This window comes from Suncus etruscus, chromosome 18 (assembly GCF_024139225.1).
Source record: "Suncus etruscus isolate mSunEtr1 chromosome 18, mSunEtr1.pri.cur, whole genome shotgun sequence".
NCBI classification, from domain to species: Eukaryota; Metazoa; Chordata; class Mammalia; order Eulipotyphla; family Soricidae; genus Suncus; species Suncus etruscus.
In genome coordinates, this window is record NC_064865.1 from 46,896,494 (window position 1) to 46,968,582 (window position 72,089).

Consider the following 72,089-nt stretch of genomic DNA (forward strand, 5'->3'; position numbering starts at 1 on the left):
AAGATACTTTCCATAAAATGGCACCAATCTCTCTCTCCAAAATTCAGTATACCTCAGATCAGAATAGAATTAGTTTAATTTTCTGTCTCTTCTCCAAATCGCAAGTTAAATAAAAATATCTGTTTCTGACACATAATTTTATGTTCCATTAAAGTCTCATACTAATTTACGCTTTCCCTTATATAATTTTATATACTCTCAGCCAAGTTTTGATTGGATGTTTGTCTGTTACTCATTTTCTGTAGTCTTCACTGGATTTTGAATTCCTGGGAGTCAGACATTATGTCTGTAAAGTTATCATGATTGTTACTATTGACCCTTATCCGTACTGTTATTCTTCCCAATACACCTGAGCACAGTACCTTGTCCATATGAATTCCATACATCTGCACTAAATGCAGAGCACATATAGGGAAATGAAGCCATTTCACTCATGAGAAGGTTGCACAGTTGTGTGCTGTTTCTGGCAGAGGAGATTCAGGCTTCCCAAGGGGAAGGGTAGTGATGGAGGCTGCTGTAAGTCTAGTCCTCTCTAGAAGCCATCCCCTTTCCCTGCTATCTCTCTTGTTTTTGCCCTGTGCTCTCCAGCCCTATCATCTTTAAAGAGGTGAGTAGCAAAGGGAAATGAAAGTTTCCCCATCATGCTGTCCAACGGTACAGGCCTCGCAGGCTGATTATTACTGTTACTTTAAAAGAGAAACGCAATTAGTGCATTAGTACTTAATTGCATAGTATGTCATTAGGAGCACAAAATCCATTCACCTAAGTTTATTCTCCTAGATGAATTGGACACAGTGAATGCCAAGCTTAGCATTGGCTGCTCTAGCTTCTCTGTGTTGTTATTGCCCCCTGGTGGCGACATTTATTTAGACCTGCAAGGTTTGGAACTGATTTAAGCAAAGAATTAAAGGTTTTCCCTGGAGATTGTGGTAGTTATATCCATCCCAGAGAAACTAGAAATAAAATGGAAAGAACATTTCTTGACCAGCCCCACTTGGGCCTTTTCTTGAAAGATGACAGAACCTTTTATTCTCCATCTCACAGAAGGTGGATTTAGTTCTCTCTTAAATATTGTCCTGAAAGATAATAACCAAAATATCATCTCTTCTCATCCCAGTTGTCCCCGAGGGTCTCCTTTGAGAGAATTTCTGTTCAACGCCTAGTCTGATAGAAGATAGCACTTCGGGGGAGAGGACATAAATGTTCAGGCAGCAAAATGCTATGAATGCACAAAATAATAGAAGCATTGCTGCTCATAGGCAGGCAAGTTTACATTTGTCAATTGCATCCTGAGAAGTGTCACATGTGTACGTTTTCATGTTTCATGTTTCCAAATGCATTTCACTCTATCAATCAGAAAGTTGACCATGCAGTACAATTCAGTGATTCCCAATTGCACAGGAAAGGAATATGGTGGAAGGTGTTTCTAATCTATGGAAAGTGCATGGGCAGAATTGTCATATGTGATGTGTATATCTTTGCTTTTTGTTTCTTCCAAATAATAACTTACTGCATTTATTTGGTGGGGGGATACTCAGCAGATCTTGGGATCTATTCATTGCTTGCTTTGTGCTTGAAAATGGCTCCCAAGATGATCAGAGGATCGATGTGGAAGCAGGAATCACAATGGACTTGATCATATCAATGCCTAACCTCCTGTACTATGTCTCTGGCTTCTATAAATTTAATGGAAGTGATCTAGTAAGATAGGCTATTTGAAGTTATCCAGTAAGATAGACTAGTTGGTTTATAAGTACCAGTTAATCAATAAAACTATTGATGAATGGCCAATAGAAACCAAGTTTCTCCTTCATTTTTTTTTTATGGCACTAAGTTTGAAATAAGACAGCTCTGGTGGGGCCGGGTAGGTGGCGCTGGAGGTAAGGTGTCTGCCTTGCAAGCGCTAGCCAAGGAAGGACTGCGGTTCGATCCCCCGGCGTCCCATATGGTCCCCCCAAGCCAGGGGCGATTTCTGAGCACATAGCCAGGAGTAACCCCTGAGCATCAAAGGGGTGTGGCCCAAAAACCAAAAAAAAAAAAAAAAAAAAAAGACAGCTCTGGTTCTGACTCTTGAATATTGAACCCTTCTTTAATGACTATGCTATTTGAATAGGAATATTTCCAAGCTCAAATCTGTACTCTTAATCCACAAAACAATGGGTCTTATAACACCTATTCATAACACATTGTGAAGATTTCGTGTGGTATTATATGTGAAATGCTTGGCAAAGTACTATATACATATTGAGCAGTATGTTAGATCATTCCTTCTACTGCTAAGATTATTTAAAGCTTTGTGAATGGAATTGAGGAGGAAAGTATCAAAAATTCAAAGACAATTTTTTGCTAGAAATGCATTTATGCACTTAAAAATTACATATAACATAGTTGCCAAGTACTACTTTCTTCCTGATACTCTCTTCTCCCTGAAGTAAGCATTAAGCTTAGATGGTTCCTAGATTCAATAGACCTTATTGTGCACTTTTTGGTCTATTCATTTTAAATACGTGTGGGCAATGTGATTACAAGAGAGTATCCCAGTCATGATGTGATCACAGTCATGACTAGACTATATTTTAAGGTGAAGATGAGGGTATTTTCAGATACATTATGGTTCTATAACTGTGTTAAGCGATGCCCTTTAAATTCTATACTCTTGTAAACCAATGATAAATTTATTAATACACACAAATGTAAGATTACATAAATTAGTTTTTATTTCATAAAATAGGCGATTCCTATGGAGACCTGACCAAATTAGGTAAGGCTCTGAATGGCCTGTGTAGGAGTTAAAGAATGAGGAACATGCAATATCTCCTCATGGAGCCCTTAAGAAATAAGTCCCAGCGCTTTCCACAGTGACAGGAAATGCATTCAACCAACATAAACTTAGAAAAATCTAAAGTCCCAGCTGAAACTCAAGACAATAATTTGAGAACCGTTTGTGAGTTTCCTAAACAAAACTCCCTAAGTTATGCCTGGACTCCGAACCCAGAAATAGTCTGAGATAACAAATACGTGTTTTCTAAATCATTTAATATACAGACATTTTTTATAAAGCTATAGAAACTAATACACTCCCCCTGGGACTCCAGAAATACTAACATGATTGTAACTGAGGTTTTAATTTCTCAAAGAACTGGGAAAATAAAGCAAATATCAAGATTGTTTCAATTATTCATTTGCTTCTTTGACTCAACAGTTTCTAAATATCAGGGAGGCTTATGCCTCCCTAGAAAGTAATTTTTATATTGTTTTCCCAGTATATTTTTATTCCTCCCTTTCTGAGCTCTCTCTTGTTATTATTACTGTACATTAAACATATGTAATTCTATACATATTCTAATGCCCCACACTAAATTGTTATGCTTATCAATCAAGAAACTTCTCAAGAAACGTATTTAGTAACAAATACTCTTAGCTACAAGATGCACAGAACTACCATTTCCTGTATTCTTTTATGGATTCATATCTCCATCAGGAGTGCTTTCTTTACGCCTGCAGGATTTCCATCAAAATTCTATAAATAAGCTTAGTGATGGTGAATACTTTCAATGATTATCTATTTAAAAAAAGTTTTCCTTTGTCTTCGGAAGACATTTTCACAGGGTATAAAAACAATTGGACATATTTTTTCCTCCAGTGTTTGAAGATACTCAAGATGTAACAGTTCTTTGCTTTCAAGAGGTTTTCTTTAAGCACTGTTTTGAAGCAAATAATTATAATGAACTTTGGTGTATTTGCGGGGAAGAGGGAGCAAAAGGGGGTGCAGAGCCTCATGCTCCTGAAGAGTTAAAAGCCAAAGTCTTGAGTTGCAGTGTCTGTGCTCCATGTGTATTTTCTTCAATATTTAGATATGTAGGGTTTTTTTTAGTTTTCATAATTGTCCTAACATTTTTCAAATATTTCTTGCATCCCCTATTTCCTATCATCTTTTCTTCTGCAGTATCTAATTGGTCATTGCAATAAACAAAATGTGAGTGTTCCCATAAAATTCTTGTGTTGAGAAACCAACCCCCACGCAATGGTCTTAGGAAGGGAAAATTAGGAAGGTGATTCAATCATGAAAGTGAGGTTCTCATGAGTGGGATTCATACCCATATAACTCTCTCACTTCTTTCCATGTATTGGGGAGTTTGCAACCCAGAAGAGGACCTTGTGCATACCCCAACCATGACTCATACCTTTCACCTCCAGAGCTGTGAAAGTAAGCATCTTAATGTATGTACTTTTTTTATAGCCACTTGAATACCCTAAAACCATCACTGACCCCATTCACTCTACTTTTTATTTTACATTTTGAGTTTTAAAAAGTCGTTTTTAGGCTAGGCACTACGACTAAAGATTAACAATTAACCTTTATTAAAAGTTAATACACTTAACAATAGGGTTTAATGTCCCAACACCACACCCTCCACCAGAATTTCCACTTCCGTCCACCATTATCTAAGTGTCTCCCTCAACTTCTCCTCCCCTGCATGGTAAGCTCAATTCTCTAGGCCAGTTTGGTTCTGTTGCTTTTGGTGATTGGTGATTTTCTTATTATGTTTCTCTATATCCTATACATGATAAATATCACTCTCTCTATATCCCTTTCCTTCTGACTGAATTTTTTGTGTTTTTATAAAACCTCAGACATCATAGTTTTCCTATCCAAAAGTTCAGTTTGGGTCTTTGAATATCATTCATGTCACTATTTAGCATGCTCCATATTGCCTCTAGCTCTTTGAACATATGGAATACAGCAATAATACATTTTAATGTCCTTATCTGCTAATTTTAACATTTGTGTTGGTTTTTGGATCCGTTTCGGTTGGCTTATTTTTCTTATAATTGTGGATCATATTTTCCTGTTTCTTTGCATGCCTGGTAATATTCTCATTAGCTGACAATACCAGTTTTCTCTTGCTGAGTACTTCATAGTTTTGTGTTCCTATGAATTTTCCTGAACGTTGGAGGAATACTTTCATTACTTGTTAATGATTTGGATCCTATTTTTGTGGCATGTGAAGTGGCCCCTAGTGATGTTTATGAATAGTAATCTTTCCCAACACCTGAGATAGTACTTTGACTTTCTAGAAGCCTTAATCTAACTCTTCTGAAGTTTTCTAGCCTGACTAGTAATATTAGCCACCAAGAGCACTGTGAATACCATCCCCTAGCTTCTCTCTAACAATTTTTTCCAAGACTTTGTATAGTCTTCCATAGGTCCTGTGGCTCCATCTTCTGCTGAGTTACTAAGGGACCCTGCCCTCTCCAGTTCTCTGGCTCTCTCAGCTCTTCTGTGCTACTCAACACTCAACAACTCCTTTCTCTCTGGACACTCAGCATCTTCTTACCGCTGGAGTCCAATGGGGTTCTTCTGAATTCCTCTTCCCTTGTGTCTTGTCTCAAGGTTTCCGAAGGTTATCATGAAGCTCTTCATCTTCATCTTTCAACAGGTGCAGCCTTTCATTAGCTGGTAGTCAGCCGACAAATTAAGAACCATTGTTCTTGAATACAGGCAGGGAGTGGGGGAGGAGAGAGATGGGGGGACATTGGTAGTGGGAATGTTGCGCTAGTAAAGGGGGTTGTTCTTTTTTTATAATTGAAACCAAACTACAAACATGTTTGTAATCATGGTGCTTAAATAAAGATATATAAAGAAAAAAAGAACCATAGTTTTACACCTTTCGTTTGCTTTTGATTCTTTCTGGTGGGAGGTTTGATCTTCAAATGTTACGCCACCGGAACCGGAAGTCTGTTACATCATGTTGTCTGAGGGTAAAGGTGAGAGATGGGAGGCCTTATTTTACTAGCTATTTTCATGCTGTCTGAACAAGTGGAAACCACACATTTGAGATGGTTTTGTTGCTCTTCAACTGTTGTTGTTGTCATTTGTTTTTTCCTTTTTGCAATGCCAGGGATTGAACCAAAGGCTTCACATAGATGCAAGCCAAGCCCATTGCCACTGAATTACCTCGTGATCAGAAATAGGATCATTTTTTTCCTCCCTTTCTTTTTATATAATAGATTGAGAAACGAGGACAGGGAGGTGCCCTTCTCCTCTTCTCAGCAGCTTTGAAGTATTTTGTATATTGTTTTGTTGATGGCAATGGTGGTGGTGGTGGTAGTAGTGGTAAGTAGTGTTGGGTGGGGAGGAGGAGAGGCTGTTTTTTAACAGAATGGAAATAAAAGAATGTATTTCTTTGCTGAATTTATTTCAACACAAGCTAACAGCACAGAGAATAACAAGCTGGATAGTTCCCTCTAGCAGTTCGAGGTGCTATCACATCTGCTCTGAACATCTGAAAGAACACTTTCATTACACTGTGGATAAAGCCCTTTGAAAGTAAAATTCTTTCTCCTAGGTGAATAGCACTGCCAATAGCACAGCCAATATCACTGAGGATATCTGTCACTGTCGCCCCTTCCATGCATTACTGGTAAATAGCTGCCTTAATGAATAGGCAGTCAGGAACAAGAATAAACCCAGCAGGCAAGTGGTAGGTGAGTCAACTATGGATAATTCTTCAATTGATCATATTAAGCCTTCTGATACTGTGCTACAGGAAACAGTGGGCTATTAGTTACAGAAAATTGTCAGGGGAAAAAAACCTTCTCACTGCAGTTGTTCTTGCTAGAGTCCATCACAGGCAGCACCCCCATCTTCATCATCACTACTGCCACTTCTTGTTAGTAAAATAAAATGTGTTCGTGGTAAATAAAGTGTTCTTGTTAAATACAGTATTCACCTAGGGTAAGGTGCTAGGTGCTAGTGCTAGAGAAACTCTGCAAAAGCACTAAGATGCAACTGGGTTCATGCAGGTGAGGTAGACAAGGGCATCAGGTGTCACAATATGGAGGGATATAAACACCTTTTTGATGCTCACACCTCCAAAAAGCTATAGATAAAGCACAGATGACTTAAGCAAGAACTAGATCGTCCTTCTCTCTTAGACTCCTTCACAGACCCTAAGCCTGTATCTGCACCGGGTCTTTTTGCTTCACATCCATTCTGTTTTAAACATACATCTACCATCTCACATCCATCAGAAGCAACATAGTCATTTACCCTCTGCCTCTCCCGATTGCTCAATATGATGCACCCACTTATCCCCACTGCTTCCATTTTCCTCCCAGTTTTATTTCTCTGCGTGGGAGTCTTCAATCTGATGTCCACAGTGACCTGTTTGCTGAATCCTGCACTCCTGATGAATGACTCTAAGCTCCATACAATAGGGACTTAACTGATTTTTTTTGTCTCTCCTGGAGGCTTTGTGCCAGGGACAGAGCCTAGTGCAAAGGAAGTGCTCCCTAAACAGGTGTTACATGAAAAGAAGGGAAGGGAGCAAGCAAGCAGGAGAAACTAATGGCAGGAGAAACAAATAAGGGCTGTTCTTCAGAAGAAAATTGGCTTGCTTGAATGGCAGAAGCAAAGGACGTTGTGTCATGAGGTAGAATTTAACCTGGAATGTGGCACACAGCTGGGGGGGGGGGGGTCTATGAGAGTCTATAGGGATCCCCTCTCTCAGTTGGAATCATTAGTACCCATCATCAGGAAGCTGATGATGAAGGACTCAAATAATAATGATATACAAAGGATCTGAGATAGTCACCTAAGCAAGGATTAGTCCAAAAAGTCCCTGGGAATATACAGCTTCAATCATAATCTTCCCATGGTACCTCATGTTCACTTAGATTAACATGGCCTTTTGGATTGATTTTAAAGGGGTTTTGTTTTGGGGAGGGTGTTAGAAGGCAGGATGAAACCACCCAGAAGTTCTCAAGATTAAGCCCTGGTGGTGCTTGGAAGAATCATAAGTGACTAGAGATCAAAGGTAGGTTAGATGCATGCAAGGCATGCAAGGCAAATGCCTTATTAATTTGGTTTTATTCTTGTTTTTGTTTCCTTTTTTCTCAAAAAAAAAAATGTTCTGATGATATATTTGCTTGTTCAAGTATCCAAAAGCTTGGGAAAGGCACTTAACCTTGATAAAAAAAAAAAAAATCTTACCAACAACAGCTACTGTGGGCTCTCGGCCAAAGGGCTAATATCTGCTTGAACTGATTCCCTTCCTAATTGGCATTTTTAACACAAACTTATTTTTTGTAAAAGAATGAACAACACTGTCCCAGTTAAGCCCCTAACATGACAGGACCCCTTTACCCTTTCAGAGCTTGATTCTCTGAAAAGACAAAAGCCAAACCCCAAAACATAGTTTGCAGGGAGGCCAACCCTGGGCCCTACTGCATCTAATTCTGGAGTCATATTTATACTAGAGGCCCAGTCCTTTCTGCCAGCTTTGACTGGGCCACTGTGGGGTGAGTCAACCTGCTAAGGCACAGGAAACAGAGAGCTGAGTACTCTGAGTACAAGGTAGAGGTACCATGAGCCCTGTTTGTGGGAGGTTTTCCCAACCCTGTTTTGTGTTTGAGCTATTTCAAAGCTGTCTAGTGATTAAAATTGAGGTCATGTTGGTTTACATTGTTGTGTGTGTCTTCATGCCAACTCCCCAACAAAGGGCCTGCCCCCATCATTTGTGGCACCGCCTCTACCATGAATGACCCTATGGTAGTCCCTGTTCTACAGTTCAAATACAAAGTTGAGTCTTAGATAGTCTTAGAGTCTTAGAGACAATCCTTCCCTCTTTCTCAGTCTCTCTCATCTCTTTCTATCACCTCTTTTATATCTTTCCTTCCTTTCTTTTCTTCCTCCTTCTCTTGTTCCCTCTTCCTTGCTTCCTCACTCATTTTTCTCTCTCCCTTTCTCCTTATCTTTCTGCCTTTCTCTCTCCTCTTCTCCATCCTCTCTGACCCTCACTCTCCCCTCCCTTATACCTGCTGGCTGGAGTTCCCTGAGCCTCCCTGTAGGAGAGGAGAACTTGTAGCTTTCCTAAGCCTTGTTTCTCTCAAATTACCTCTGAGGGCCAACACTTTCTGCTACCTGCTCCGACCAAGTTCTTTGGGACCCAATTCACTGTCCAGCCCATTCCCCATAACTGCAGTAAAGGGGTGCAGAACATGAAGTTGGAAGTTGGGCTTAGATGACTCCCCCACTTTAACTTCTTCAGAAGAAAAAATTGTGAAAGGATCCAGGTGTCTGTTCACACTCCTTGTTGGCTTTATTAAAGTTTGGGGGGCTGGTTTATCAAACTAGAGGATTGTTGGCAATTTAAGAGACTAAATCAAGCTCATAATTTTTTTTAATGTCCTTGATGCTATTGAGAGTGTCTAGGGCTTGCTAGACTGATTTGCTCCTCAGTACCACATCGGGTTTCCTGAGCACCACCAGGAGTGACCCCTTAGTACAACTGGATGTAGCATACCCCCAAATAAATAAAAGATAAACTCCTATTAGCTGGTCTGTATGTCATGATTGCTATAAGTAAAGCACTTTTCAGGCCTTTTTATTTCTCCAGTGTAATGCAGTAAGTATTGACACTCATGCTGTTGCCTAGTTTAAAAACGAGTAAACTTGGTGCCAGAGCGATAGCTCAGTGAAAGGACATTTGCCTTGCATGCGGCTGACCCAGGAAGGACCTCGGTTCGATCCCTGGGCATCCCATATGGTCCCCCAAAGCCAGGGGCGATTTCTGAACGCATAGTCAGGAGTCACCCCTGAGCATTACCAGGTGTGGCCCAAAGTCAAACAAAAAAAAAATAAAATAAAAATTAACTAAAACCCAGTAAAATGAGATAGGTTGGTCCAGGTCAAAACAGGAACAGGTCAAGTCAAGCTCCCTTAGAACCTCAGCAAGGCAGAAAGCATTTCCATACATCGGATTGGACAACTCAGGGAGCTTTAGAAACAGAGTGGGGGGGGGGCACACCCCCAAGAGCCTGAGCCCTTATTTGTTCAAGTTGCTGGGGACACATGACAAACATGACACTATATTAGGCCTGCAGAACCATTATCCCAGAGGCTCCTGAATGAGTAGCATCTCCTTCATTTGGAAAGTAAAGTCTCTCCAGGGTCAAGAACTCCCCAGAGGCAAGCCAGGCCAAGAGCAGAACTTGCACTAGGTCCGAGCCAACTGGCTCTGCCTCTGTTCCTTCCACCACATTCCAGTGGAGAAAGGAGCCAAGCCTCAGAAGAGCTTTGTTCCCCCCCCCCCCCACTACTCCTTCAATTCTGCAAGAGCCCAAATTCCCTGGGAGCAGCAAACAATATGTTCAAGGCCAGCGAGGGAAAAAATCACACCCCTAATTCGCAACGTCTCCTCGTTTTGTTGCCCACAGACTGCCAAAACTGGAAGCAGCGAGAATCATTTAAATATTACTTTTCTTTAATTGTGAGAAGAGCAGCGTGTGAAAATTGCCATGTGTAACCCGAAGAATGGCTACAGTTTTCTCAAAAAGCCAGCTCCCCTTTCCAACTGCCATTCAGCGATATTGTTTCTCAGTTACAATCCCCATGAAGCGCTCCCTCTGCTCAGTCTCAGACTCATAGAATAATCTCAACGCGGTTCTTAAGAGGAGATACAAGTGGAGTCTTATCCTTCTATGAGATGATTGCTGCCTCATGGGGTGGTGGGGCTGCCATTCTCAGAGCTCTTATCCCAAGATTGGCTTTTTCTCTCTGTGTGTTTACCCAGCCTGCGTGGAATGAGCAAACATTGAGATGGTTGGCTTAACGCCAAGGTTCTGCAAACAATCGGTCCCCTGTTTCTGGGCTGATTTATTTATTTATTTATTTCTGGTTGTTCTAAGAATCTGTCATCCTGAGTCCCCAAGGGAGGCCTAAATATGCTTCCACTTTGCGTCTCAAGGCGACTCCGTTCATTTGTTGGCGGTTGTGATCACAAACATTTATTTGCACGTGGATGGCAGAAATCTGGGTTCTGCAAATGGGTGACCTGATTGTTTTTTGTTTGTTTGTTTGTTTTCATGATTCTGTATTGCTACAGTGAGTGATTCTCCTCCTGTGATAACTCACTTTTGCACACAGCCCTGTGCATGGGTCTACAGGCACTTGGGACTGTTACTGAGGTGACCTTCCCCTGTGGGCCTCAGACACCCCACAGGCCATTCACATCTGCGCCACACAATGTACGAATGGAGAGGGATTTCTGTTTTCAGAAAGACCATGTAGCTCTTGGAGGGTCTGACAAAAGGGCATGAAGAACAGAAATAAAGTGGGGTTTTAAAAACAAGGCCTTTATGTTCAAGAGGGCACCCGAGTAAGTGCCGCCCACCCCTTACAAGCTGGTCCTCTCTTTTCTTTTCATTTTTTTAAGAGAAACACCAGGAGTTTCTGCATTGGTCTCTGGGTGCAGAATAGAAGAAACCAACACAGTGAGCTTTTGTTCACTAACTCTGTAGCCTTCCTTTTCCACGAAAGGTCCCAGAGCAACATGTGAGGCTGAGTGGCTGAATAAAGCCACTTAACAAACTGCTGCATGGTTGGGAGTTCAGTGAGTTAATGAGATAAATTCCCCCCAGGGGGATGGATATTCTCTAGGAGCATTTTGCCCCGTCTGGAAACCAGACAAACTCTTTCAGACCATTGGGGTTCAGCATAGTTAGATTATACCCCGGTGGGAACTTATCACTTCCAATCAGAGATACGCAAACATTTTTCATAAATGGCCAGATAATAAATGCTTTCGATTTTCCCAGCCATATGCTCTCAGTCACAATCACTCTGTTCTGCCCTGGTGGTGGCAGGAACGCAACCATAAATAGTATATAAACAAGTGGGAATGGCAATATCCCAATAAAACTTTATTTATGGATACTGGAAGCTGAAATTTGCATCATTTTCACAAGTCACGAAAGAATATTCTTTATTTCCTCCATCTTTCTCCCATTATTTAAACAGCCAAGATCCAGTCTTAGCTCACTTGTGGCAAAAAAAGAGGCAAGGGTCTGGATTTGGAGGGTCTCAAATTGAGGCTTAAACTGAAGATGGGTAAAGTAGAAATGCCAATATAGCCATTAAATTTCTTCATTGGCTTACCCCTCAGCGAGCAGTTCACACAATGGAATACTATGCAATCATCAGGAAAAATGAAGTCATAAATTTTCCTATACATGGATGGACATGTAAACTATTATTCTGCGTGAGATCAGTCAGAGGGAGAGAGATAGACACAGAATAGTCTCACTTATCTTTGGGCTTTAAGAAAAATAAAAGATATTATTGTAATAATACCCAGAGACAATAGAGATGAGGGCTGGAGGGACTGGCCCACTATATGAAGCTCACCACAAAGAGTAGGGAGTGCAGTTAGAGAAATAATTACACTAACAACTATCATAAAAATGGTAATGAGTGAGAAAAATAGAATACTTGTCTTGAATACAGGCAAGGGATGGGAGAGGGAGATGGGGAGGGACATTGGTGGTGGGAATGTTGCACTGGTGTTCTTATCTATAACTTAAACCCAATTACAAACATGTTTGTTATCATGGTGCTTAAATAAAGATGTTATTGCAAAAAAAATTTGCCAGCAGCAGCTGTCTCTGCAGTGAGAGTTCATCTGGGATGCACTGAGCATAGAAGTTGAGCTTACAACTAGGATTTAGGGAAAGAATGTTGGGAAAGATGAGAGTTGATGTTGTGTGATTTGAAAGGATTTTGTTAGGTGATTTTCTAGCAAAACTTGGGCTCTCATGAGGTGCTAAGCACCTAAATTTAAAATTGTAATCTTCCCCTGCCAGCCCTCTATGACATGTTTAGTTTCCACATAGGGATACAAGAGAAACTCAAAAAACTCTCAGAAATATAAGAATAAAATGTCCCTAAATTATTAGGAGCTGATAAATTGTTTTTATTGCCTTTCTTTTTAATCTCTAACCAATTTAATTATAAATTCAACTTATACAACTTAATTTTAAATGAGGGCTGGGTTTAGCCACTAGTTACAAATATTCCTGACAACTTGACAATCATGACACAGGAGGAGGGCTTTAAACCTGCCTGGGAATTCAAGAGATTTTTAAATCTATTATACAAGGGGCTGAAGAGTGGCAGCACAGTGGTAGGGCATTTGCCTTGTACACAGCAAATTCAGGACAGCAGTGGTTCGAATCCCAGCATTCCATGGGATCCCCTCTGCTTGCCAGGAATGATTTCTGAGCATAGAGCCAGGAGTAACCCCTGAGCGCAGCCGGGTAGAACCAATAACAACAACAACAACAACAAAAAATCTATTGCACAATCCAGTTGGGTGTCACCTCCATTCTTTCCTGTATGTCTGGACTCCAGAAAACCTCTGTCAAAAAATAACCTTAAGAGAAAAAAAAAAAAAAAGTAGGGTCCGAAGCAGTGGTGCAACAGTAGGGCATTTGCCTTGCTCACGACTGACCTAAGACGAACCACGGTTCAATCCCCCAGCGTCCCATATGGTCCCCCAAGCTAGGAGCAATTTCTGAGTGCAGAGCCAGGAGTAACCCCTGAGCATCACCAGCTGTGACCCAAAAACAAAAACAAAACAAACAACAACAACAACAACAATAATAATCATAATAATGGTAGTCTTGGTAAACCACTCTTGCAAACTCTTTTTACAAACGTTCCTTCAAGTTCCAAGAACAAGACTTTAGAGGTGTCCTCTGTGTTAGATTATTCTGTGGGGATTTCCAGTGTGCCAGCTGGAACATTTCCTGTACCTTATGACCCCCAAGAGGTTGTAATCGAAAGTTCCCGAACATGCTTGGCCGCCTTTCCTCTCCAATTAAGCGTCCTGCATGCTTGATGTTCAATAATAGTAATTCTTGGGGTATCCTCATTTTTTCCTCTTCTTCTCTTTTGGGGCAAGGAAACTGGTGACACCAACCAAGTTGGAGGGAAGTTCATGAAATAAGTTTCAAGGCTCTAAAGAAAATAATCAGCTTCTTGCAACCCAGCTGACCATTAATTTCCTTAGGAGGATCCAAGATTTTTATGTTTCCAAGAATCCTTAGTTGAATTTTCCTGGTGTGCTGAAGACACAGGGAGGGTTGAGTCAAGCCACCTGGGGGTCCTTCTCCCCAGATCCTTCCCCTTCTAGCCCCCAAGCCCCCATCCGCCCAGTTTAAAAACCAAATTTGCTGCCTGTAGCTCAAATCTCCCTGTCAATCCCACTTGTGTCAGTCTCAAAAGCAAAAATTAATTGAAAATAGGAGGGGTTTTTTTTAACTTGTTTGTTGCTCATTTGAACAGCCCTCTGGTCTGCCTGTTTTGCCAGTTTCCACTTTAACCCCCTGAGTGAAATGGGGTTTTAAAAGCATCCTAAAATGTTAAAATAAAATAAAAAGTTCCTAAAAATAATTTGCCCGTCCAGTTCCCCTCTGCTAAGCCTAAAACGATGTTGGTTTTCTTCAAAGTGAGGATTTCTGCTTGAGAGAGGGTACTTACCCTCTGGGAGAGTTGAGATATTGAGGCTGTCTGCCCTGCACCTGGGGGGGGGGGGTGATCTTCCTCTCACCTGGTGCACCCCTGGGCTTCCTCTTCTGGGTCATAGACTGTCCCCCAGCCAGGTCTTCAGCTAAGCATCAGCCGAAGGGTACCCCTCCCTCCCCCCCCCCCCAAACTCCCAACCTCCAACTTCGCCTAGCCCCTAGGGTGAAGGAAGCCTGTCCCCCAAGGGGCCCTTAGAGGAAAAAAAAATCCAGGAGGTTCTACCTACAGGATGCAATTTTAAAACTGCCTTGGGGGCCAGCCAAGAGGGTCTCCCCCTCACTTTGCACGGGATGGGGTACAATGGTCACACTCCCGCACCTTGTCATTTAAGAGCCTCCCAAACTTCCGTTTGCTGTCGTGGACGCTCACGTCCCAGGTCTGTGCGCTGTCCTTTATTGTGACAACAGCCCCAGGCAACTGGCGGCTGCAGAGCTGGGCCAGCAGTGTCTCTTTGTGCAGGAAAGTCGGGTGCAGAGCTCGCTGGAATTCAGGGGTACAACTGGCTCGGGGAGGACTGGTGGGGGTGCAGGGTGGGCGTGAGCCGGGCCAGGCAGAGCCCAAGGCTCACCCGCGGGGACACAACATGGGCTGTGGCTCTTCCAAGCCCTCTGAAGACCACAGACCTGTCTCCGCACCCAAGAAGGTCTGGGAAGAGGGAGTTAAGGTAAAGCAGATCAAAACCCAGGGTTTTGCTCCTTTTAGTCATTCCCCGGGAGCCCCCCAGGTGGGAGATGGGATGGGGGTGACTCGGCTAGGATGTAAGGGTGACCTTCTGGTCAGCTGTCTTAGCTGGAGTTAGAAATTACCAAGGTCGGGAGAGTATTGTCTTTGGCCTCAGCTTGGGGGTGATTCTCAGGGGAAGGAGGGAATTGGGGTTCCTGAAAGTGGGCCCTAGGGGATCACTTAAAGCCAGCCTGGATCTTTGGATCTCTGTTTGGGGGGTTCCTGCTTCCAGCTCTGAACTCTGCAACTCCTAAAAGGCAAGCAATGACCCACCACAGGCTGCAAAGCACTGGCCATGGATCTAAGGGGTCCGGTCTCAGTTCCTATGAGAGTCTGGTCACATTCCTATCCCTGACAGACATCTTGCAACCCCTGCTGTTCTTTAGGGGTGGTAAAGGGGTGTCATTTCCAGGATGAAGTGAGGAGGGTGGATTGGTGGATGCAGAAATAAGTTCTGTGTTTTCTTCTCATCTTTCCCAGCAGCAAAAAAGTAGAATCATTTTTGTTTGTTTGTTTGTTTGTTTCTTGTTTGGGTTTGGTTAAGTTTTGGTTTTTGGTCCACACCTGGTGATGCTCGTGGGTTACTTCTGGCTCTGTGCTCAGTAATCGCTCCTGGCTTGGGATGCCAGGGATCCAACCATGGTTCATCCTAGGTCAGTCACGTGCAAGGCAAATGCCCTACCACTGTGCCACCACTCCGGGCCCCTAGAATCTTTCTTTAACCCCCAAACTGATCTGGATACTTCCCAGAGACCAATAGATAGAGGTATCCAGTGTTAGAGTTACTATACATTGTGTCTCAAAACCAAAATATATTTAATGGCAGGTAGGGAGACATACCTAACAGTGCTGGGAGCAGCACCTAGCTCAGTGCCCAGGGTTACTCCTAGAGGTGTTTGGGGACCAGGTGGTACTAGAGACCCAATTAGGGCTTCTCTCTGCAAAGCAGTTGCTCCAGTCTTTCTGAATTCTCTCTTTGGCTTCAGAGCCGCAGAACTCTCCTGAGAAAGCGATTCCTAAGTTGGCCTGCCTGGAGCAGAGGCTTTCTGCGGCAAATGAGGATTTCTGGGCTTCTTTGCTAAAGGGCATTTCTGGAACTAGCATTTAAAGAAACTCAGAGGCTCAGCTGGCCAAGTGTGGGCTATTCTGGCACTAAGACAGTCTGGCTTTGTGTAGACACATCGGCAAGGCTCTTGAGGAAGCAGAGCCCCAAACAAAACGAAGGCTTGACATGCCTTGACAAGGTCATGCCTTGGGCACTGGAGGAAACATCTGTCCAGATGTCCAGCCTTCTGCTTCTCTCAGCTGCCACCTCGATGCTTTTGGGGCCCTAGAACCGGGTCTGTTTCCTTTGGGCACCCTGTCTCCCCTCCACACTGCCCCCTCTCTTTTTGAAAAAGTGCCCTGGAGGATTCAAATTGGTCCACTCAATTCTGCTAATATTATCCAAATGTACTTTCATGGACACCTGAGACAGTCGGATTTGAAGCCTCAGGGTTCATTTTCCTCAGTATCACACCCCTTGGGCACCTTCCCGGAGCTCCACCCCTGTTCCTCTGATCAGCTTCCACTTCCCCTCTCAAGGGAGCCCCTTTCACTGCTTTGAGGTACCTTCTCATCAGGGGAATGTCTGCTTCAGACTCCTCCTCCCTCACTGGCTTCTTGCACCTGATTTCGGTCTCTGGCCTATTATTATTACTTTGGACTAATACATAGGAATGGACTTTTCCATATCTTTCCTCCCAAATAAACTAAAGTGATTAAAAATATCAGACCAAGGCCAAAGCAAAGGTACAACTAGTAAGGCATTTGCCTTGTATTTAGTTGACCTGGGTTTGAACCCAGGCACCCCATATTGTCCCCTGAATCCTGCCAGGAGCAACCCCTGAGCACAAAGCCCTGAGCACTACAGAGTATGGTCCAAACAAACAAGTAAAAAGTATCTAGGCCATTGTATGTCTCCCTTTTTGGACTAAGACCTTTCTTTTTCTTTTCTTATTTTTCTGATTGATAAGTCAAGATTTCAGTAGAAGAAAATGATAGCTTCTTCGTGCTCTTTTAAAGACAATAATTTTGGTTCTGTTTCCTGGATGTTTGGGTGTTTTGAGATTGATTTGGTTATATAGAGGCCTAAAAAGCCTTGTTTCCAGAATTGTGAAGGTCTGAGATTTCTGGATGTGTTCCTGAATTTCCTGAGTGCCCCTGTCTATAAACATTCATATAATAAATTTCAAAGAATACTTTACAAGTATCCTCTGTATGGGATTATCCTAGAGGATTATATGAGGAACTCCCAGATTCTAGCTGAAAATGGGAATTTATTTTCCTCACTTCCTGTGACTTATGAACTCTAGGACTTCAGACTCAGTTGTTTTGTTTTGTTTTGTTTTCAAAACTTCATGTTAGCACCTCACTCTCTGGTTACACCATCTTAATGCATAGAGTTCAATCACTGGAATGCTTGGACTTCAATTTTGTCTCATTTTTCCTCTTCTTTATTGTGTCTCCGGGTTGTTGTTGTTGTTGTTTTTGTTTTTTGTTGTTGTTGTTGTTGTTAATCTATAAAGTAGGAGCAGTGATGTTCAAGATAATAACAGTTATTTCATGGAGTTACTAGAAGTACCTTCTTTTTATTGACAGTGAGCATACATACCAAGACGTGGCGCAGATTAAGTGCTAAATATTATGATAGTTGTATCAGTGGTGACTATTTGCCTATAAGACCTTCAGAAAGCCTTAATGGCCATTCTGGATACTGCCAGGTGGTCCACTTTTTTTTTCCCTCATAGTCTAGTTAAGTCTGACAGCCATGGAGTTGGAGCAATAGCACAGTGGATAGGGCATTTGCTTGATGCTGCTGACCTGGGAGCAACTCACGACCAACCTGAGTTCGATCCCCAGCATCTCATATAGTCCCTGAGCCTGCCAGGAGCAATTTCTGAGATCAGAGCCAGGAGTAACCCCTGAGCATCACTGGGTGTGGGCCAAAAATAAAAGCAAAACAAAACAAAAAACATGACAGCTAATCTGTCCTCAACCCCGTTCTTAATCTAGCTTCATGTCTTTGCATCCCCTTTTTCTCCACTTTCTTCTCTTGCTTCCCCTCTTCTTGGACCACATTTGCAGATACAAACTCATCATTCCAAACTGCCTTGGACCACTCTGTCCCATCTTCTTTTGCCTTTTCCCAATACGGTGCTGGCCAAGTCAGTATGATGCTCTTTCCTTTCATAATTCAAAACACCAGATTGCACTTCTTTGTTTTCATGTTTGCCTCCAATCTTTAGTCACTACATCCCTGAAGACAGAAACTGGTTTTGCCTTACTGCCTCTCCTACTGGACAAAATGCTACCACAGACCAGGTATTAACAACTAGAGTATTTCTCCAGTGACTGCTCTTTCCCAGGGTTTAGGTGCTGCTTCTCCAAGTCCTTTAACCAGACTTATGGCAGTCAGTTAGAAAGAAATTTAACATGAAAATAATCTGGAAATAGATTCATTGTCAACTCAAGCATATGTCTCTCTTTCCCCACACCAAGCACTTTGAAAATCTGATCTGGGATAGGCTTGATTACTAATTGAATGCTCTGCCTTATTCTGAACAGTTCTGCTGTCTCTGCCTCATTCCACGCACAGGGCTGGTTCAGTACTTTCCTGGCATATTTTTAAAAAAGAGGAACAAGTTTGCATGCATGAAATAGCTAACATTTCTTAGCGTACAACTTATTCTGAATCAAATTTTTGGAGATCTGTCTCCAGATTTTGTCTTGACTTTTTACCTTAGTCTCTGAGTTTTGCTCAGAAGGCACTGTGATTAAATCACACATTCTAAGAAAAGAATGGGCCACCCCATAATTGGAGAAAGCTTTTGCCATGACTAATATTCAGTTTCATGTTTTTGAGGGGAAGTAGCTAGACTGGGACGGATTCTAATACTCTCTGTGGTCATTCACAGTTTTCCCCAATGGCAAGAAAATTGCTTTTTTATTATGTGGGGGTTGGAGTGGTTGAGCCACCACCCAGATTATTGGTCAAGGCTTGCTCCTGGTTTTGTGCTCACAGATCACTTCTGGTGCTCAGGGGACCATAGATGATGCCGGGGGATTAAACCAGGGTCAGAGACATGCAAGGCAAGTGCCCTATGCCCACGATATCTCTTAAGTTTGACAAAAGAAGTATTATATTTTATCAATTACAGAGCATAAATTACCTCTTAAAAGCAAAAACATGTTTGTTTGCTTGGCTGACTGATTTTGAGGCTACACTTAGAGGTGCTCAAGGGTTACTCCTGGCTTAGTGCTCACTCCTAGTAAACTCAGGCTAACATATGGGATGCTGTCATATACAAGGCATATACCCTACCTGCTATGCTATCACTCCAGCCTCATCGAAAACAAAAAGTTGTTTTTCCTTTATTTAAAGAAAATGTAGGGGCTGGAGCGATGGCGCAAGCAGTAGAACATTTGCACTAACCTAGGACAAACTGCGGTTCGATCCCCAGGGACCATATCGTCCCCCAAGCCAGGAGTGATTTATGAGTGCATAGCCAGGAATAACACCTGATCGTCGCTGAGTGTGGCCTAAAAAGCAAAAAAAAAAAAAAAAAGAATAAAAGAAAAAAGAAAATGTATCACATAGTTCATATAGTTGACCATAATATATTTATTTCCAGATAAGAGAGGACAACGTTATTTTAAAAAAGAATAGAAAGAAAAACTTAAAACTAAAAAGGAAGAAAGAACTTTTTAAAAAAAGAAATACAGTAGAAAGCATATTTCTGAAAAATCATTGTATCTCCAATAAAATCATTAATATATTGGCAGAAGGTTTAATAAGCTCTTGTTGTTAGCTATCTATTCTGTTAAATCAGTGTAATCCTGTGGGAATGACAGCATCAAACGAATGAAGATGTCCAGAAATTCAAACCACTATTGCTGATACTATGGCTTTAAGGGGAAATGATCTCAGCTGCCAGGGCTCCTAAAAAAAAGAATTAGGGGGGACGGTGCCCACACTTGTCCCAAAAAGCCATGATGATATCAGCCCCCAAGCCAGCATGCTTGAAGTTTGGTCAGATTGGTATCCCCAAAGAGAATCTTAGAGGGTGCTAAGGCAGGGCCATAGGCAAACAGTGATTTGAGTAATGGATGCAGTAAGCAATGCTTTGACAGGGTGGGAGTTTGGCCTGCCCTTTGTTTTCAAGATGGCCAGCTTTCTGCTCAAAAGCAAAAACTTCTGGGGCTGAAGCAATAGCATAGTGATAGGGCATTTTTGGAGATCTGTCTCCAGATTTTGTCTTGACTTTTTACCTTAGTCTCTGAGTTTTGCTCAGAAGGCACTGTGATTAAATCACACATTCTAAGAAAAGAATGGGCCACCCCATAATTGGAGAAAGCTTTTGCCATGACTAATATTCAGTTTCATGTTTTACACACAGCTGACCCAAGATGGACCTTGGTTTGATCCCCGGCATCCCATATGGTCCTCCAAGCCAGGAGCGATTTCTGAGTGCATAGTCAGGAGTAACCCCTGAGCGTCACCAGGTGTGGCCCAAAAACCAAAAAAAAAAAAAAATCTTAAATGTCTGAGTACTTGAGATATTTGGTATTTATTATTTTATTCATTAGAAGTAAATGAGAAAGTCAAATCTTGAAGAAAAAGCACTTGGTATATGTCAACAGAATATATTTATAAAATGCATCTGCCAGTAATTTGATTTAAGAAGGTTCCAGCTCCAGGGAGCCTTGACAAATCATTCCTTCCAAGCTGTTGGACACATTTGTTTCCCCAAAGCTTTAAAATATGACACATAATACCTCCAGACCTCCCAAAAAAGCAAACAGAAACCTGACTCAAGGTAAAAGTAAGAATTTTTTGAGTGTTCATTGCTCCCATGGGTAACTGTTAGCTTCTGGTTAACAGCTTTTCAATTCTGGCTAAAGTTGATAAAATTGAATATCCAAGATAGTGGAACAAAAAGTAAAATTGGACAAAATTGACATGAAACATTGAAAGACATTGAATCTGTCATTCAGCTACAACTGTATCTCAAGATGAAGAAGAGGTGACCTTTCACCCCTCTCTATCCATCTCCTTCAATTCTATTGCAGATAGATTTCCTGCTGTTGGAAAAATACCAACTCTACAGCCATAGATAGAACCTCAACATTGTTTCCATATCCCCAAGAGACAAAGATCTAATTAATTTGTAAATATATTGATCATTGAACCATGTCTCTACTCATGCTTAGATTATAAAATCAGGTTAAAATATTCAGAATGTGTTTCACATAGATAAGGTATTTGAAAGACATTTTTAGTTTCCAAAAGAGAAAAACCTTACATTTCTGCTCCGGAAACTGAATGTGAAATTTTATTCTTTTATGCCAAAAGATTGTGTTCCATCTGCTATAATGAAAAGTTTTGGTCATTAACACAGCTTGGATGGAGAGGATGTCATTAGGGGCAAAGATCCCTGGGAAATTCTGGGCTGGTGGCTTTCAGGGAACCATTGGAAGGTTTCTCAGTTGTGTGACTCTCTTATCTATCCCAAGGTGTAGTTCTCAGAATGTATTTATGAAAAGCTACTGAAAATATTCACATCTGCTCTCAGCTTCCTATGTAGGCATTTTGTGTGTTAAAGGAGTAAATTTTTCCTGGATCTCCAGTGGGAAAATGACTACATTAACCCTTCTGTCAATCTCTGGTTGAAAGGTTTAAGGAAAAACGATGGATCTGTAAAACAAAATAAGCTAGGGAAAGGCCAAGTAAATGGCTCAAGAGCCAGAAGTACTTGCTTTGCATACAGGAGATCTAAATCTGATCCCCTACACCATGCAATCTCCCCACCACCACTCAGCACAATTCAAGGGACCCCTTGAGTGACTGAGCTAGAAGTAGTCCAGAGCACTGCCTGGTCTGGCCCAAAACACAAACAAGAAAAATAAAGGAACTTGTGAAATTGCTTATCTAATACTATTGCAATGTGATTTTAAATAGTTTATTTGGAAGAGAGGAAAAGACTACCCAACCTAGTCTTTACCTTCAATATAAACTGTGAGCATCTGAAAGAAAGTGTCCAATCTTCTTTTGTTGATCACTTGTATAAGTACATAGGTACAAATGTACTTGCGTGTGAGCCAGAGAGATAGTACGGAAAGTAAGGTGCATGCTTTACATGTGGCTAGCCCGAGTATATTGCCTGGTACTACATAGAGTCCCCCCAAGCCCACAAGGAGTGACTCCTGAGTATAGACCTCAGGAATAACTCCTGAGCATTGTTGAATACGACCTCAAAACCAAAACAAATATTTATGTATTCATATCTGGGTATGTATATCTCTGCCTGGGCATATATAAATATATTCATATATTATATCATTTACAATATAAGTTATAGATATAAATTATTTGTGTTGCATTATGATATTTGTATTAAATATTTCTGTATATTTTCAATTATAATTTCTTATTCCCTTCCCTATTTTTGTTGTTTCTGCAGCAAATAGGCAATGCATACTTGATTGTGGTACTTAACTAAGTTTGCACCTATGGCAGGGAGGAAGGGCTCCAGAACACTAGGAATATTCTGGAGACTGCAGTGCTGGGCATTCCAAAGAGTAGTGCTGCTAGCATGGCAGTCACATGTGGGCCAGTGCTGGGGTCAAACTCAGGGACTCTCATGAGACTTGTGAGACAGGCACTCTTTCACTGAGCTATGCCCAAAGCCCCCAAGCTATTTATCTATTTGGAGTAACTGCAGAAAAGCCTGCATTTATTTATGTACAGATGACAAAGACAAAGTAGGTTCCTGTGATAAAATAATCATATCATGATCATATCATAACATGACAGTGTTATATATAAGTCACGGCCTCTCCTGGGTTGTCTTTCTGGCACTGTGACTTTGAACAAGGATGGACAAACCGAGTGAGAAGGAAACATGCCTTGTTGCTCTCAGGTTTTCTCCCTGGGCTGATTCAGATCTGTCAAGTTCCTGTTTGCTTACTTGTTTGTTTGTTCCTTGGGTTAATTTTTTTCTATTTCTCCATGTAGTCCTGAGCCACAGAACTAATTAGCTGTCAGCACAGTGAGCTTGTGTTGGTTTAGCTGGCGTGATCATGCTCTGCAAACACAGTGATGAGGAGCTGTGTGCCCTCCCCCTACAAAAACAGTTAAATCCCTAATTTCTGAGAGCTTAGGTGTATTAACTCAATGACTGTGATCTCTACTTCCCCTCCCAGGGACTTCTGGCCTTCAGGATATATCTAGAATGTAGTCAAACAAGCTTTTTTGTTTTTGTTTTTGTTTTTGGGTCACCCGGCAGCGCCCAGGGGTTACTCCTGGCTTCATGCTCAGAAATCGCTCCTGGCAGGCTCGGGGGACCATATGGGATGCCGGGATTCGAACCAATGACCTTCTGCATGAAAGGCAAACGCCTTACCCTCCATGCTATCTCTCCGGCCCCGTCAAACAAGCTTTTAATTACAAGTAGGTTTCATGAGCATGCCCAGAGTTTTATTCATACCTATAACTTGGTTTGTCTTCAGTTTTCCTTAAAGAAAGGTTCCTTATTTCTATTTTTTTGTTGTTGCTGTTGTTGTTTTGGGGGTCACACCTGGCAGTGCTCAGGGGTTACTCCTGGCTCTGCACTCAGAAGTCTGCTCCTGGCAGGCTCGGAGGACCATCCTGGGTTGGCCGTGTGTGCAAGGCAAAAGCCCTATCGCTGTGCTATCACTCCAGCCCCTCCTATTTCATTTTTGAAACCTTAATTTAGACCCAAAGCAATCCACGTCTTTCAAACTGAGAGGTCTGTTATCCACGTTTCCAACATTTGTGGGCTAACCTCATGCCAACATTTTCATTGCCTCAGTTCATTCATTTTCATTGATCCTCAGTTCAAGTCTAACCAGTAGTTGAGGAGAGAGCTCAAAGGGCTGACTGCAGCTTTGCATGTGGGAAGGCAGGTAAAAAACCCAACATCCTATGACCTCCCCTTAGCACTGTGCCAGAAGGAGTCCCCAGCCCCCAAGTAAATAAAAAATATAATCAAATCTTATCTTGAGAATTACAGTAAGCATCCATTCAAACTGTGCAACTTGCCACCACAATCAATCAAATCTAACGTTGACGCCCTCTAAAGAAGCCATGACCCCCAGCAGCTAATCCTAATTTCCAAGAAAACTCTAACTGCATATTATTGTTTCTAGTCATTTCCCTTTCACTTCATAGAAATGCAACATATGCCCTTTTAGCTTAAAAGGATTGATGCTTTTGACTACATTTTTCTACTTAGCATGATATTTCCAAGGGCTTCATTTATTTTGCTTGCTGCATAATGTTCAGTTAAAGGAATAGACCACATTTTATTGATTCTGTATCAATTAATGGGCCTCAGTCAATGTTCCCATTTTTCCTTTGCTTGGTGTATTATGACTAGTAACATTGGTAGATTGCAACTATAATTACATATAAAAAAGTTTTGGTGTGGAATGTATGTTGCATTTTACTTATACTGAGGCATGTAATGATGGGTTGGTTATATGATAACTCCATGTTTTACTTTCTGAAGATCATAAACTCTTTTACAATGTGGCAACATCATATTATACTCCAATAGCAATAGATGAAACTTGTAATACTTTTACTGGCCCACACTTCTTCTTCTATGTTCCTTCTGTGAAATGGCAGCTGTTTGTACTTTTAATTCAGGGTCAATCCATACCCATTTCAGCCTGGGTCTTTAATAATCACATCTAAAGATCCCCCCCCCCTTTTTTTGGTTTTTGGGTCACACCCGGCAGTGCTCAGGGGTTGCTCCTGGCTCTATGTTCAGAGATCGCTCCTGGCAGGCTCAGGGGACCATATGGGATGCCAGGATTCCAACCACCAACCTTCTGTATGCAAGGCAAACTCCCTACCTCCATGCTATCTCTCCAGCCCTTAAAGATCCCCCTTGACCATAGAATATAACAGCCACAGCCCACAACAGATACCAGGCATTGCAACACGGTTTTCATTTTCTAAGAAACCTTGGCTCACAAGCTGTTGTCCTTCCTACAGACGGATGAAAGACAATCTAGAGAGAACTGCATACCCTCAATTGAAGGTTCTAATGCCAAGGTCTCAATGAGGGACAACCCTGAAGAACTAGAAGAAGAATTGGGAAGTTTACCCGGAGCCATTCCAGAAAGTTCTCCGTCTCCTGATGAAAGAAAGGGAAGAGAAAATTCAGGTAAAAGCTGCCATTCATATCTCCATAAAGTACTGATTTGTTACCCCTCTCCCAATTCCATATGCTAATCTCACCTGGATGGTCAAACCCACCCATAGCGGACAGGGGTCTTCAGTTGGTAATTAAGGGTTGCCTGAGGAGAGAAACCCGAGAGACATAGGCAGCTAGGATGGATGGAGAGCAGCAGGAAAGAGACTGCTCAGCTCAGAGGTCATGTAGAGAAACGCACATGGTGGTTAGGGCCTTGACATGAAACTGAATTTCTCCTGAAACTTCAACTGACTGCTTGTGATCTCTCTGCCTTTACCCTACAACCTACAGACCCAATGGCTAAAGGGGCTACAGGCCTCTATGCTAAGCCTTTTCCCAACAGCTTTTCCTCTGCTCCCTCCATTTCTTGCTGCAATCTCCAGTCTCCCCTCCCAACAGGCAACGCCTTAACTACCAAACGCAGACCCCTCCCAGCTAGGGGTAGGTCTGGCCATCCAGGTGAGATTAGCATATGGAATTGGGTGAGGGGGTAACTTTACACAGCTTCTCTGCAAGTTCACTTTTTAATATTATTTTATTACTTTATTTTTTATATGTTTTCATATTTTTTTATACTTTGGTTTTGAAGGCCATACCTGGCAGTGCTCAGGGCTTACTCCTGGCTCTGTGCTCAGGGGTGACTGGCAGTTTTTTGGGGGGAATCATATGAGGTGTTTGGGATCAAGCCTGTATCAGTTGCATTTAAAACAAATGCTTTGGGCCAGCAAGGTGGCGCTAGAGGTAAGGTGTCTGCCTTGCAAGCGCTAGCCAAGGAAGGACCACAGTTCGATCCCCTGGCGTCCTATATGGTCCCCACAAGCCAGGGGCAATTTCTGAGCGCTTAGCCAGGAGTAACCCCTGAGCATCAAATGGGTGTGGCCCGAAAAATAAAAACAAAAAAAATTAAAAAAAATGAAAACAAATGCTTTAGTCTCTGAATTATCTCTCTGACCCCTTTACATGCATTTTATAATGAATATTCGATGACTCTTATCAAAACTCAGTGGGCCAGACAGAGCTCTACATAGCAAAACTTTTATCTCTAAGACTGTTGAGATTTATTTTCTTCAGGCCTTCATTATGAGTAAATAATGTTAGCCACTAATCTCTTTTCTTGAGGAAGTAATTCAACATTAAAATAATTACAGAATAAAGAACTATGTCTTACAATGTTATCCCTAGTAAAGTTTTAGACATACAATATTTCAGCACCAATCCTACCACCAGTGGCAACCTCCCTTCCCCTCAATGTTCCCAGAATCCGTCCAATGCCACCACCACCACCCTTTCCCCTCAGCCTGCCAGCATAACGGACACCTTTATATGTTTGGATGTTAACGTTTGGGACTCATGTTTTCATTGATGTTGACTCCGTGATTTGGTTATTTAGTTTTGTCCTTTCTTAGTACCACCAATATGCCTGAGTCCTCTGACCCCATTATTTTACATCTGTCTTTAAATAGCTTTTATAAAACTTAGAACCCTTAATATTGTTTGGGGCTGGGGCCATGGAACTAGGAGCAGATCACACTTTGAATAAACTCCTCTAAATACCTACATATAAACATTTTTTCAAGAGAGAGTTCTATATTCTAATAAATATTTGCAGCAAACTCTTTCTATCTGCTACCATTCAAATATCAGCAAACGGAATAAAAGTCTTTCAAGAAGATAAAATAAAGCAATCAGGACCTGCTTTGCTCTTTAGAAACATACTTTTTTCTTTTTTGCTCATATCCAGTAGTGCTCAGGGATTACTTCCGTGCTCAGGATCACTCCTAGAGATGCTCAAGGGACCATTTGGAATGCTGAGAATTAAATCCAAGTTGGCCTTGTGCAAGGCAAGTGCTCTACCCACTGTGCTATTACTCCAGCCCTCTTTAGAAACTCTTCAATGGTTTTTGTTTTATTGGGGTTCCCCTGATGTTGATTTGAGAAGACTTCTTGATATTTCTCTCAGACTTCTTCACAGTCTCTGAAACAAACTTTTTCTGAACTTGGGTTCAATTCCTAGCATCCCTTCTAATCCCCCGAATACAGCCAGGAGTAATTCCTGAATGCAGAGCCAGGAGTAAACCCTGAACATTGTTGGGTATAGCTTCTGAAACAAAAACAAACTCTGAAACAGACTTCTTCACAATCTCTGAAACAAACTGAACCTAATTTACCTAAAGGAGAAATGTTCCTACCTCCTAGGGGAAGCACTTTTCTCCCAGTCCTCAGCTCAAGAGTTTTCTCCCTCAGACCATGTTAGAATTGGAAAAGAGAAAGGTTCATTAGAAACATGTGGTTACAGGGGCCGGAGAGATAGCATAGAGGTAAGGTGTTTGCCTTTCATGCAGGAGGTCATCGATTCAAATCCCGGTGTCCCATTTGGTCCCCCATGCCTGCCAGGAGCAATTTCTGAGCCTGGAGCCAGGAATAACCCCTGAGCACTGCCGGGTGTGACCCAAAAACCACACACACACACACACACACACACACAAAGAAACATGTGATTACAAACATGTCATACTATTGCCCTGCATCAAGGTTGTGACAGACACAGATGTGATGTCTCAAAATGAAGGGGGCAAGGAGAAGTGGTATGCGCAGTCCCTCTCCTTGTACCTGGCTTGCGCCTGCGCACAGAATGTCCTTCTGTGGGGGGCTCCATGGGTAGAATCCCTTCAAGATAGCACTCCAAATGTTCAGCATCTCTACTCATGTCTGTGCCCTCAGGTAGTGAGTGCAGACCTGTCAGGCTGGTTGGCACTGACAAGTAGGTAGGCAGGAGAGGAAACAGGGCCAGCCTAGTAGGGAGTAAATGACCAAAGATGTTCTCAAAGTATAATTCTGATCCTTGCCAGGTAATATCTTTCCACTGGATGAGTAGGACTGAGTCCCCATTGGCCTTGTATATAACCAATTTGGGTACAATCCCCAGAATCCCTACTGGTCCCCCAAAACACAGCCAGAAGTAATTCCTGAGTGCAGAGCCAGGAGTAACCCCTGAGCATTGTTGGTTATGGCTTTCGAAACAAAACAAAGCAAAACAAAGATTACAAGCCCCAACATCCACTGCTTATGTCTCCGCCCAGATTTCCCTCTTGCTCTTCACTGAGCATGTGAAAATGGGCCTGTTTCAGACTCTGAGACTCTCATTACAAAACTGAGGTTCTTCGGGGAGAAAGGTGTGTGAGGAACTAGGTGTGTTAAGGATCATGGTGGATGGAGCAAGATTGGCACATTGGTGGCAGTGGGGATTGTGGCAGGGTTAGCCCAGTTTGAAAGCCTCATGCCTTCAAACGAAAGTAGAAGCATCTCCATATCTGTAAGCCAATGCTCCCTCAATAAAAAATAAAGTCTTCCAAGTTTCAGGATTCACCATAACATTGTCTAGGACAGTCAGGGGTCTCAAACTCTGGGCCCACGGGCCGTTTGCGGCCCTCCGTACAACATTTTGTTTTGTTTTGTTTTGTTTTGTTTTAGTTGTTTGGGTCACACCCCCCAATGTTCAAGGCTTACTACTGACTTTGCACTCAAGGATCACCCCGACTTTGCCTCCTGTGGCCCCCGGGTAAATTGAGTTTGAGACCCCTGGTAGGTGGTCCTTTGAACACACACACACACACACACACACACACACACACACACACACACACACCTACCTTGGAAACTGGGAAGATCCCTCAAAGGGGTGAAAACTTGGACATGCCTTGCCTGGGTGATGCCTTGAGCTCCATTCCCAGACCTGCATGACTTTCCAAATACAATATGCTCTCCAGTTGACACTCAGTACCTAGAAGGTCATGCTGAGTAGGGACCTTTAGACTTACATAGTGAGCAGGACTAGCCCCAGGGTCTTCAAGCACTGCTGGAGAAACCCCCTCTCAGAAGATTATTTCAAGTAATTTCAAATTTAACAAAAATTGTAGGACAGAAAGAATTCTTTCACCTAGTCTTAACACTGTACCACATATGCATGGTTCGATTCCAGTGTGTGTTTCTCTCCTCTTTCTCTCTTTCTCTCTTTCTCCCTCTGTATCTGCCTGCCTTTCTTTCTTTCTTTCTTCCTTTCTTCCTTCCTTCCTCCCTCCCTCCCTCCCTCCCTCCCTCCCTTCCTTCCTTCCTTCCTTCCTTCCTTCCTTCCTTCCTTCCTTCCTTCCTTCCTTTCTTTCTTTCTTTCCTTTCTTTCTTTCTTTCTTTCTTTCTTTCTTTCTTTCTTTCTTTCTTTCTTTCTTTCTTTCTTTCTTTCTTTCTTTCTTTCTCTCTCTCTCTATCTCTCTGTGTGTGTCTCCCTCCTGCTCATATGCAGGTCTGTTTATTTTAGAGTAAGGTATAGTAATACTAATAGTTCATCTCTCAATACACCAATATGTAATTCCTAGCAATAGGAACACCCTTTGCAAACGAAAAATAAAAGATAAAATCCAGAGGATTACCACTGATAGAGCACATATTATCTTTTCTATAGATCATATTCGAATTTCAACAATTATTAAGCTGGAGAAATAGAACAGCAGGTACGCTGCTTGTCTTGCAAGTGATTGACCCAGGCTTTATCCAAAGTATCCCATATGGTCCCCCATCACTCACCAGGAGTGATCCCTGAGTACTGAGTCAGGAGTAAGTCTTGAGCTCCACCCAGTGAGGGTCAAAAAACAAAACAAAACAAAACAAAATGTCTCAAATATACTTTATAAATAGGCTCTGATTCAAGATCTAATCCAGGAACACGTTTAATTTAGTTGTCAGGTCATCTTAGTCTACCTTAAGAATTCTGGAATAATCCCTTCTCTTTTTTATAAACTTGACATATTTGAGGCTAGAAGTCATTTATTTACTTTGTAGAATGTTTCTCAGTTGCTATGATCTTTCCTCATGATTAGGTTCAAGTTAGCAAGAATACTAAATATGATTGTGCTCCATTAAGCATATCAAATTGGGAGACACATGATATCTTTATTGGCTTATTTCTTTCTTGACAGTTTTCTTAACATAGGAAACTTGATTAGCATTTTTCTCTGTTGAATCTGAATTTTGAACCATAGCTAAAAAGCCTTTCTCTGTACCCCCAGACCCTCTAGTTCTCCTATATAATTTCACTCCTTATACTTATGTTTAAGGACTTTTAATGGCAGGAAAAATGCTCATATCAGACTTAAATACATACAAACAGGAGAATTAATTGCACAGTTGAATTGGGAGGTTTGAAAGGGAGTTTGGGGGGAGGGTACACATAATTCTGGAGTTATGTGCATAAGAAACCATCAATAATGTACTGTAAATCACAGAGTATTAAATAAAATGTTGAGTTAAATCTGTACAAAGCTGAAAGAGTGATCAGCATAATGTCAAAGTTATATAAAAATAAACTTCTAAACTGAATAGTGATCATTGAGAAAGTGGGTATCTGGGCATTTTCATTTTCTTTGTCATTCCATATCTTTCAAGCTTCTGGTAACTAAGACTTTATTTTTTATAATCAAAAAGTACAGTGTAAAATCCATCAGTCTTCCAATATTTTTCAATTATGTTCCAAAAACATCTTGAGGACTGGTTGAAATAACTCACATAGCCCTTGGGACATTGGTCTAGATTGCTTTAGCAAACAAATGCCAATTTGAACACTTCTATGGACTCCAAATAGAATAGGTCACGTGATCAAAATGATTTTATTGTACCAGTGAAAGATGCCAATGATGACATCTTAAAAAACAACCTGAGATTTTGGATCATCTGAGAAGTGGTCAGATGGGCACTGGCTTTGTGGTATATTTGTAAAGGACATGGGTGTTGAACTCAAACTGACTAAAATTCAAACAATTATAGTCACTTCTTTTTGACCTGTGTAGCTTTCAACAAGCTAACCAACACCTCTCACATTGGCTTTAAAATGAAAATAATAATACCTCTCTCACAGAATGTTTGTTTAGGTGTTATAAATTATTTAAAGCACTCCCTAGAGTGCAGGGATGTCTGTATGCAATATAAAGCAATTGCTGTTGTAACCTCTTAGAAAAATCACATTGTTTAATTTTAAAATTGTTTTTAATTCCATGAAGTAGACTCAACTCACCTCTAACTTACATTGAATCTTTCTCATTGTTTCAAGATTCCATCTCACCAATCTGGAGCCATATTTTATTGCTCTGTACCAGAATGTAGAGCCCACTCTGACATGAGATTCAGAATTCTGAAGTCCCTACATACACAGGGATTCCATTCGAGGGAAGATAGAGCTCTGGAAAGGAAATGAATTTACAAAGAGTTTGTTGAAGTCACTTGCAAGGTTGTCAGTTAGAAAAACCTCTCTTAGAAAGAGTGATGCTCTGAAGTGAGGTATCTGGAGTGTGGTGTGTGTGTGTTTGTGTGTGTGTTTGTGTGTGTTTGTGTGTGTGTTTGTGTGTGTTTGTGTGTGTGTGTGTTCCCCACTTCAAATTCTTGAAAACTGTCTCAGTAAGTAGCAAGATTGGAACTTTTCATTAAAAGGCCCCATCTCTCAGAACTTCTTGCTAATTACATACAGAACAGAAGAGTTCATTTCTAAAGATTCTCTCTGACACCTTTGTTCTAGAATAGAAGGTGAAAACAGCAGGGTTTTGTTTTACTTCTGTAATTGGGTGACTGCAATGAGGGATCTTACTCTCACTTTTTTATAATCCCCCAGTAACCACTTCAGCGCTCATTTTTAGAACTACTAATAAAAATTTAGCTGATATCGCTGGCTTCCAATTCCGTCTGGTTCAAAGCCTCTTTTCAAAGAGACATCCTCCGGTATAGAATTAGCAGATGGCGCAATTGTAAACTCAAGGTTGCAGAACCAAGAGTCTCTTGGCAACATCATGCTGTTTATCCTTTGTATACAAAGCCTAGAAACCAAACTTTGCAGCTCGGAAGAGTCACTGAAAGAATATCTCATTCTTAGCTGCGGCTCAGCTTCATAATTAGCACAGAGAGTCCATGTAGTTGCGCCCAAGTGTATAAGTGTTGTTACAACAAAAGCAGAGTACATAGTAGCACAGGAAGACTTTCTGTTGTGTTAACATGTGCTCAGCAGAACAAACAGTACCTTATTTTTATATGCATCCTCTGTAACAATAGTAAAAATGTTGAACTTCAGAGGCAAACAAAAGATGACATAGGAACAGTTGGCAAAGGCTCGGGGGTACTTGGATGCTGGTAGGGCCCAGGAAAAAGGTTAACACTACTGTAACCATTACGTAAAGGATAATAATCCAAAAGAGGAAATTGAACTTCAAAGGCTTGCAAAGATTGATCATTGTTTGGTAAAAAAGGAGTTGAGATTTAATTAAGTAACATGATTTATAAGGTATCCATTTACTATTTGGCTGATAAAAAAAAAAAACTTCATGCTTAAAGTTCCCTTTTTTTTTTCTTTTTTCCTTTCAAAGACTTCTTGATCAATGGATTAACACATAAACCCCAACCCCTCGAGAATCAAGAGCGACAAAAGTCATCAGAGATCCTGGAGGAATTAATAACTCAAGGAATAATACAAAGCCACAGCAAAGTATTTAAAAATGGAGAATCATATGATGTCATGGCAAGTAATTTATAATTAGCATTATCTTGGAGTTAAAAATAGCAATAAACCATGATTGGCCACATGGAGCATTTCAAAATGACAGAAAAGATTAAAGACTGTTTTTCCCCTTACCTCATCCATTCCAGTGGATTCAGAAATTTACCCAGTTGTTAATGATTAATAAATCTCATCAAACATATCTGGAGGTTCACTAAATTGGAGACATAATTAACCCCCATCATACATCATGCCTTCCTTCTTTAAACAATTTTCATTTTGCTTTGCGCATATCCTAAGTATTGTGAACGTGAAACTGAACTTTAACTTATCTAGTAAGAAACTAAGCCAAAATGCTAACAGGGGTCTTCAAATGACGGCCCACGGGCCACATATTGTATTTATTCCCATTTTGTTTCTTCACTTCTAAATAAGATATATGCAGTGTGCATAGAAATTTGTTCAGAATTTTTTTTACTATAATCTGGCCCTCCAACAGTCTGAAGGACAGTGAACTGGCCCCCTGTTTAAAAAGTTTGAGAACCCCTGTCAGCTAAAACATTTATACATATATGTATACCCTAAGGTCAGACCTGGGGAAATCAATGCAATTTCAGGAAGAGTGAAATTTTTGGGGCCAGAGTGATGGTGCAGCAGTTGGGCATTTTCCTTGCACGCAGCTGACCACGGATGAACCGTGGTTTGATCCCCCAGCATCCCATATTGTCCCCCAAGCCAGGAGCAATTTCTAAGAGCATAGCCAGAAGTAACCCCTAAGCATCACCAGGTGTGGCCCCAAAACCAAAAAAAAAACGTAGTATTATTGTTTTTTCTATGCTCACTCATCTTGAATAAGTTATTTTTGTTTTTTTGCTAGTGAGCTTTTTTTTGGGGGGGGGCACATCCAATTACTTCTGGAAGTAAAAAATTACTTCTGGAAGGCTCAGGGGACTGACTATATGGGATGCTGGGAATTGAACTTTATTGGGCCGTATGCAAGGCAAACACCCTACCTGCTGTGCTATCACTCTAGCCAGTGAAAGTCATATTTTTATGGTGATTTTTACTGGTTGTGTACAGGCTTGAATTTGGGGGGAGCTGGGGCAATACCTGTTGGTGCACAAGACATATTCCTGTCTCTGTGTTCAGAAATTACTCTTGGCTCAGTGCTCAAGGAGTTTATGTAATGCCAAGGATGGAACCAGAGACAGGGCAAATGCCTTAACCTAAGTTCTATCTCTCAAGTGCTGTGAGTTTTTGCTTTTAAAACACTTTCTGTACAAATCCATAAAGAAGAAAGAAGGTTTTGCTGTTATTTTGTTATGTTTTCTTATCTGGTTGGTTTTTGAACCAATGTGTCTGGTCAGCATCAATGGTTCCAAGCATAGAAAAAAAAGTGAAAAAGAAAAACAAATCAAAGAAAAGAAACCCATGGAAAAATAAATGGAATAAAAGAAAGAAATAGAAATGGTAGGAATTGTGAACAGAAATTACTCAAAGGCTTATACTTCAGTGATTGTTGATCTCTGTGTAGAAAGAAAGTCACCTGGGGATAAAAATCATTATTTGACTCAAGTTTGTCACCTAATACCAAATCACTTAGTGTTTGACTAAAGGTAATTTTCTTCCCTGTGTGCTGAAAATGTTGAGAACACAGGAATAAAAGCCAAAGTGGCATTTCTTTTGAAGAAGGAAAAATAAGTATTTGGGGGGGAATGAGGTGATTGCCAAACCTGAATGATATTATCAGATTGCCAATAATGAGAAGATGCAAGGGAAAGGGATGATAAAATGGTTCATGACAGAAAATTGTAATGCCAAAAGAAGAGTTCATATTTGTACAATGCTGTTGTGAGATGAGGCATTTGGGAAGACCTCTTACTTGAAAGAACTAAACAGAATTGTTTCTCATAAAGAAGAGAACAGCTTGATTTTTTTTTCTTGTAATTTTTCTGTCTGTGAGTATCTGGCAGTCAGGAAAGAGATATATAAAAAGGAAAAGACAGGAGAGCAAGGCGGATGGGGAAGGATTGTGGACACATTTAGCAGTCAAGTGATGCCTTTTGTTATTCAAGTTTTTATTTCAGACACTGTCATTTACAATACTGATAATAGCAGGGATTCATACATACAACGTTTCAGCATCCAAGTCTCTGCCAGAGTTTCCGCCTCCCTCCACCATGGCCCAGGTGCATGCCACTTCCTATCCAGTCCCCATTCCCCTGCCGTGATGCACTGTGATCAAACTGATTTACAGGTCTGCAAAAATTGCATCGAGGGGCCAGAGCAATAGCACAGTGGTAGGGTGTTTGCCTTGCATGTGGCAAATCCAGGACAGACTTTGGTTTGATCCCCGGCATCCCATATGGTCCCCCAAGCCAGGAGCGATTTCTGAATGCATAGCCAGGAGTAACCCCTGCACATCACTGGGTATGACCCATAAACCAAAAACAAAAACAAAAAAAATTGCATTGAAATAGTTTTCAGTGATTCCCAGGCCAGAGAAGAATGTATTATTACAGACATGATGTTCATTTAGAAGTCATCATATTCTGGTGGCCTCTTGGTATCCAGAGCTTACTTTTTTAAGCTGTCATCTTGGTCTATGGTGCTAAGCTCAGTTCAGGTCCATAGACATCCAGAAAGTTGTTAACTTGATCCCCAAACGAAGAAGAAATGTTGCCCAAATGTAGGCCCAGCTTTAGAAATGAGCTTTGATGGGTGCTGCTGTAGAGCAATCCTCTGGACATCTGGTTGTGTTGGATTAACACATTCTCTCTCTCTTTCTCTTTCTCTCTCTCTTTGTCTCTCTCTCTCTCTCTCTCTCTCTCACACACACACACACACACACACACACACACACACACAATGCCTATTCTCTCATTGGAGCCCAGTCTTGTTCCATTTCTGAGCTCAGGATGATACTCTTGTCTTGTCCCATATACTTCAGAATTTTGCACCCACATAAATTCTTCATCTATGTGCATTGTATTTAAATGTCATCTTCTCTTATTCATCTAGATGGATGGAAGGGATTTCACACTGCATTGCCTAAGTAATGGAAGCATCAGGTTGAATTATTTACTTTCAGTTCCAAATTTGTCACTCCTATGCTACCTTTCCCCCAGCATGCATTTGTTCTCAGTATTTTCTTTCCTCTCACAAGTCTCTTCAAACTCCAGCCAACTTTGTATTCTCACATGTTTGAGTTACTAACCTGTTTATTTTTATTTCTAGATTTCTAAGAGATTTTTATCCTCAAAGCAGTCCTGTCTTATTGATACCAACTTTGACATTGTTGCTTTTTATTTGAGTTTTTTCCAAAAGTTACTTGATGAATTTTTGTTATACTTTCAGTAACATGATTCCGATAGTGCTAAAGTGTATGGTTTTGATGAGCAAAGTTACTGCATCCTACCATACCAAAACATCAGACTCTCCACCAGGTCCTTGTTACTTCTGGTCTAATCTTCATTCCCACTCCACACACCCACATCAATCCTACACTGCTGTTAAGGCAGCTATAGGAAGTTCAGACTTCCAGGATTATCCATTCTCATAGTTGCTTTGGCCTTTTCCTGTTGTCTCTTTTGCTAAAACACAGGTTTGATTCTATTTTGTTTGTGAGGACAATAGTGACAAGAGTTTGGAGAACTGGTCAGGGCCACACTTGACAGTGCTCAGGGATCAGTCCTGGTGATGTGTAGAGAATTATTTGCAGTCCCAAGAGTCCAATCACAATTGGCCACATGTACTATCTCTCTGGCCTCTCTTTTCCTTATTATTTTTTAAAATTCTTCCTCCAGATGAACCTAACTGAGACTCCACTGAGAAAGCCACCAGCCAGACTAAAAAAATTGAAGAAAGAAGAATTCAAAGTGTTGACGATGAAGGATCTAGAGGAGAAGATGCAGGCAGTGGAGGAACGCAGGAAGGTCGGGTTCCAGCCTACCCATTCCGAGGCACTGCTGGCCTGCCCTCCACCAGCAACTTCAAGACTCTATGCATAAATTTCAATACAGTTGTGTTGGTTTTGTGGGGTGTGTGTATGTGTGTGATCTATTTAGGTCTTTTGTTACATATCTAGCTTTTCTTGAAATCTCTTTCAGTAATGAAAGATACAAACAGCATCTTAACACAGGTTGAATCACAGAATCTAAGAAAGCATCAGCCAACCTTGGGTTTACAGCATCTCTTTGAAGAAAGACTAAGTTCAGTTGGAAGCTAGGGAGGGACAAGGTGCCAGGGTGGAAAGGAAGAACTCAATAAACCAAGTAGGGGGCCATGAGATAACTCCCATAAGGTTTACCCATAGGGATTCCTTCTGTCTGGTAGGCACTCAACCAGGAATCAGCCTACAGAGCTTTGATCCCACTGTCCCATTTCTTAGACTTCATTCAGTCTTTTAGAGACCAAGTGGAGTTCTCAGCTCCCCAAAGACCTCATGTGCCTTCCAGGAAAGCAAGTCCTCATCTGATGCTTGTCAAATAACAAACCAGTCAAATAAGCCTCAAATACTCCTCACCACCCATGTGTGTGCTATCCTGGAGGTGTTTGGGGGGGGGGGCTCTTTCTCATTCTTTCCTCCTGCTTTTTAGTCTAAAGAAGAAGAAATCAGGAAAAGGCTCCGGGGCAAGCGCCATCTACCTCCAGCCCATCAAGTCAATTCTACAGCACAAGATCGAGCCAGGGATGAGGCTTCTTTAACCAAAGGATTGGACTCTGCATTGGAATCAACTGGCCAGCAGGAAGGAAAACCACTGAAAAGGAGAAAGAGCCAAAGTGACACCAACTCAGTGGACACACATGATTATTATGCAAGTGCCGGGTTCGTGGTGGAGTCAGATCTCTACTACAACCAGGCTGATGACATCTTCTGACAAGTCTTGTCTGAGGATTTCATGAGTGGCTTTATTCTTCTGAGTTGTGACATTGGTAGCATACCTTCTACTTTGCTTTGCTTCATCTCACCTGCCCCTAAGGTTTCCGCCTTGAATTCGGAAATGACTGTTTGAGCTTCTGGAACCAGGGGTTAATTGAGTAAATGAAATACTTCTGCTTAGACAAAGAGGAAAGATTGGACAAACTTCACTATTAAAGAGTTGGCTTTCTCCTTCCATATGATTCACTCACTGGGAAGATGTCTTTCAATGTAAAGAGACCTTCTAGCTTACAGTCATGTTTTGTGCCAATTGATATCCTTTTTCAATTTGCCCCCTTAGTTGTCTTCTACTCTCTGAGGATTGTTTCAGCCAAATGGTATGGGACCTGAAGGAATAGAGCACCTGCCTATTGTTGTATGGTTGTTTATGGTTGTCATGTATGCTTGGTTATTTAGGTATGATGGTTGGTTAGGAGTTCAAATTTCTGGTGTCTCATATGCCCAAAGCATGAGCTTGGCACCTCAGCTCTCTGCAAATTTGATTTCCAGCCACACTACACCAAGGTGTGTATTCAGCTCTACAAAGAGGGATTTAATCCCTGGAGATTATCAGGCATCATAATAATGTGTATGTGTGACACATACACTAGGAAGTGTATGTGAGAGCACCACAGTGAGAGAAGTGTTTGCCCAAGGAATGTGCAAACACTGCAGCCCAGTGAGTAATTTTATGAGTATTGCCACCAAGCTTGTGAGTGACCGCTGATCATTGCAATAGTATCAGCAGCATGGATAGCAAAACAAGGGAGAAGGACCTTTTCCCAAAATGACTAATTGCTTGGATTTTTATGAAGTCTTTTAATGATCTGTATGCTTCTAGCAGCTTGTGTGTGTGTGTGTGTGTGTGTGTGTGTGTGTGTGTGTGTGTGTGTGTGTGTGTGTTTGAAGAATTAAAACATTTTCTTGAAGTTGCTGGATTTCAGGTTCATCCATGCGAACTTGGCCTAAGGAAGCAATAAGCAACTTTGGTGTAAGAAGAAACTTCAATTAAAATAGGGGAGGGAGACCTGGGAAGTGGGTTAAACTAAAAGGAAGAGGCCCTATGGCCAGTATCTGGCATCCTTGGGTTTCCCTAGTACTGAGGTTTCCTGGATCTCATCTTATTGGAAAACACTTTGGTGCTTCCTTCTTTTTCCTCATCCAATGTCCAACCAGGGATCAGGTCTCCCAAGTCTAGGTTAGAAAGATCTCCTACACCATTTTTATTCTTATCCCTTGTCACTCCTGAGTTTAAATCCTGGTTCCATGTATTATACAACATCTTCCTTTATTTCATACCATACTTCTCTGATGAAAGCATTTCTTCCCCTCTTTCATGGCACCTATAATAGTCCAACCCCTTGACTTTGCATGATCTTCTTTTCCTTCTTTTAGTGGATGGTTTTGGCTGAAGAGTAAAGGGAAGAAAGATTTCTATTTCAAAAACAGCCTGTTGGGATCATTCAATTTGATGTACTGAAATAGCATAATATTTTCTCTCATTCTAAAAACAGAGTTTTAAACAATCAGCAGGGTATTGTAACGCAAATCAAACCACAACCATCAGCAAGCATAAGCCATGAAGTCACGATAAATGTCTTTATGATCCTTTTGGAGTGATGGCAACTAAAAATTACTGCTACCAATTTTCTTATAAAAAAATAACCTGATGTCTAATAACAAGAACTTTGATATTTAATAAACTCTCTAGTATTGTCATTTTTTCTGTTTTTTTTCTGATAAGAAAGACACCAATAGATAACTTTCATTCAAAATAATATTTTAGATGTGTATTCAAACTTATTTCACATATATTTAAAAGGATACACTTGGTACAATTCTTATGCTCATAAAAGTAATTTTGTAATCAAGGGGACAGAAATAGAATTTATCATAGAGTGTTGCTATAGTGACGACCAGTAATTTATGACTGTGCCTATTTCTGTGTTTGTGATTCCATTCTCAGTAAATAACTAATATTTGAAGGAGTAATTATGTGGTAAACTTTGCATTCTGAGCATTTGTAATGTTCTGGATTGCCACTGCCTAGATTTAATGTGCTCTGGCGCAACCTGTCTGTCTCACTGCAATTTTTCGGGGTGCTGGAGTTCACATCTTGGTGGGTCAAAGAGGAATATTACAGGACAGTAATCTGTGGGAGACAGTGGTCATGGCTGTTCTGTGTGTCACATGTTGTTTGCTATGGAAAAATAATAGCAGTCATTTTGTTTACTTTAAAAAATTGCATTAGTAAGTTGTAATTTTTTTAAAAAAAATATCTACTATACTTACCTGGCAGGGGAGATACTCTGATCACAAGGTGGTTTTCCCCAGGGTGAGGCTAGTCCAGTGTACTCTAGATGTACTAATTCCTGCCATTTATTTCCCTGAAACTCAACTGCAGAATTTTTAATAGTGGGGTACTGGTTTGCACCCACCCCTGAAGAGGAAAAAACCTGAAAAACATCAGAAACAAACAAACAAAAAAATTACCTGGAAATTCCAAAAAAATCCCATCATTTTTCCCTTCTTGCAAGATAACTGCTGGGAACATTGTTCTATGTATTACAATACTCTATCCCATTGAGTGTCCAGGTGGGAGAAAGATTCATACTACTTAAGCTGTTTTCCAACTTGTCTCTATTATTCAAATACATAATAACTTCTTTAGGGAAGTCTATATTTTTATAGGAGTTTCCTGAATTAACACTCTTTAATTCTCTGTGGTTTCTAGAAGGGTTCTTCCTTAAAGACAAAGCCTGGGCATGCTTTCATATTTAGTTTTAAAACTTGGTAAGTAACTGTCTTACTTAAAACAATTTTCTCAATTAAAATGTAATAGTCTGGATGAGAAGGCAAGAAGCTCCTATGCATTTTGACCTAGGCAATAGTGGTGTTTGCAAATGGTGTTGGAGAGTTAAATGCAATCAGTGTTGCCAACACACCTCCCCACTCCTCCTGTCCATAAAATTCCACCCCAATTTTTATTTTAGTTTTTGGGTCACACCCGGCGGTGCTCAGGGGTTACTCCTGGCTGTCTGCTCAGAAATAGCTCCTGGTAGGCACGGGGGACCATATGGGACACCGGGATTCGAACCAACCACCTTAGGTCCTGGATCGGCTGCTTGCAAGGCAAATGCCGCTGTGCTATCTCTCCGGGCCCCCACCCCAATTTCTATGCTCATTGAGATGCTAAGTATGTTTCAGAGGCATATTTTGTGATAACGGAGTCTGTATATGTCCATCTTTCCTATATCCTGTATTCATTGATAGGGAATAAAAGGCAGTCATTCTTGCATAGTGCTATTAACAGAAAAAAAAAGTATTTCTAATTAAGGATCTGAAACATTTTCTCTTGTCACTTAGAAACAAGAAATTATAGTCAAAAATAAATAAATAAGATCATAAGCTCTTTTTAGCACAAAAGGAAACCATTCTCCATAGCAGGGTCATGAAAACAGTAATTAAATTGCTCCTAATTTCTAGTAATAAATACATGAGTTTCCTTTATCCCTTTATGTGATACAATTCTGTTCTTCAGCCAACCATCATAAATTATTCCCCAATGTGCAATTCATGCCTAGTTAAAAATAAATAGACGTGCTGATTTATCAAGAAAGAAGACTGGGACGAGTTCATGGCTTTGGCTGCTACTGATGCAAACTCTCAGGCTCAACTTTAAGACCTTCTGTATCAGATGATAGTTTTTTTTATAGACCCAGGGACTGTTCTGATGTTCACTAATGCGCACTAGACACTTATGCATGTGGAAAGCACATTGAGACAGCTCCTCTCCCCAAATCTGCCCACTTGACACTAGGAGGCCACTTTCCAGCTGACCAAGAATCCCTGCCCATAAGGGGTAGTTCACTACTTACCCAAAATCTATAGTTTGTTCTAAAACCTTGTGTACTGGCCATTATGTTTAATTTCATATACCATATTTTTCCGTGTATAAGACGACTTTTGAAATAAAAGAAAGTCAACAGAAAATCGGGGTCGTCTTATACGCCGAGTATATCCCGAAAAATGTTTCTATATGCCGCTAAATGAAACAAACAAACAAAAAAAAATCAGGCAGCAGAGTTTCCAAATCTCTTTCTTGGGGGCTCCCAAACAGTACTCAGGAGATCTGGGGGCCACTTCTGGCAAAACCCAGCTAACCTTGTTGGTGGTTCAGTGCTAGGGTCTGAGGATGGGATGTTGTTTGGTTCATGTAGTGGGGGAGATTAACTGATGCCACCAGGGAATTGCCAGAAAAGGTGCCTATGATAAGGGACCAATCACTGCAAGGCTGCTGGGATGCCTCTTTAACTCAGCCAATCCAAGCAGGCTTTTCATGCATGCACATTAGACAATGTTCTGGATCCGAATCTACACTGTCAAAAGCCTGCTCAGATCGGCCAGAGTCAGAGAGGAAGTCTATGACAGTAGAACCTTTGAACCTTTGCTTGTTGTGATTGGCTCACTGTGGTACATACAGTTGCAGCATAGGAACGTTCTGTCTGATACAGCGGATATAGGCCTAAACCTATGTTTTAACCGTAAAATTAGGGGAGTCGTCTTATAGGCCGAAAATACAGTAGCTTTTTTTTTAAAAAATGTGGTCTCTGTAAAGGAATAAACAAAATTATAAAAAAAAATTTTCAAAAAATTAAATACTCATACTGGGGAACCAGAGTTCATGTTTGCACATGGCTAACCTAGATTCAACCCTGGTTCCCTATATTGTTTTCTGAGATTGCCAGGAGTAAACCCAAGAACCATGAACTATCCCCTCCAAAATAAATAAATACATAAATACATAAATAAAAATAAAAACATTGTTTCAAAATTTGTACAATTTTTTTTGTTTCCAATTTAAAGAAACTACAAAATTGAATACAAGTAATCAGTTATGGAAAAGGTTGATGTAAGAATTTGTAACGTGCCTTAAAAATACATAAAAGTATTTCCATTCATACATCATATATAAAAAAAAACCAATAAAATATATAGAGCATAAATATTTCCTGAGCTTCCCTTTCTCCACAGAAATATTTAGTAAAAAGTGAAAGATTTCTGCAGTCTGAAGAAAAGCAAAATAAGATTCCCCTTCCGACTATTTTACTGACTAATAATCTCTCAGGCCCTATGCATCCATTATATTTTAAAGAAATCATATACCCAGTGGCTGGAGCAGTGGCGCCAAGTGGTAAGGTGTCTGCCTTGCTGATGCTAGCCTAGGACAGAACGATTCCCCAGTGTCCCATATGGTCCCCCAAGCCAGAAGCGATTTCTGAGCTCATAGCCAGGAGTAACCTCTGAGTATCACCAGGTGTGGCCAAAAAAACAAAAGGAAGGAAGGAAGGAAGGAAGGAAGGAAGGAAGGAAGGAAGGAAGGAAGGAAGGAAGGAAGGAAGGAAGGAAGGAAGGAAGGAAGGAAGGAAGGAAGGAAGGAAGGAAGGAAGGAAGGAAGGAGGGAGGGAGGGAGGGAGGGAGGGAGGGAGGGAGGGAGGGAGGGAGGGAGGGAGGGAAGGAAGGGAAAGAAGAAAGAAAGAGAGAAAGAAAAGAAAAAGAAAGAGAGAAAGAAAGAAAGAAAGAAAGAAAGAAAGAAAGAAAGAAAGAAAGAAAGAAAGAAAGAAAGAAAGAAAGAAAGAAAGAAAGAAAGAAAGAAAGAAAGAAAGAAAGAAAGAAAGAAAGAAAGAAAGAAAGAAAGAAAGAAAGAAAGAAAGAAAGAAAAGAAGAAAAGAAGAAAGGAAGAAAAGAAAGAGAAGAAAGAAAGAAAGAAAGAAAGAAAGAAAGAAAGAAAGAAAGAAAGAAAGAAAGAAAGAAAGAAAGAAAGAAAGAAAGAAAGAAAGAAAGAAAGAAAGAAAGAAAGAAAGAAAGAAAGAAAAGAAAGAGAAGAAAGAAAGAAAGAAATTATATACCTAACAAAGTACATTGCAATTACTATCCTGATTTTTAGAAAAGCTTTAAATATTTCTTAATTACAATCCATGTTTTTTTTTTTCTCATGTGCTATTTAATATTGCTGAAATACTTATTTGTGTCTTTGCCCACGATTTAACCCTCACACATGTGCCACATTGCGGGGCCTTAAATATTTATTTAGTTATTTCTTTTATTAAATTGTGCTTCGAAGATCCTTTGCCTGGCACATGCTCAGAATGGGAAGCTATTATACATTTACAGGGGCAAGGTAGGAGACAGAGAACAAGAGAGTATTGATAGCCCTTTGGGCTCTATCATCAGACAACTTCATTCTCTCTATAAAGCGTTCAAGACTCTAAAATATTTTTTCTACTTTATTGAAGTACTCTAATTTACAATGTTATTCTTAGTTGAGTTTTAGACGTCCAATGTTCCTTCCAGCACCAGTATTCAATTCTTTCCACAAATGTCCCCAGGTTCCCTCCCACCCACCCCACTTCCTGCCTTCAGCCTGTCACTTTGATGAGCATTCTGAAGTTTGGTGGTTGGGTTTAAAATCCCCAGTTTTCCCTATAGTTGACTCAGTGATTTGGATAATTTAGTTGTCCCAAGTACCTGACATCCATAATACCAGCCCCTCATTACTTCCCCTTTGCCCTACTTGATTTCTTTAGGTTTCTGTACTCTTCTCTTTACCCTGAGGTCAAAGCAAGGGATATCAGACACGGTGACCCAGAACTGGCTGAGGAAATGCAATGAATTGAAAAGGGAATGCCTAAGCCTGAAATAATTTTAAAAACACTTCCAGAATGTCCAATTCTAAAAAGTTCAAAGATGCTACTCACTATGTAACCTTATCTCTATTGTTGGTGGTTTGAGGTCTTTCAGTGTATCAATAGTAATATTTGTCTTAAATCATTCCATAGCCAACATAGAACTGCTTTTAAAATTAGTTTTATAAACTCTCTCTTAGGTTCTACAAAGTAGACAGTGTCCTTATGGGTCCTTTATCTGCCATTGCAGAATTTGGCTATGCACGGAGCTGTCATTTTTCACAGAAACATTGAGACAATGAGTCCCAACATTTGATTAACCCCAATGACTTGGGAACACCTGCCTAGTCCTCCTCAGAAAAACTGTTTATTTAGTCCTTTGTCCATCCAAGCTTGCCGAAATCTGTGCAATTGTGGAATGCTAGAAAGCCACAGCAGAAAAAGCTCTTCACAGCTGCAGCTGGGGTAGAAAAATGTGTATGGAATCTAGTCTTCAATCCAAGATGAACCAATGCTCCGCTGCAAATCAACTGATAGAAAGATGAACAAAAATGAGGCATGCCTTGGCTACTTGGCTCCTAGGGCTGGTTTGACTAAAAGCATGACGGTTCATTTTCTGCTGTGTAAAAGCAGTGACCCATATACGTTTATTGGCAATTTCAAACTCTGCCTAAGACGAGTTCGGTATTTCACATGATCACATTCAAGGGGCCTTTCACCAACCCACCTCCCAGACTAAGAGACAAGGGTGAGAAGAGAAAGCACAGGTTCTCTGTGAATGGATACCAGGTGCCTCATCACCCCCAGAACTTCCTGAGACCAGCCATGCTGAGCCCTCCCAGAAAAGGCTGCTGATCAAAATTATACCCCAATAAAATCAGTGATGATGTGTCAGTGCTATTTTTTTCCTCCTCTAGGCTTACCTAGAAAACTTGAGAGTAGGGGCCAGAGGGATAGCACAGCGGCGTTTGTCTTGCAAGCAGCCGACCCAGGACCTAAGGTGGTTGGTTCAAATCCTGGGCTCCCATAAGGTTCCCCGTGCCTGCCAGGAGCTATTTCTAAGCAGATAGCTAGGAGTAACCCCTAAGCACCGCCGGGTGTGGCCCAAACACCAAAAAAAAGAAAAGAAAAGAAAAGTTGAACTCTCAAGATCAGACCTGGCAGTGGTCCAGAATCATATTGGATACAGATAAGACACATACTAGGTAAGTGTCTTAACCTGTCTCTCTAGTCCTAAAAGTATTCTTTTATTTATTTTTTTTTGGTTTGGGGGCCACACCCACTGATGCTCAGGGGTTACTCCTGGCTATGCACTCAGCAATCACACCTGGCTTGGGGGGGACCATATGGAATACCGGGGGATCAAACCTCGGTCTGTCCTAGGTCAGACTCATGCGAGGCAAACACCTTACTGCAACGCCACTGCTCCAGCCCCTAAAGTATTCTTAAGTTGAAATTTTTAAATCAAAATTATCCTGTTTAATTGACTTTTTTAAGATGATTTAATACTTTGCATTTTGCATTGCTAAGTTATCCATAAAGTATGCTCTCTTCATTCAGGAGTATATACAGTCTACACTGTAGGTATGTTACTAGTAGTAACATGCCACTTCCAGGCATCTCTGTTTCCTATCATCCCCTTGACCCTATTTTATGTCTTTTTGGGTCTGTGGTTGGTTAGGGCCTTGCCTAGAGAAATGTCTTTATTTCAATGAGTACAAGAGTGTGCTGACTCCTATTTTTCTCTGAATCTGCAGGTCTGATTTTGTTCTTTCCTTCTGGCATTCCATAAGAGAAGTCCATTGCCATTCAGATTCTTTTTTGCTAAGAGATTTGTTCTTTGCTCTTGCCTGAAGGTTCTGTTTTTCTCTTTCTTTTGCAAGTTCAGAAATATCATTGGGATGATCTTTTATGTGTGTTTTTGTCTTTACATACACAGAGTCTGAAAGTCAGACCTCATATCCACCTCCACTGATAGATACTCAATATACAGAGATTTCCTTTAATTATTTTACCAAAGTTACTGGAGTCGTTTTATAGAATGAAGTTTACAGGTTTATTCACCAAATCTCTTATACCTTGTTTAACAAAAAGAAGTTTATAAGGAGGAGAAATATTGAAGCAAAATTGTTTTTATTGAAAAAAATTTAGAGAGATGGGAATGGAAAGAAAACAGACTTTTCCTTCCAGAAAGGAGAATGTCCCCAAGTTGCTTACTTTCTTTTTCTTTACTCATCGAGCTATCTTTAAGATACACTATTCTAAATTTAGTAATTTATGTCTTCACAGTAAATTTCTCACCTATCTCTCTGTGGAATTGATTTGTAAATTCTGTCTTGAATTCACAAACCCTTGTATAATGCCTATGACTTTCCTCTATTGGATCTTATTTTTTTTCCCTAACTTAAAAAAAAAATCTTCACTGAAGTGTTGTATACTCTGGTTTCTTAAAATTTGATCACTCTTCTGCGGTTATATAACTGAATGTAGGGTCTGTGGAAAAGTCTTCATGGGTGTGAAAAAAATTTTTAAATGTATTTTAAGGTAAGTTTCTGTGTTGTTTTCAGTAAATATTTGATTTGTATATCCGTTTTGTTTTATTTTCACACCACAAGATGTGACCAAAGAGAGAAAAGAAAAAGTCTGAGAACTGACAATAATGTTCCCAGAGACAAATTATATAATTTATATACAATTCTTACATCTCATCCTTGTTCTGTGTTCTGATTTTTAAGCTTCCTTGCTTGTACCTTCCTCTTTGCTTTTTTCTTCTGTATCTCCCCTATTCATTCCAGAACTCGAGATCTTTGAAATGTTTTTAACATTAATAAACTCAAAAACAAATAAACTCAAAACAAATATTAAGTTTATCCCAGGACACCTAGAATATTCCTTTTCCATTTGAAAGGTACAAAACTCACCGAGAAGATCGAGTGGTTTCCTCCTTATTTATTTCTGTCTGCATCCAGCAGGTGGTGGTAAAAGATAGTTAATCCATAAGTGACCTGGAGCTCAGACTTAACATCCTTGTGGTTTTTATGCCAGTTTGGATTATGCTTCTTGATTATATAATAATCAGACTGGAGGGGGACTATCTTTTGAATATATAAGTTACTGAATAGGTATGACTACACCCTCCATTACCTCTTCATTCTTGCTGGTTTCAACATTATGTAGATGGTCTTCCTAGCACCTCTTTCTCAGTGCCTTGCTGGAATAGTCCATCACCCTTTCCACAGGAGACCCCCTGACATTTCCTCTAAGTGATTTTTTTCTATCTAACACTCACCTAGGGCATTCTTGCCAATCCAATGGCTCCAAGTACCTTCTCTCTCTGCAGGACAAATTGGTGCAATCCAGGTTCCCATGGGCACCTCAGCTGCTTCTCAGCTTCCCCTTCTCAAGTGCTCTCTGCTTCTCCCCTTCTCTCATCCCAGACCCATGCTCCTGTCCTCCTGACTTCTCTCTCCCCTTGAATTTTCTCTCTAGTCCTTTCGCTGCAGCTCCTGTCAGTTTTCCTTCCAGAATCCACTGAGTTTGACTAAACATGTCTCACCAGCAAGGCTTGTTTGAGCACAACCACTGGCCCCTGATCTGTCTCCCTGCATTCATTTCACCCCCAGTCAGTGTAATCTGAGATCACAATGGCCCAGCCATGTTTAAGAGGACATCCTTCTCCTCTCTGATTGACACAACCAACATGCTTTACCTCACTGCCAGCAAGAGCCAGAATCCTTGCAATGGTCTCCAAGGTCTCTTAAAGAGCCCCTTGGACACTATGACAAGATGCCCTTGAGACACCACATCCCCTCAAGCCAGCCAGGAGCAATTCCCAAACAGTCAAGAGTCACTCATGAGCATAGCAGAGTGTGAGCAAAAAACTAAATAAAACAAAACAAAAATAAATAAAAGTTTGCATTCTGGGGAATGGATCAAGCAATAGTATAACTTCACTGACACTTCATCCCTGCTGCTGAAACACATTCTCCACGCCCAGCCTGGCCTGTCTGGTTCTCTCTGACCCAAAGATCCTCCCCTACAACTTCCAGGAGTTCTCCCCAAACTGTCCAGATTTCCACTGCACTGAGCTCACTTTTCTTCATAGTGATTTTCACACACACACACACACACACACACACACACACACACAAACACACACACACAAAATCAAACATAGATATGCAATCATATACACAGGGATACACATATACACACATACAGGTGGACAAACATTTACGTAGACACAGAGATACATAAACACATGTCTAAATAAATATACAGAACAAATATACATAGAGAGACGCATACATGTATATAGACAAATATACATGCAGAGATACATGCTGGTACACATCTATTTATATAGACAGACATACACATCACACATAGACACACATATATTCAAAGATACACATGTATACTGGCATATGAACAGATACACTCAGACATGGATATACACTCAGGCATGCAGGCACACTTACACTCATAAAAATACTCACATAAACAGACAGACAGAAATTGACTCAGATGCATTTGTATACACATACCTATTTAGAGACACACAGACACACACTTATAAACACATGTAGATACACACAGACACATGACAGGCACACCTATCCACATACTCACAGATTCACACACTAGGCCTGTCCCTTCACAGCCAGGCACCAAGCAGTTCACATCTCTGTATCCAACCAGAGTGCCTGACGCTTTATTCAACCTTCAACACAAACTTATTGACTCAAGGAAGGAGCCAATGGTTATTCTACATAGAAATGACTCCAGAATATTTTATCCCAGAATATATCTGGGCACACAAACCACAGCAGCCACTCCTGACCATCAATACTTTGCCCTAAAATATCAGCACAGGCAGATTTCCAAGTCTCTGGCCAAATTAAAACTCAGAACAATTCAACTCACAGGCTTTTGTAAATCCTTCCCAATCCCTGCACTGCTGACAATTTTCTTCCTTTGAGCCAGGTTTTATCTGAATGTAAAACTCCTACTGGTTTAAATTCTACAAGGGCTGACTACAATATGTTCTCTGAAATGCCAGTCTGTGGAAGAAAAAAAAATTCTCACTCTTAGAATCACCTATATATTTAGACTTTCCCAGGCTTAGCCAATATTTTAGAATCCTGAGAATGGATGACTGTAATTTATTTTTTGGAACCATCCTAAATTTCTCCTGTGACCACTTAAGTGTCTTTAAGTCCTAAAATACTTGCATTAATCTTAATAAAGAAGAAGAAGTATGGGTCTCTAGCCACTGTGTTACATAAGGTTTGTTCTACAGTTTAAAAAAAATGATAGGTCCTTTCTCTAGTACTTTGTCAGGTGAAACAATTGTAATTTATTACTTAGACAAGTGAAACCACACAAATTTTTTTAGACCCATCAGATTTAAAATACAAGTAACATTAATTCCTGTGTGAAGATCTTAAGAGTCTGAAGAAATCCTCCCTAAAAATCTGCATTTTGGTCCTGGTGTCTGTACATACTTGACAACTTTGTCCAGGTCCAGCCTCTTAGCCTGAAATACATTTGTATTTTTAGGAAAGAAAAATCAACCTACTGCTAGCTTACACAGTTTACCCTTGACTTGTCTCATGCAACTGATACTAATGTGGAATGTATTTTATGTTGGGCATTGTGCTCATTTTAGGAAAATATAGAATATGGAGAAGAAGAGGATTAAATTTGGCTTTTATGATGGAGATGTTAATATATACAGAGGTTGTGAGAGAGCTATACAGAGAGACAAATAGACAGACAGAGACAAAGAAAGAGAAAGCAGAAACAGAAACACACAGAGAGAGTGGACGAGAGAAACGGACAGTCAAAAATGCAGTGAGATGCTTTCCAAATTAGAGCAGAGAGAAGAAACTGCATCTCTGAAGGATTCTGTGATGGTTTTGTGGAGAAAGTGACACTGAAGCCTAATCTTGACTAACTGAGTGGGAGTCTACCCAATATAGAAGCAGAAGACAAAGGGCTCCAGGGGAGAACCAACAGGTGAAGAGGGAAGATGAGAGGAGCCTGGAAGAGAGGGTGCTGAACCTTTATGTTGTAGGGGGCTGCAGGTAAAGCTGGTGTATGAGTGTCAACTGTTCTACATCAGCTTGATCCTGAAACATGAAATTTGGGGTAAGAGGTGCCTCCTTAAGGACAGTCCCTTTAACACACGACTTTAATTTTAATTTTTTTCTTTTGGTTTTTTTAGGCCACACCTGGTTATGCTCAGAAATTACTCCTGGCTATGCACTCAGAAATCACTCCTGGCTTGGGGGACCATATAGGAAGCCAAGGGATCGAACTGCTGTCTGTCTTAGGCTAGCTCCAGCAAGGCAGACACCTTACCACTCTGTACCACTGCTCCGACCCCAGCACATGACTTTTAGAAGAGTCCTTCTCGGGACCTCAGCTCAAGTCCAGATTCTTTGTCCTAACCCCAGGAGCAGAGTCAGAAACTTTGGTTATGAGTCTCTACAGCCTATGTTGTGCCCAAGCCCCCCAGTTGATTCTGACACAGGATGAATGGGAGAGACATTTTGGGAGAGGTGGGTTTAGTGCCAGAAAATAGGGAAAAGATGAAATGGAAGCTCTGTCAATGGCTGCAAATAGTTCAATACCTGAACAAAGGAAAAGAACAATGACAAGCCTAGGACTGGAGTAGGGGCAGCAAGATTCTTTGGGGTACCTTCTGAAGCCTGAGACTTGGTAGGATGCAAGCAAAGTCTCCCTGGAACATTTGTTTCTCAAATCTCACTAGTGACCAAAATGATCTGGAAGCCTTAAGAAAAAAAAAGGGGGGGGGGCAGAGCAATAGCATCAGGATAGAGTCTTGCACATGGCCAGCCCTAAACAGACCTGGGTTTGACTCCCAGCATCCTATATGGTCCCCCATACTGCCAGGAGCAAATTCTGAGCACAGAGCCAGGAGTAAGCTCTGAGAACAGTGGGGTGTGACCCCAAAACAAAAAAATAAAACCCAACTTCTGAATTCCCATCTCTCTCTTTTTTTCTTTTTGTTTTTTTGGGTCACACCTGGCAGCGCTCAAGAGTTACTCCTGGCTCTACACTCAGAAATCGCTCCTGGCAGGCTCAGGGGACCATATGGGATGCCAGAATTCGAACCACTGACCTTCTGCATGCAAGGCAAACACCTTACCTCCATGCTGTCTCTTCGACCCCTGAATTCCCATCTCAACTAAGCAGAATCAGATGCGTTCCTGGGACCCCTCATCTGTGCTCACTGCATCTTCTGTGTGCTGCAGGGTTGGTCTGCTGACTTTTTCCCTTGATAAAGCTATATAATCCCCCTTGTCCTTGGGGATGGCTGTACTAGCATTTGCCTTCTGGACAGAGATCAGCTTTCCTTCCAGCTGGGCACTGAATCCATTGAATCCCAGATGCATTGGTTGTTTTGTTTTAAGTACTTTATTAAATGCTGATGTTATGCCCCAATTCCAAGCTGCACTTAAATTCCTAGCAATACCTTAGGTGATTCTCAGATGCCACAAGTGCTGAGCTCCATAAAGGCATCCAATAGGTTTGTTTCAGTGTAAAGCCACAATAGAGCCTAGAACCAAGGAGGAAGATGCCCATCCTGTCACCAAGGTCAAACAGGGCAGAGTTAACTGTATCGTAACATATAAAAAAGGAAGGCAGGGCTGAGTTCTGAGATGTCATTGCCTTTAGACAAGAGACCCTTGAATCAGACTTCCCAGTACCTATGAGAGAATAAAGTCAACTGGAAAAAGCTCTTCCCCAACAGCTAACGCAACACACAAGAAAGGCAAAATAGGGGTGATGCCAGAGCGATGGCACAGCGGTAGGGCATTTGCCTTGCATGTGGCTGATCCAGGATGAACATTGGTTCGATCCCCCTGCATCCCATATGGTCCCCCAAGCCAGGAGCGACTTCTGAGAACATAGCCAGAAGTAACCCCTGAGTGTCACCAAGTGTAGTTCAAAAACAAAAAACAACCAAAAAAATAAAGCAAAAAAAAAAAAAAATAAGCAAAAGAGAACATCATGTCATACACTGGGGAGGGGGCATGGGACCAGATGGAAAACAAGATGCTGAGGTGAGTCAGTCTGGTGGTCTCCTCCTCAGTGCACAGAGGAAGAGAGGTAGTGAAGCACCCACAGAGACTCCAGCCTTGTCACAAATGCCTGAGACTGGGGAGACAGAGCCAGAAAGATTAGTAGGTTCCCAGCCCACTAGCCCCCATGTGGCATATGGGAGAGATTCTAAACTGCCCAGGATTGTGAAGTGCACAAAATCTGAAATCATTCACTGCCAAAGGATTTGCCTTCTGTCTTGCACTGTAATCTGTGCAGGCTACAGCAATGTGAAAGGAAAGCACCCTTTGCTCTAAAACTGCAAAGGCATAAGGACATGCTAAGTTCTTCTTATATGGGGCTAGAGCGGTGGCACAAGCAGTAGGGCATCTGCCTTGCACACGCTGACCCAGGAAGAACGTTGATTCGATCCCCCGGCATCCCATATGGTCCCCCAAGCCAAGAGCAATTTCTAAGCACACAGCCATGAGTAACCCCTGAGCATCACCGGGTGTGGCGAAAAAAAAAAAAAGTAAATAGAAGAAAATTAAGAGGGCAATTAAAAAGAACTTGAAAAAATAAACAGTGGGGAGGAGAGTTAAGAACTCTCTCTAGAAAGATATATGAACTAAGAAATATAAGTTGATTTCCTAGAAATAAAGCATACTCTAGTAAGTTATTTGGTTGATTTGGTTTGGTTTGGTTTTGGTTTTCAGTCCATACTCAGTGGTGCTCAGGTTTTATTCCTGGCTCTGCACTCGGGGATCACACCTGACCATTCACAAGGGACCATTGATGGTAGCCTGGTTCTAATTAGGTCTGCTCTGTGCAAGGCAAGCGCCTTAACCTCTGGAATATCCCTCCAGCACCAGTAGAACCTTATATTTTAAATGGAAGACATTGCTAATCCTCCTAGAGGAAATAGTTTTAGGAGAGCGATGAAGTGGAAAATAAATTCTCAGGAATAAAAGGCTGAGTTGTGTGTAGGCCTTATTATGGTAATGATACAAAAGAGGAATAACAAATGTTGGAAGGTTCATCCTGAGAAAAGAGAGGGACTGAATTATCCTTTGTTAGTTTTATTAATATTAGATAAAACTGTTGAGCATCGTTATAAAGTTTTAATGTTGAAAAGAAAACAAGCAATCAAAAATGCAGTCTTAATCAGTTTTTATAAAGAAAGGAAATTCTGACATACTATGGTGGCATATGAGCGTGCCATGAAGACATAGACTAAAATAATTGTTAGATGCAAACACCAAGCAATGCCACTAACAGCAAGAATCTATAGTCAAATTCATTAATTCATTAACTTGAGAAAAAAGAATGGTGCTTGCCAGGGGCTAGGACAGTGGAGAAAACTGAGAATTGTTTAATAGGCTTCAGTCTTGCAAAAAAATGGAAAAGCTCTGAGTTCTGGGCACCACAATGTCTCTAGAGTGAACACTAATGAACCACTCAATGCAAATAGTTAAGATGTTTATTTGATGTCACCTATTTAATGGTACTTATCGAGGAATTAATGAATGAGACTTAAGGTCCAAATGACCTCTTTCATGCCTTACTCTCTCTCACTCTGAGGGGGTCGCTGTTCATAGGTTTGGATTGACTTCTGTCCTCTGATGGGAAGGAATCTGACTCAACAAAGAGGAAATATATTTCAAAGACAGAGAAGGACTGAAATGGAGTATTTGAGCCTCTCTCTGATCAACATGTACCTGAAGCAGTAACCTTGGGAATGTTTAGTTAAGAGGAACAATAAAACTTTTTCTAAAGAGAAAAAGAAAGCACAAAAGGGCATTGTGACTGAGTAATAGTCTATGTTTGAGACCAAAATGCAGAAAATAACTTAGATTCAATTCTTTTTAATGATAGTAGGTTAATAACGTTTCATAATGAGTGACTAATAGATGCCGAGGGCTCTACCACAATTAATTCCGCATTTATCTCAGTAAGTATTCATTAATTGGCTGTGGATTGGCTGACACTCATTTTCCTCGACAATCTAAAAGTGCTGGTTGACTTTATGAGCAGAATAGCATGGTTTTTTGAGATGAATGCCAGATAATTTTGCATCCAACTTTAGTGGTTCAATATTAATTTGCACAGTTCTGGGGAAATGCATAATGTTATTAGATTTTAATAGTTCTCAGCTATCCTACTGAATGTTTCCCAATTGCTCTCATGTCTGATTGTGTATATTCTATAGCAGCTTATTCTCAAAATTATGTTGGCAAATATGTTCTAATGTTTATGTCCCCAGAAATCGATGGAAAGGCACTTGGATACTAGTATAGACTCTTATTACAGTGCTCATTATAAGAATGTTTTAGCAAATTTATGATCTTATAACCTAGGGTTTTTTATTTTACACTTTATTAAAGACCTCATGATGAACTTTTCCTTCATGTCTATGTCCCTGTATTATGAAATGATTGCTAATAACATACTCTCAGAAAAGCAATCATGGGGTCATGGGGTGAAAACATCTTGATCCACGCTGTCCACGTGATTTATAAATAGACCTAATCATCTAAAAATCAATGGTGTGATCCATGTTGACCCTAAAACGTGTCACAATAATTTTCATCATTATTATGAAGTAGGAAATATTCTGTCACAATTGAAATAAAATATTTCTGCCTATTCTTTATTAATTCATCTTTGCTTGACTTGTTTCTGTAATGGTTTTTCAGCCAATGACAGAGGTAATGTTTAACCCAGAGCTTTTGAATGCCCTCAAACTCTTTCTTTCACTCATTTTAATCATTTCTAGATGACACCATTCCCATAACGCTCCACTTTCACTCTTAGTAGTGTAGTTTTAGGCAAATCTCTACTAGCGATGTCTTTCCCACTTCTTTCTCCTTGCTGATTAGCCATGACCTTGACTGAAAGACCCTTCCATTTATTTCTGCACTTCCACAATTTATCCTTGAATTTTCTGCATCTCACAGTTCGCTGCACAACAGAATCATCTGGGGAACTTTTAAACTCTCAATACCCAGAACATTATACACAATTAAATCAAAATCTCTGGAGGTAGCAACTAACCCAAAGTCAGGCATTGGGGTGCAAGGACCCAGATCCACTCAGGAATTTCATGTACCTGTGATTTGTGCCCCAAAACACACTAGAATGTTTTCCAAATGTGACTCACACACACACACACACACACACACACACACACTACTTTATAAACTATGATGTGATGACAGGTGGCATCAACATTAATGGAATTTTCCTGCACTTCATTTTTGTGAAGAAGTAAATTGTATGCAAATAAAGGTTTGTTAAAACACAAACTACAAAGGTTAAGGCCGTTCATTACAATCTCTCAACTTTCTACTTCTAAGCTACAAGATGGAGTCTCCTCCAGGACCTTTCTTTTCAAAAGAATGACAGAAAGCACCATCTGACTCAGCTTTGCCTAAGAAATTGTTGGTTATGTTCATGATGCAATATTTGCTTACACTGGAACATCTTTTCTCATCAAAATTCGATTAGATCTTCTAATCTAAGAGGTAATTAAGATCGTCCAAAAATTAGCGGTAAGGAGGGTTAGCACTTACCATATGGTCCAAGAAATACCATTTCCAGGCAGTTATGTAAAAAAAATGTGGCAACAGTCATTTGAAAGGATGTTCATAGCAGCATTAACACAACAGCCAAAAACACGAGATCAACACATATGTCGTCAGAATGGGACTGGATACAGAAGCTCTGACAGGATACAAAAAGTACGAAATTCTATTACCTGAAGAAAAGTCAGGGAGTTAAAGAACATTGCCAGATGGTCCCACTCATTAGTGAAACATAAATAAGTGAAAGGGGGAATCTCACACACACACACACACACACACACACACACACACACACACACACACACAAACTTCCATAAAACTAATCCTTGGAGGTTTCTGCAACATTACATGTTCTCACTAGGTGGCACTCTGGACAAAGTCATTAACTACAGACTGCCTCAGTTTCAGGTCCCTAAAGACATGCGCTCTAGACAAGAATTCAAATCCCATTCTGGGGCAGAAATAACTATTTATTCATTCTCGGGATAAAGCACAACGAGATCAGGATTTATCACCTTTGTGCTAACAGAGAAATAAAGGAATACCCATTTTCATTTATGTGTATGCATTGCAGCCTTGTTTGGGGATTATAAAACACTGGTTTGTCTCTTCATTGATTTTTATTGCCTCTCTCCTCCCACATCAACAATGATGCATTTTCAAGAACACGAATCCTTACAGGTTTCATCCAACAGGCATGTAGTGTCTGCATTTTCTCTTAAGGCCAAGAATAAATCTACCTTCATCCTCTGCACAAGAAGACCCATCTTAGACCTTCAAGAACTGGGTTTGTGTTGATGGGTTGAAGCATCTGAACATGATCTGAGAGAGAATTCAACAGTAGCATCAATTGATCTGCTCAACAGAAATAGGACTGGGCTGTCTCTGGCCTCAGGTGGCCAAGAGTTGAGTCTACTGCTGGAACAATATACCTTTAGCAAAAGCAAAACAAAAAAACTAGATTGGGTTCAGAAATGTCGCCTGGACAGAGTTGTTGGCCCAGAAGGGTCTGAGAATGCTGTCAGGAAGCTTTGTAAGAATTTTCCAGAGCAGCAGGTCACTTGTTCTGCCTTCTTAATTGTCAAGGTAGCCCAAACTTCACATTGTGCCCTGTGTCCATCCTCATTCGTTGCACACAGGCTTTGCTGTAGGGATTTGTCTCTGGCATTTGTAATTCCCTCTGGGGATAGCTTGGACCCTTTTTGCTGTCAACTTGGTACCAGCTTCCTTCAAAATATAGAGCTGTATCTCTTCAAAAAATTCCATGTGACAAGCAGGGTCCAGTGCTTGGTGGGCTCCTGGTGTCTTTGACATTGTCATACACTGACGTTGTTTTAAATTAATAAATGTTTTAATTGAATCACTATGAGATCCAGTTACAAAGCTGCTCATGATTGAGTTTCAGTTCTACAGTGTTCCAACACCTGCCCCTTCACTAGTACACATTTCCTGCCACAAATGTTCCCAGTTACCCTTTCCAAAGGTTCTTGAGAGAGAGACTCACACTGTGACTGAAGATTTGCACATCTGGTCTACTGGAGATTCTCCTTCCTGTCACCGTCCCCCCACCAGGGTTCAGCTAGACTCATCTTTGTTGGGGTAAATCAGCTCCCCTCATTTCAAGAGGCAGATTCTTCAGTGTGGTTCTTTTTAATAAGCTCTGTCCCCTCCTCCAGGGCCCAGATCTTTTCAGGAAGTGTTCTTTGCAGCAAACAGGGCAAAAGAGAGAAAGACTCAACAAATGCCAAGAGACAGCTTTCAGCAGAGATTGATGTCACAAGCATCTCGTAAGGATCCTGGAACCATAAAGAGGATGGAACTTCTAATCTCTCTGGGGGAGGCCAGCCCTTCCTCAAGCACATGATTTTCAGGGGAAAAAAACACAGGGGGCTGGAGAAATAGAATAGCATACAGGGCTTTTGTCTAGCATGTGGCTGGTCTGAGTTCAAGTCCCACATATAGTTCCCTGAATCTTGTCAGGATTGATTTCTAAGCACAGCTCTAAGAATAAGCCCTGAGCACCGTTGGTTGTGGCTCTTACACCCCAAAACTTCTAAAAACCCACAGAAGTAAAGGAAGTTTGCAGATTCAGTAAAAAGTTAGCATTAAGACAAAGCTGGAGAAAAGTGGACCTGATTCTCCCCTTTCTCTCTTCCCTGATCTCAGAGAAGAAAGAGTTTGGAGTCTGCTGGGGACCAGTGGAAACCTCTTCCACTAGTCATGCACTGCATGTTTGACTACACTGCCCTTGTGTTCTCTGTGTGAGCACATGGTCCAGTTTCACAGAGCAAAGCAGAGCAGTACACCTCTTTTTTAAATTTTTTTATTTAAACAAGTTTATTACATACGTGATTGTGTTTGGGTTTCAGTCATGTAAAGAACACCACCCATCACCAGTGCAACATTCCCATCACCAATGTCCCAAATCTCCCTCCTCCCCACCCAACCCCTGCCTGTACTTTAGACAGGCTTTCTATTTCCCTCGTACATTCTCATTATTAGGATAGTTCAAAAACATAGTTATTTCTCTAACTAAACTCATCCCTGTTTGTGGGGAGCTTCATGAGGTGAGCTGGAACTTCCAGCTCTTTTCTCTTTTGTGTCTGAAAGTTATTGTTGCAAGAATGTTTTTCATTTTTATTAAAACCCATAGATGAGTGAGACCATTCTGCGTCTTTCTCTCTCTGACTTATTTCACTCAGCATAATAGATTCCATGTACATCCATGTATAGGAAAATTTCATGACTTCATCTCTGCTGACAGCTGCATAATATTCCATTATGTATATGTACCACAGTTTCTTTAGCCATTCATCTGTTGAAGGGTATCTTGACTATTTCCAGAGTCTTGCTATGGTAAATAGTGCTGCGATGAATATAGGTGTAAGGAAGGGATTTTTGTATTGTATTTTTGTGTTCCTATGGTATATTCCTAGGAGTGGTATAGACCTCTTAAGAGCCGCACATCCCATATAGACTCCATGTATGTGCCTTGTGGCCATTTGAGTTTGGTCCAGTCAGCATTCTCCTCTGCCTCTGACACTTGATGTGCTTCTCTACATCATCTTTGGGCATTTTCCTCATTCTTCTGAAACCTATTTCAAAGTGAAGCTTCAGCTATCCAAGAAAACAGGAACAAGCAAAGGACAGGATAAGGGAAAACATTTGTTCCATTCAGTCAGGGACAAGTAAGGTGGGCTTTGCATGCTTCCAAACCAGATTGGTTCCCCTGCACCACAGAATGCCCCAAATATCACTGGAACATTGTGGGTGTTTTAGAGAAATAATTCCAGCACCACAGGGTCTGAGGGTCTGAGCCTCCCCATTTCCTCAGTCATTACATTAAACTGTAGATTCAGTGAATTGATTATTGCCAGGAGTGGACCCCCAGTATTCCTGAGAAGTACTTGGGAGATCAGTTCCCCCCAAATAGAAATACACACACACATACATATACTTATTAAGGGCCAGTGGTATGGCTTAGAGCCGGAGAGTAGATTCTTTACTTGGTCAAAGGCCTGAGTAGAACCTCTAGCAGTACTAGCATCACTGAGAATGCCCACCCCAACCCCACGTACCTCCTGATACAGCCCCTATAAAAATAAAGCAGCACAGATGATGATTAAGTGCCACGACCTCTCAGGAGAAGCTTTCCTCTTGCAACCAACACTTGCCTCTCTGATGCGTGTTGACATTCATACTGATGTTGTTCTAATTTTTCAAATACAAAGACGTTGCTCCTAGCCACTCCTACTAGCTTTCCCCTCTACGTCTCATCTTTAATTCTTCAACAAATAAAAGGTAGATTTAAAATCAAATGGGCTTTCACTTGCTAAACATGACTTTGTCTTACTTCTTAAATCTGTAGATTAGCCATACCACTTAATGTCTTTACATAGCAGCTCTTACTGCAGGATTTCAGGGAAAAGAGCTGCTTCATTTTCAGAAATTTACGGTGACAAAATTTTGTTGCTGTCAAAATGGATACTTTTGTTTTGTTTTGTTTTTTGGGTCACACCTGGCAGCGCTCAGGGGTTACTCCTGACTCTACGCTCAGAAATCTCTCCTGGCAGGCTCGGGGGACCATATGGGGTGCCGGAATTTGAAACCACAGTCCTTCAGCATCTAAGGCCCTACCGCTGTGCTATCTCTCTGGCCCTAGGATATTATTTGTAACTCATCCGAAAAACTCCATTGAAGGAACTTGACACCATAGACTCAAAGCATCAATTTCTTTTTCTGTTTTTTTTTTTTTGGGGGGGGGAGGCATGGGAATTTCCAGGGGTACATACTCAGAGACCAGTTCTGGCTCTTTGTTCAGGAGTGAACCCCTAGTTGTGCTCAGGAGATCATATGAAGTGCTGGGGATTGAACCAAGGTTAGCATTACACAAGCAAGAATGCTAAAGTTTCTGTATCTATATCTCCAATCTGAAGCATCAAATTCTTTAGGGAGAGACATATGTATAACTTTTCATACAGTCACCACGGTTTACAGATATGACTCCAAGGGTAGAGCACATGCTTATCTTGGGTTCCATTCCTGGCATCTCTTTACCCCCATAAAAAGCAACACCAGGTATGGTGGCCTGCACTCCCTGACCACTAAACCATCAGCCCCTATTACCAGAAAGAGCTCCTATTAAAAACAGGAACAAGTAGATAACTTAGAGCCAAAGACTATGATACAAACAGATAAACTGTGTGAAGGAAGCAACAGATTTTGATAATGAAAGGTTCTTGATTCCAGGAGACTTGGCCTTGCATGCATCCAACCTATCACAGCCCTTCCCTAATCTAATCTTATAGCAGAAGGCCAGAGAGTGAGTTCCTTTTGTCTGGGAATACTAAGAAATCAAATCTGAACCAGTATGTGGTAGAATGGATGAGGCCATCAGGTAGAGAAAAGCCACCAGACAAAGCAGAGTTCTCTATCCAGATCTTGTCTGATTGCTCCTTCCAGGAAAGACACATTTTTTTTGTCCTTCTTGCCGTTTGCCGCTTGGTTTACTGTGATTATATAAGAAACCCCAGGATCCTCTTCAATCCCTCTTTGAACTTCAGCTAGTTTGAGTTATTCTTCCATCACATTGAAAAGAAAAAGAAAAAAAAAAAAAAGAACACATGACTAAACGTACCATCAAACCAAAAATATACGAACTATTTGACTTCAGAAATGTCAGGGCTGTGTCAGAATTTTCACTTCTTGGTAGAAAGAGGCACACTTCTGGGATAGAGCCACCAAAGGATCCCTACCTTAAAAGGGCTCTGTGAGATCTGAGCAGGATGGAAGCGGCAGAGGATGGCCTGGTGGCCAACCAGACATTTACTTAAAAGGAAAGCACTGGCACTTCTGCATAGGCTCACAGCTTGGTCCTGGAAAATGCTAATAGAAATCCAGACTCCATCCTGAGCTGAGTTATTGGGTGACCCCAGAAAAAGCTATGCTAATGCACTTGTGAGATTCCACCCAGACTTTGGAAGGAACAGGATATACATACATACATACATACATACATACATACATACATACATACATACATTTTTTTTTTTTTTTTCAAAATAATGGGACATGGGTCATGGGAAACCTGATTATATTCCAACTTGTCAATAACAATCAAACTCTCTTGGACAAGAAGGAATGGTGACAAAGTAAATAGCTCTGTCCTTTTTACTTTTTCTTCTTCCTGGCTATAAATCTTAAAATTCCAGTCATGACATTCAAAATACTCTACAATTCAATTCCTCCAAAGGGATCCCAGCTTCTTAGAATCAGGTTCTTCTGTAGCCAGAAGAAAGCAGGCAGGGGAGAGGAGGCAGGGAAATGAAGAGGCAAGCTGGGAGATAATGTTCTCCTGTTAGAAAGCAGATCTAAGAATGGGGGTTGCTTGACTCCCTAAGGTAGCGGGAGCAAGAACAATCTCCAGACGAGGTGGACCTGATTTTCCGGACAGAGAAGTCATGTTTTCTCCACTAGCAAGAGAAGCAGAGAAAGGACTGATGAGAGAAAACAGTCAACATTACAGCTTGTCCTCTCTCCTGTCAAACATCCTTATAAAGGAAGGGAACATTCCCTCTCTTGCAATGCCATTGTGGTGGCTGAATTGTGTTTCACCCCAAAGTCCTGTCCAAACTGGATTGCAGAATAGAAGCCTGTTTAGAAATTAATTGGTCTTCACAGAAGTCATTCTGGAAACATCTTAAGATGCTTGGGTTTATGGAGGACTCTGCATCCACTGATCAGCATGCTTGTGAGAGGAAGATAAGACACAGAGACACCGATGGGAATGAAGATCTGTGAAGAGAGAAGCAGAGATGGGCATCAAAGTACTATAGGCAGAAAATGCTCAGAAACCTCCCACCAAATAGGAAACATTAGGCAAAGTGCCCTTCCTAGAGCTCTCAGGAGGAATATAGCCCAGGTGAACCTTGAACAGTGTCAATGTAAGTCTATAGTTTCAAGCCACTCATTTTGAGGTTATTTGCTACAGCAGCCATCAGGTCATGTAGCTGGCCCACATTTAATACCTAGCAACACATCTGGTTTCCCAGCTTGCCAAGATTAATACCTGAACACCAAGTCAGGAGTAAATCCTATGCATTACTGTATGTGCTTCCTTCCCGGCAAATAAAAAAAAAAAAACCAAACAAAAAGAACGAGAATTCCTAGTAAGAATTCATTACTAAAACAAGAATACACAATAAGAATCCATTATTAAAATTAGCAAAAAAAAAAAAAAAAGCAAGAGGGTGGTGCAATATATGTTTTTACCTACTGATAACCACTCAACACAGAAAAATTTCTCAATCTGAGAACTCCACCTTCTGGTTTCTTTTTCCTACTCTCTTTCGAATCTGCTTTGTACTATCTAACCCTGACTCTTTCCCAGAGGTTGGTGGACATCTGGGTGGTGGAAAGCACTGTGAAATCCACAGTGTTTTGTTCATCATTCTACTTGGAATGGAAAGAGCTTGCAAGACCCCTGTTCCTGCTCATGAGCATTTGTTCACAGCAATAGGTCTAGACCATGTAGTCCACACCCATTGTTTTCTTGTTTTTTTTGTTTTTTTTTTTTTACCTATGGCTTGGACTCAAATAGTACCTAGTTTTGGGATGATAAAGAAGAGGAGAAGCAAAGGAAAACTTCACTTTGATGCTAACAGACCCTCTCATTATGCCCTCACTTATAGAAAGGAAGCTAAAACTGAGAGCACTGAGGATGGAGAACTAAGTAGTGAAGAAGCCAAGATGCATCCCACACTGATTTGTATCTCATTCATTCTCCTGAGAGTTGAACAGGAACTTTCCAGAGACTGTGGCCTGGATCCTCCTTTGTCTTCTATGAACCCTGGAAGCAGTCTCAGTCCCTGCCTTAATCATGGAGTAGGAGGATACACTGGAGAGTTGGCAGAGTCTATGTCGCCAATGGCCCCTCTAGAGTTCTCTGAATGGACAGTCTATTATGGGTGACTCAGATGTTCAGTAAAGGATTGAGATTTCCCTAGTTCAGTATGGCTTGGGACTAACACAAGGCCTTGAGAACATGCAAAGATATTTCTCTGACTCTGCAGTTCCTTCTTACCCAGACTGCTTGCCACCTTTAGTCTCTCTTCTGTGCATTTTTTTCATGGTTATTCAAAAACCACACACACACACAAAATCCCCAGTTACACCAACCCTATATCACTTCAGATCAACACCCAACCTGTGCACCACAGTGTGGGGACCAGAAAAGTGAGGTGTTGTCCCTTTTTTGGGTATTGGGTAAATTCCTTTACATGAACATGTTATTTAGGTTTATTTTTCTGTAGCTTATTAATGCCTTTATTTCTTTTTATTTCTCATTATTTATCGTATTCTGTTGTGATAATATTTATTTTATTATTTGTTGATTGTTTGGTGGTCACACTAAGCTGTTATTTAGGCTTAACCCTGACTCTGAGCTCAAGGATTACTCCTGCTGGTGGTTGGAAATTCAATCTGGGATCTGGGATCAAACCCTTATTGACATTACCTGCTATACTATCTCCTAGGCCCTAATTATTTTTAAATTGTTTTGTCTTTTAATTGAAGTAATAATGGTTTATGGGTTTCAGGTATGCATCATTATATATATATAATTATATATTATATGGATGAATAGTACAATAAGTTAGTTCACTACCAAATATCCAATTCTGTCCTTCACTAAAAAATCGATCCCTTTTACCTGATTTACCCCAACTAGTAAATGTTAGTATTATCTTATAGTCTAATTGTTTTATTTCTTGGTGTTTCATATATAAATAAAACCATACATTAACTATCATTTCTGGAGGATTTGGATCTAAATCACGTGCTTCTGGCTCCCTTATACCCTCTTTAATCCTTCTTGCTGGTTGACAAAGAAACATGGTAGCTGGTACTGGAGCGACCAACACCAACAGTAAGGAGAATGTGGGAAAAAGGCACTATACATTTTTGATCAACAAGCCAGAATGATCAAAATTTTCTACCATAGACCATCACACCACCTAGACTGTCTGCTTCCATATTCTTCTATAAGTGAGGATGACTTTTTTTTTTTTTTTTTTTGGTCTTTTGGGCCACACGCGTTTGATGCTCAGGGGTTACTCCTGGCTAAGCGCTTAGAAATTGCCCCTGGCTTGGGGGGACCATATGGGACGCCGGGGGATCGAACCGCTGTCCTTTCTTGGCTAGCGCTTGCAAGGAGGACACCTTACCTCTAGCGCCACCTAGCCGGCCCCCAAGGATGACATCTTATTCTTTGAATTATTGCTATGTGGGAGTTGTATCACAGAACTGAGCCAACTCTTATTAATGTCCTTTAGCTTTTTTTTTTTTTTGAAATTACAACAAAGAGCTTGACTGTAGAAGCAATGAAGAATAGCAGGGCTGTCAATTCTCAAGCCATCTTTTATTGTCTTCTATTATGAGTCTCAAGAGAGGGAGTTTAGGATCCATAGGAAGCGCTTCTGTGATAACCATAGACTTTCACTCCTCATCACACTCTGGCCACTACAACTCATTCTCACCAACCGCAGCTAGAGCGGGGATGAATTGACTCCTTGATCTACTTAAGTCTTTCCCATAGGCTCTCTTCCTTCACTTTTGGTCCAATTACTCTAGTGGAGAGAAGGATGGCCCCAAATGACATGGTTGTAGCTATTGATTTCTTTGCAGTAGGGCACATCATCATCCAGACAAATTTATTATTCCACTTGCAGTGCAAGGACCACGGCTCTTGGAGAGCCAACCAACCAATGTCTGCCTTACTAATGAAAAAGCTGATGCGGGGAATAAAGACATCCTGGATTTGATTTCATTCTACACTTGTGTTGACATAAGGCTAAAACTATATTTCATTCACTTGAGACCTGTAAGTTTTTCATGTCAATTAGATTCACCCCATGACTTCAAGCTAAAGAGCTAAGTGTGAACAATCTTAACAAAGCTTAAAATTAGAAGATTATGATTTAATATGTGGTTCTCCCAACTCAAACCAGCTTGGGATAGAAATAAAGGTTTTAAAGACTAAATCAATTAAAATCTCTTGGGCTCTGAGGTTAACTCTTTTTCTTTCCTCTTTAGATCAGTAGTTCTTTTTTTTTTTTGAGGGGGGGCCACACCTGGTGACACTCGGGGGTTACCCCTGGCTATGCGCTCAGAAATCGTTCCTGGCAGGCTTGGGGGACCATATAAGATGCTGGGGATTGAATCAGGTTTATGCTGCATCTGCTGTGTACAAGGCAACGCCCTACCACTGTACTATTTCTCTGGCCCCTGGATCAGTAGTTCTTATCTGAATACTGTTTGCTTTTCTCCTTCCTCATCTCTTTTCTCCCTCCTCTGCCACACTTGTCCTAGGATTTCTCTTTTGTGATGGTCCTTTTTCTCTTGATTTCTACTGTCTTTTTTGTTTCTTTCTCCTCTTCCTCAGTTTTCAATGACTGCTAATAATTACATATTCCTGGAAGAAACTGTTGTTCCATCAGATTTGTTGTATAATGAACATTATTTTCACTTTTAAAATCAGGTGAGTTAAATGCTTGTGCATGATTCTTGAATGGAAAAAAAAAAAAGAAAGGCTTCCCAAAAATCAGAAGAAACTAAAACAAAGTAAAGAAGAAGAAAAAAAAATGACCCCAGCAACCTTTGCCATTTCTAGCACATGACTGATTAATTATACTCAGTATTTGGTCTTATGAGGGAAAGAAGGAGCAAAAAGCAATATCCTATTAGGCTCTTTTCTTTGATTTGATCTAATTAATTCAGCCAAGCTCTGGCAGGCAGTGCAAAGCCATATGGGCTGTTATGAAGCCCAGAAAATATTCATGTAGCTGGATCCTCTCAGGTACTTGGCTACCAACACAGAGATCTGGCTCCAACCCAGAGCTGAGTAGGAAAGTTCTGCATGGAGGAGTTGTGGACTGAAATTTCTCCCCCTCCCCACCAAATTTACATATAAAAGTCCTAGATCCTACTGTAACTATAGCTGGAGGTAGGACTGTTAGGAGGCAATTAATGTTACATGAGGTCATATGGCTGGGATGCTAACCCAATACAACTATGGCATAATGAGAAGACTCTAAAAACTCTAATTTTCCTTTTTCTCCTTTCCATGGGAGGACATCAAGAAGATAAGAAGATAGTTATTTGCAAGCCAAAAAGTTCTCTCAGCTGAAATCAAATCAGTTGGTACCTTGATCTTGGACTTTCTGGGCTCCAAGACTGTGAGAAAAATAAATGTCTGCTGTTTCTATGGTTTGTTGCTATGGCAATCTAACCTAACTAATACAAGGGCCACAGTGTCAGAGTCTAGTGATGACGGACAAGATTAACACAACATGGAACCACTTACCATCCAGCCTCTTTCCAGTTCTTGTCACAGAAATTCTATCTTCCTAGAGTGGTTCCTCTGCTCATCCATAAACTAACAGAATAAAGTCTGTATTTCAGAAGAGTGAAGGGTGAGAAGGTGATAAACCTTGCCCAAAATAAATTATATCTCTGGTGATTTCTCTATTATTTCTAGGGTGATATTTTATGTGCCTATCAATATTTGTTGTAGAAGAAATTTATGGTTGACAAAATAGGTGTAAAAGAGGGAAACTAGAAATGAAGTTGATTTAAAAAATAGGTTGACATTTTTTATTGATGTCTTTCACAAAAACTCAATATATAACCCTAAAAGATAATTCATGTAAAATTACCATAACGATCAATCCCCCTAAAATTTAACAGTAATTTCTCAATTTCATCAACTTGTGGTATTCATTGTTCACATCCCCAAATGTGTTATAAATACATTCATCTGGAAAAATTTTTATTTTTTTGATTATTACTTCAAATCCAGATCCTACTAAATCTAATTAATAATAATGGCTAGTTGTCATAATTCCAATTATAATTCACTGGATAATCTTCATCATTTTCTTAAATTTTGTTACATACATAAAGGAAATTGGGGGGGGGCTTGTCTGAGAAATTACTCCTGTTTAAATATACTTGTTAGATCTCTATAGTATTTTCACACGGTACTTTCTGCTTTGTAATTTCCATTGTCTATTTGGATCTAAAGATTTAATAGTCATGGTGAATATTTAAGGACCAGTTCATCGTGGTAGTTTGATCTTTCATGCGAAGGAATATAATAGCTAATATTTTGTATGTGTTATTGACACATAGGCACAAAGGATTAAAAAGTAACAGTCTCCTATCCATCCTTGTTCATAAACTACCTGGAATAACTTCATAAATAGCCTGTTCCCTTTAATAGTTATTTATCCACTGATCACATTCACATAGAAACATCAGATTAATGTTTGACTATTTCCCATTGTTTACTGATTTCAAATTAATGTTTCATTTCACTAGCATTCTCTAAAGACAACCAAGGGCAATTAGTCTGAATTGCTTTTGTGTGATTGGCTCTTTATCATTATGAATTTGTGGATTTTTAACATACTGTATGTCTTTCAAGCCAGTATACTTATTATCCTTATTAATGTAAAATTCCTTCCATGTTTAGCCAAGAGTGTAGGTTAGCTCCTAAGGCCTTTGACATGTCTTAGCAAGTTCCCTTCACATCACCTTTTTTTCCTTTATTTCTAGATCCAAAAAGATATTCCAGGCTTTTCATGTACATTTTTGTGACTCAGGCATAGAATTTCATTTCTTCAAGAAGTTCTATTTTTTTTCTTATGATGAAATCATATTTCTTATCACAATTTGGTGTTGGACTATTCAGTGTTTTGAGAATGATCATTCTTACCTTGACTATATATTTCTACAGCAAGAACCAGGAAAAAAAATGAAAAAAAAATTCAAAGTATTTTTAAGGTAGCATGCTATAATAACATACTGACACTTCAAAATATAAACTAAACATTCTATATTTATTTTTTATTTTGTGAGGCCACATCAGAGGTGTTCAGGACTAACCTAGCTCTGTACTCAGGAATTACTCCTGGTGATGCTTGGTGACTGCTTGGGATATCAGGGATCAAATTCAGGTTGGCCTCATGGAAGGCAAATGCCTATTACTCTGGCCCCCATGTTTTCTATTTTAGTTATGTCCTTCCTCCCAATAAAAATTTATAATAAAAGTGGTGCAAATCCAAAAAAAAAAGAGTACCAAAACTATATGCCAGAACCTGGCATTGTGTGACTTCCTCAGGACCACTGGATGTAAAACATGAACACTGTGGAATTTGACCTTGGAAACCCCTGAGTATGCTGGTCCCAGAATACCAAGACCTGAGCAGCACAGACAGCAACCTTGGGTTCTAATATTGAACCAAAGCTGAATATTAAACCCTAGTCTTGTTAGCTAAGTATCACCTGGAATGGCCATGGGGTATACTGAGGAAAGTTTTTCAGCCACACTAGAAATGATAAAATTAGAATGTCACACTTTTTTCATTTGCTTTAGTCTACATAATTAGAATAAATTTGAGAACATTGTAGATAATACTATTACTGGTGAATAGAACTTGATTTCTCGAAGACTGTATAGTATAATAAATTACAGAATATATAATAGAATATTTGAAAATATTATAATACAGTCAGAAAAATCATATCCTAGTTACTAATGATATTTTTACTGTAATCAGTGTTGAGATTTTTTTCCTATTACATTTGTCATTATCGAAATCCCACTGGGTTGTAGTGACATTATGATGTTTTACATCTTGTGTAATCATTCTCCTTTGGATGAATGTAGATTCTTTCAGAAAGTAGATCTGAGAAGTGTCAGGAGGACTGAGCCAGAGCTGAGACCAACTCCCATCCCTGATAACCATCGTTATCCCCCCAGGAGAATCAATTACTCTCATATCCTGTTTCATTTGGGGCTTCTGTTTCCTTTATTTGGTCTTCCTAATTTTGTCATCTGTCATGTCTCTTCATACTACCCTAGCAGAAATTTCTAACATCTGGAAGGTCAGTTCTCTACAACAGAATTCTCTTTGTCCAATGTGTGGGGTCTGAATAAAGAGATATTATATATATATATATGTTTATAGATATATTATTTATATTTATATATTAAATCTTTGAAAAATAGTCTTGGTGTTTTAAGAGAAATTTTAGGCTCACAGCAATATTGGGCAGAAGATACATATGTTTTTGACATGCTTTCCAGCTCCTCCATTTATGCATTACCCAGTTCTATCAACACCAGCCACTGTGGTGATCTATTTGTTATACCCAGCAGTCTACATGGACAATACATCCTGGTATATTTGAACAAATGCTTATGGCTTGCATCATTTGTCATAGTATTAGTTGGACTAGTTTCATATCTCTAAAATGATTTGTCTCAGCCTTGTCATCCTGAAAAGTCATTGGTTTTGCTTGTTTCCTCTTAATATGCCAAATAAAATTAACACCCCACAGTATGTAGCCTTTTCAGATGACCTGTTTTCATGTAGCAACACACATTTAATGTTCCTTCATATTTTTCATTACTTGGCAATGTATTTCTTTTTTACTACTAAAAATATGGAATCAACCACATTCTTCAAGTACCACAGTTGTTTTTTTTTTTAATTAAGGTAACAGTGATTTAAAAGGGGCCAGAGGGATTATACAAGGATTAAGGCTCATGACTTGAATGTGGTTGACCCCAGTTTGATCCCAGGCACCACATGGTTCTCTGACTATTGCTGAGTATAGCCCTGGACTACCCCAAGTACTGCTGGGATGAACTAAGTAATTATTGCACTACATGGCCCAAGTATGCTATTCTCAGGCTCTTACACTGAGCCAACTGCAAGTTAGTTAATAATTGCCTAGAGGGTCCCTTGATTCCCTGAAAAATGCTTGAGAGGCTTCCCCAAAGCACTGATTTACAATAGTGTAAATGTTTGTGTGTTTTAGGGTTCTAGTTTTAACACACCATCTCAACGACTCAAGTCTCAATATCCTTTCACTAGTGTCCACTGAACTGCTTTATTCCATTTCCTCAACCTTGATCACTTCTATTCTGTGGTCAGAGTCCAAGGATTTGATTGGACATTATTTTCTTGCTTTGTTTTTAATATATCACATATAAATTAGGTCATGTAGTATTGTCTTGCTCTGATTTATTTTGCTTAACCTGATCTCCTTCAGTTCCCTAGTTTACTTATTCATTAACCTATTGAAGAAAATCTTGATTGTTTCCAAATTTTGGGCATTATGAACATAACTTCTATAAATATCCATGTGAAAGTTTTTGTGTGAATTAAATTTGTATCCTTTTGGTAAAATATCAAGGAATTTAATTGCTGGCTTATATGGTAAGCACTTGTTTAGTTTTGAAATGTGCTGTCTCTTTCTCCCAAAGTGACTGTGTCATTTGCATTTTCACCAGTAATGAATGAGACTTCCTGTTACCCCACACTTTTGACAAGATTTATGTCTTCAACTCTTTGGATTTTGGCCATTCTAATAGTTCTTATTGTTTTAATTTACATTTCCCAGATGAATGGAGAATATTTTAAAATGTTCGTCATCTATATATCTTCTTTAGTAAGGTGTCTATTAAGGTCTTTGGCTCATTTTTTAAATCAAATTCTTTGTTTTCTTATTGTATTTTGAGTGCTTTACTTTTTTGTAGAATACTTTGTCAGATATATATGTTTCGAGAGCCCTCACATAGTACTTAGGACGTAGTACTGGCTCTGTGCTTAGTATTGTCTTTTAATCATACTCAGGGGACCATATGTAGTACTGGAGATCTAACCAGGTTGGTTGTATGCTTATCTCCTATATAATCTACCTGACCATAATAGATATATATTTTGAAATTTTCTCTGAGATTGTGGTTTTTTCCTTAATGATCTTGATAGTAGCTTTTTTTATTTGGCTTTTGAACCATACCTGGCAATGCTCAGAGATCACTCCTAGCAGGCTAGAGACTGTATGTAGTATGGAGATCAAACTTGGATTGGCCACCTGAGAGATAAATGCTCTGCCTGCTGTTCAGCCCCACTTAGCAGTATCTTTTGTACAGTTTTTCCATAATAAAAATCTATATTTTATCAGTTCACTTTTTTAATATAGCGTGGTTCTGTCTTGTATCTTAAAGTCATTGCTTATCTCAAATTTATACCTACTTTCTTCTAAGAGTTTTAATCTTGAGTTTTACCTTTAGGTCTGAATTAATTTTCATAAAATAATGTGAGGTCTGTGTCAATATTATTTTTTTGCAAATAGATATCCAATTTTCTAGCATTATTTTTTTGCTGTACCTTCTTGACTTCTTTTCTTTGTCATCTATCAGCTCGCTATGTTTAAGGGATTCATTTCTAGTCTGTCCTGTTCTATTTTTTCCACATTTTCTTGGTTATTGTAGCTTTATAATAAAATTTTAAGTTACAAATAAATCAGTTTCTCACTTTCAATATTATGTTTTTAATCTATTGCTTCGCCACATAAACCTTAGAATATGT

At 40.4% G+C, this 72,089-nt stretch overlaps 1 protein-coding gene and 1 non-coding gene across 2 annotated transcripts; both read left to right on the forward strand.

Annotated features, from left to right (window-relative positions):
- Positions 1 to 14,951: 14,951 nt before the first annotated feature.
- Positions 14,952 to 37,764, forward strand: STMND1 (stathmin domain containing 1). Its single transcript, XM_049764803.1, has 5 exons — positions 14,952 to 15,092; positions 25,155 to 25,326; positions 32,754 to 32,905; positions 36,691 to 36,819; positions 37,483 to 37,764. The coding sequence occupies exons 1-5, from the start codon at positions 14,952 to 14,954 to the stop codon at positions 37,762 to 37,764; spliced, it is 876 nt and encodes a 291-aa protein (XP_049620760.1).
- A 2,325-nt stretch (positions 37,765 to 40,089) lies between these two features.
- Positions 40,090 to 40,248, forward strand: LOC125996960 (U1 spliceosomal RNA). Its single transcript, XR_007491606.1, has one exon. It is a non-coding gene; the product is annotated as a U1 spliceosomal RNA (small nuclear RNA).
- Positions 40,249 to 72,089: the final 31,841 nt, after the last annotated feature.

What these genes read in the sequence shown, in the direction of transcription:
- STMND1 (XM_049764803.1), top strand. Translation starts at nt 14,952, where the DNA reads ATGGGCTGTGGCTCTTCCAAGCCCTCTGAAGACCACAGACCTGTCTCC. An exon ending in AAAGGGAAGAGAAAATTCAG is followed by an intron (nt 25,327 to 32,753) that starts GTAAAAGCTGCC and finishes TTCCTTTCAAAG; the next exon opens with ACTTCTTGATCAATGGATTA. An exon ending in GAGAATCATATGATGTCATG is followed by an intron (nt 32,906 to 36,690) that starts GCAAGTAATTTA and finishes TTCTTCCTCCAG; the next exon opens with ATGAACCTAACTGAGACTCC.